Genomic DNA, 72,089 nt, shown 5'->3' on the forward strand with positions numbered 1-72,089 from the left:
CTGTATTTCGCAAATCATATTTCGAATAACAGATGGTTTCAGCCAGTGACATATAGTCTGGATGTGTCAGAAGTTTAAAATTTTATTGGTCACGGTACAGTGTCAGGATTCAGCTCATGGAAAACGGATTATCACACATGTGATTCATCTGTTTCAGCCTCAGATAGTGCCCAGACATTAGATGAAGTCATACGGAGAATGTTAAGTTTGTAATAAAAAAGAAGAGAGTGAACTCAGTGCTCCAAATATTTAAATGACCGTAATACAATGAATGGTGGTTCACAGCTGAAATAAGACACTTCCAGGACGGAAGAGGAAAAGAGTAATTGAACAAAGTCACTGATGCTGTTCGAACTGGTTTGTGAAGTGGACACCTGGTTTCAAAGTATCAGAATGATAATAACATTGGCAAGCAGAGTAGAGGATCTGAAAATAACTGGAATGCAGTTGAACATGATTTGTCGAAGTAATACGTGGACACCGAGATTCACCAGGAACATCAACGATAGCCTGGACAGGGCAGTCAACATTTTGAAACATTTAAAGTCGACATTTCAGCTACACTGCTCATGACATCTGCTATTACGTAGAAAGAAAACAATTATCCCTGGGTAATCTCCTATACATTGTTGCAACATTCCAGTCCGATATTCTTAGATTATGTTCCGTCCTTCCTCTCCATCTCCAGTTGCCAGAGCATTTGGACTGATTAAGAGAGGCAAATCTGTTAATAATCTTTAACAAAACTGAATTCGGGAAAGCAGAGGTGACGTTCTTGGGACATAACATTGGTCAAGGTCGGTTGACTCCAAGGAATGCAAAGAAGAAGGCCATCGAGAAATTTCCACGCCCAGAATCAAAGAAAGTGTTAATTTGATTTTTGGGACTCAACGGAATCTTTCGAACCTTGGCTCAAAACATCAGCAGAGTTGGGACACTATTACCAGATGTGTTGAAGGAGAACAGAAAATTTCGTCGGACAGAACAATGCCAGGAGGCATTAGACAGTTTAAAAACAGTATTAACCACCGAAATACATCAATTTTTTTGAAAGCCTTTAAGTTTGCCATCGATGTTAGTGACTTAGGAGTTAGAGCTGTATTGCTACAGAAAGTTGATGCTGGAATTGAACTGTCAATAAGTTACTTCTACAAAAAACCTCAACACCCAGCAGAGGAAATACTCAACGGTGGAAAACAGGCAATGAGTTTGGTCCTGTCCTTAAAATGTTGGAACGTTTATGTAACAAACAGTGTGTCGGAGACGGATGTGTACACAGACTACAATCTGCTTAGATTCTGAGAACGCTTTAAAAACAATAATACGAGAGCATTTAGTTGAGGCCTTATATTATAAGCGTTTAGTTACAAATCGTACATCTTGCGGGTTGTACGAATATAACACTAAATGCATTATCGCGCATTTTACTGATACATTATGGATGGGATTAGGGTCTATTCAATGTTTTATATGTACGTTGGAAGAAGTTAAGATGAACTTTGACTAAAGTCATATGTATGTCATGGTAATATCATGAAGGAATCGAAAAAATTCGGAAATCTTTTCGTTATGATGGAAGGTGTTATGAATTATAGGTGCGTACTGTACTTTAAGGAGAGTGAAAGCTGGCACAGTCCATGAAAAGCACAGCGTGCACTGAAACATTAAAGATGTATGATATGGTTCTGAAACAAATTGCTGAGCGTAGTTGATATGTTACACAACAAATTCAAATCCAGCCAGAGAGTATAAATTATGCTCCAAGATACACATCTGTGAATGAATTTGAATATTACTGTTTTAATGACAACAAACCAACAAGCCCGTTCGATGTTATTGGGCTATAAAATCAGGCAATTTGGATAGTTCAATAGAGCGGCAAAGAGCACAAACAGACTGTGTCGGCAGAACGACTCTCTGAAAGGTCAGTGTTCATATAAAATCTGTGAAGCAGAAGACCGACGAAAATGAGACAGGAAAATCTGTAGAGTAAGACACAAAGGGGCGACCGAAAGCTAGCTGGGTTTGAATGTTGATTTCTTTTTGTTAAAATTTATCGGAGTGGAGAACTTTTTTGCTTCATAATATTGTTGCAGTTTGGGAGGTAGATAAATATACCAAAGGAGGTTTACAATGTTGTAAGCATTTTTTAACTTGGAGTTAAAGAATAAATTATTACTTTTTCTTTAATTCGTGGGATTTTGGTAGTTCTTTGTCACTCAATCTTTGACAGATTATGAGGCGAGGTGAGCTTTGCTGTGTGTCTTGTTTAAATTAACCAAAGAGTTCACGCTGAGTCGTAGTACTATTGAAAATTGCCCCTTGTCAAATAATTTCAAAAACTTGCGGCATCATTCAGAGCATTGAGACTGCTGTTGAGAAATAGGGAGAAGCAATTTTGTATCTATGTGCCTGGCAGAGAAAGATTGCAGAAGGCCATTCAGCCCAAACTATCCTGTTACCATTTGAAGAGGTGGAATTATGGAATGTTGGTAGGTTTTGCAAAGGTAGTTGTTCAATCCACCGTGTTACGGCAACTGTACGAGGTTTTACTGTGAGGACAACTGGAGTACATTGTGCTGTTTATGTTTCTGTAACTGAGAAGGGAGCAAACTCCATCAGATGATTTTAATGTCTGCTCATTGTCTACGGATTGTTGTGTTAGTCAATGTATTCAGATCTGTTGAAGGGGAGAGGCAGAGATGTTTCAGCCTCTCTATTGTGTTGGAGGGACAGGAAGAGATCATTCACCTTCTGGAGCATATAACTGGCACACAGGAGAAAGTCATTCCACCTCTCTAGCCTGTTATACGGGAACTGAAGGAGGCCATTCAACCTCGTGATTCTATTAAACCGATACAGGCTTAGATTGACAGGCCTCTGCAGTTTGTAACAGTGCAACTCGAGAAGGGTATTCATCCTTTCGACTCTTACACTCAGTCGGAGGAAATGGATATTCATCCTCTGACATCTCGATAGAATGATAGAATATACACAGGGAGTGCTGTTCACTATAATATACACAGGTGCAAATGTCCACTGTGGGAAGGATGCTAATGTTCTTCGGAAGGATAGAAACTTATACAGCAGGGGCCTGCGACCCTGAATTGTATCTCCAGTATTCAAGAGGGTGAGAGTAGCGAAGTCATGAATAAAGCTTGAACGTCGCCGCAGTTTACTGGCAGGTGGGAAGGTGTTTGGAAGTTTGACTAGTTCAACAGTAGGTACATCTGGAATAAGGTCGTGAACCTGCAGCATGGATTGGTACCTGAGAGTTCGATGGTGTGGTCACTTCCGAGATATGGATAGAGCAGGAACAGGAATACCTGTTGTAGTTTCCAGGATTTCGATGTTTCAGTCAGAACAGGGCAGATGGTCAATGAGGAGGAGGTGTGGCACTGTTAATTAAGGACAGTATTACAGTGGAAGAAAGGACATTTGATGAGCAATGGTCCATCGAGATGTTGTGGACTGTGGTTCGAAACAAGATAGGAGAGGTCACCTTGTTGGGTTTTTTCTATCGGCCTCCGCAAAGTTTCCAGAAATGTAGAGCACATAATTGCAAAGATGATGCTGGATAGGAACTGAAGTACAATGGTAGTTGTTGCCGGGTAATTTAACTTTACAATTAATGATCGGAAACGCTGATGTTCGAGTTCCTTCGATCGGTAAGATTTTGTCCAATGTGTGCATGAGGGTTTCCTGACAATGTATGTATATAGGCCAACAAGAAGCGAGGACACATTGGATCTGGCACCGAGTAATGCATCGGGCCAGGTGTTAGATTTGGAGGTATGGGAGCACTGTGGTGATAGTGACCAAAATTCGGTTACGTGCACTTTAGTGATTGAAGGGATAGGGATTAATGTTTTTTTTTTCTGGGGGCAAGGCAATCATGATGTGAATTGCAAGATGGAGGATGCATAGGATGGGAAAGGAACTTGCAGAGGATGGGCACAACTGAAATGTGGAGCTTGTTCAAGGAATAGCAAATGCGAGTCATTGATAAGTATGTTCCTGTCAGATAGGGAAGAAGTGGTGGAGCGAGCGAACCGCGGTGCACTAAAGATGTTGAATCTCTTGTCATACGAAGAAGGACGTTCATGTAAAAGTGAGACCAGAAGGCTCAGTTATGGCTCTTGAGTGTTACAAGTTAGCCAAGAAGGATCTAATGAGACAGCTAAGAAGAGCCAAGAGGAGACATGAGAGGTAGATGGCAGGTAGCCTTAAGGAAAATCCTAAAGCTTTCTGTCGATATGTCGGTCAAAAAAAAAACGCCTAAGTGACATTTTAGGGACTGTCAAGGAAAGTAATGAAACTTTGTGAGTGGAGTCTGAAGAGTTAGAAGAGTCGATCAATGAATATTTTTCGTTAGTGTACAAGCAGTAAGAGGCCATGTATGTTGTCAATGAGAATATTGAGGCACAGACAATTAGACGAGATCGGATTGAAGTTCAAAAGGATGAGGCGTTAGCGACTCTGGAGCGTGTGACAATAGATAATCCCCCATGCCAAATGGGATTTTACTTCGGAGTTTCTGCGAAGCTGTGGGGAGGGGGTGGGTTGTAGAGCCTTTGGATTTAAGCCTTATGCAATACATATCGGCAGGAATAGTGCCAGATGCCGTGGAATAGCGAATACTGTCCTCTTGTTCAAGAAGGGGAGTAAAGGCAGCCCTGGTAATGATAAACCAGTGAGCCTGACTTCACTTGGGGGTAAATTCTTGGAAAGGATCATATGAGATAGGATTTATAGTCACCTAGAAATGAATCATTTGGTTAGGGAGAACCAACACCGTTTTGTGAAGGGTAGGTCGTGCCTTACAAAACTTATTGAGTTATTTAAGAGGGTTATCAAACAGTCGGATTAGAGTAAAGCAGTTGATGCGGTATATGTGGATTTCGGTGAAGCGTTTGATAAGTTTCAGCATGTTAGGCTATTTCATAAAGTACAGAGGAATGTGATTGAGGATCAGTTAACGATTGGGATCGGAAATTGATTAGTTGATTGGAAATGTTTATCCTGGAGTTAAGTGACTTGTGGTGGACTGCACAGATCTGTTTTGTTGCCACAGCTGTTCGTCATTTCTGATAACTGACGTGGTTGAGGGTGTGGAAGCATGGTTTATGACATTTTTATGTGACACTCAGTTCGGTGGAGTTGTGAACAATGCGGAAGGATGTTGCAGCTTGCAGAGGGACATCGAGAAGACGCAGAGCTGGCACCAGAAATTGCTAAATGGAGACTAATGTGGAAAAGTATGAGTTAATTCACTTTGGAAGGAGAACAGGAATTTACAGCTTGAAGCTAATGTTAAGATTCCTGTTACTGAAAATGAGCAGAGAGAATTCTGTGTCCATATGCACAGATCCCTAAACGTTTCCATCTAGATTGATAACGTTGTTCAGAAGGTGTATGACGTGTTCGTTTTGTCTGGTAGAATGATTGAGTTTCGGAACTATGATGGCATATCTCAACTGTCCAAGCTCTTGTTGCGGTCTCATTTGCATTATTGGGCATAATATCTTGTCACTGCATTCTGGGAAGGACATCGAAGCATTGGAAAGTGTGCAGAGGAGATAAAGCAGGATGTTGCCTGGCATGGAGATATGGTCTTATGAGGAAAGGCTGAGGGAATTGAGGGTCTTTTCGTTGGAGAGAAGAAAGTGATGCGGTGAAAACAACAAGATGATGAGTGGATTGGATAGCGTGAAGAGGTTTTTCCTCGGATCATGATGGCTGGAACGAGGGGCATAGGTTTAACTTGAGGGATGATCGAGTAGTAAGGGCGTGGAATGCCCTCCCTGCAATAGGAGTAGCCTCGACAAATTAACAGGTATTTGAATGGTGATCGGATAAATGTACAGATGAAAATGGGATAGTGTTGGTTCGATGGGTTTCAGATCGTTTCCAAACGTCGGTGCAACATTGAGGGCTGGAGGGCCTGTACTACGCTGTATTGGTTGATGTGGTATGTTATATTGTATATAATTACACTGCGGTCTCCTTGTCAACATGTGAGACCTTGGGACAAGATTTACAGAGCTTTCCTTCAAATCCCACAGTAAAAGGAGAACGGGAATATCTTTCAAACTATACACCCATTTCATGGCTGAACAATCTTTCAATGGACTTTGTATGTCCGTTAATGCGATTAACGATGGGAATTTTAAAAAAATGAGGAACTGCAGTCAAACTTTAAGTCCATTGAACGTGCTCCCGAATTCAATTAAATGATAGCAGACCCCTTAGCTTCACACTGTACTCCTCTTCTCTCCCCATCTGTTAGGTTTCGATAGATCTATCGACTTGACTCTACTTTATTTTCAGTGTCTTGGATTCCACAGTCTTAAGTGGCAGAGAATTCCCGACGTTCACCCGTCTATGAGTGAAGCCATTTTTTAGCAACTAAATGAAAACTTATCTGCCCATATCCAAGTCTGCGACCTCTGTGTTTTTTTAGATATTTCGCCAGGGACATCATGAACCTTGTTTCCATTCTAACTGATCCTGACAATCTTTTATATGTTTGACTAAGAGCTCCTCGCATTTTCCTGATCCTCATCGAATACAGGTCCACTCGGCCCAAAGACGTTTCATTGAACGAAACCATCATCACAAAGATCTGACTGATAATACTTCGCTGTCTTCCTCCAGAGGAAATGCGTTCTTTATTAAATCAGGGAACCATCACTGCCACAATACTGTAGAACATTTAAACGAGTTCACACCTGTACATTACCAGCTCGATAACTTTAATCTTGAACATGATTATTTTTGAAATCATTATTGACACCCCATTTATCTTGCAGTATTGTTTTCAATGAGTAATACACTATGACATTCAGATCCATTTTCAAAATTGTGTCGATCCACTTGGCGGTCTCTGTATACAGATTGACGCACCAACGTTATTCTCAATATTGACTTCGAGCTTCAGCACTCGCTGCCCTGCATGGACCTCAAAGGTCTGCGCAGAACAAAATGAAAGAAAGGGACATAAGTAGCTGTAGATCCATAATATTCAACAAACCACTTTGCCAGTATTCCACTTCAGTGCTTTGTATGCCGAAAAAAAACACAATGCAAGATGTCTCCTAATTGATCTGTACCTGCCATACACTTGCACATTGACTCCACTTGGCCAGAGCATTCTCGTGACCACTGACAAACCCAGTTTTTAGCTGTCAGTAGACTTGGACATATTACATTTGATTTCCTCAAACATTTGTTTGATACGCTTTGTGAATAGCTCGTATTCAAGTACTGATCGCTGCCGTATGACCACGCGCAGTATACTGCAAAAAACATTTTCTTACATGCCTTCAATATCCATGAACCCACGTGCTTTTACTTATCACACACAGCTTGTGACTACATCATATATCTTTGAAAATCCAGATATATTGTCACGATTGATTCGCCATAATACATTTACCAATTGGTTTCTCAAATATGATTCGGATATCAAAAATCGTCCTTGAATTTGTCTGCCCCGGTTAATTTCAGACCCAATAATTTCCCAAAACAGTTTCGTTACTAACTTCATTGCATTATCTTTTTTTCACAACAGACTTGTTTTCTTACTATTTCTGGAAAGATTCATTTTAAATGCTTTCTTCTGCGAAGACAAACCTGAAGTAGTTGCATCATAGTTCCACAATTTCATTGTTTTCCATTCTCTATGCTCCAGTTTTATACTTAAGGAAGCTGCACTTGTTTTCTCTTACGGTCCTCATTGGCATTCATTCAGAAGGTATAAGAATTCATTCGAATAACCATTTTAATGTACTCTCTAGAAACTCAATAATTCCCGTCTTTCACGGCTAAATGATTGTCCTTCTAATGTTATACAATCAGAGATGCATAGATACTGTAATGACAGATATACAGCACGATCTGCATTACTCCTATTTTCCATTATGAAGGCAGCAGCCGTGAATGTTTTAATACTTCAAATGTACACATAATTACGTTTTAATGGTGTGAGGCGACCCACAACAATTATTCTCTCAGGAAGTGAATTGCAGAAGCTAACACCCTCTGCTGGAATTACTATCATCAAATTCTCTTTAAATCCCAATCACATAATTACAAAAGGATGCTTCCTTTTTTTTGGCCCTTTGACTAAAAGCAACAACTGCTGTCTATCCACCCTGTCAATGTTCCTCATAATCTTATCGGTCTGAATCACGTCCCCATTAGCCTTCCCTGCTCTAAAGTACACAAGTCGAGTGTGTGGTACTGGATAAGTAAAGCAGGTCAGGCAGAATCAGAGAAGCAGGAGAGGCGACATTTTGGGCAAAAGCCCTTCATGAGAAAGGACTTCATCAGCCTCCATCATGCTTTTGCGTGAAACGATGACTCTCCTGCTCCTCGGATGCTGTCTGACCGACTGTGCTTTTCCAGCATCTGCATTACTCACTTTTTGCAAAGTCCAAATCGGAGCTTATCCAGTCACTCTTCATAACTGATATGCTCCACCCCTTCGAAAATCCTGATGAATCTCATCTGCACCCGCTCCAGTGCAATTGCACATATCGTGTAAGTTGGTGTCCAGAACTGTACATTGTATTTCATCTGTGTCATAACCATCTCCTGTGCAGCTCATTTAATCTATTGCTCTATGAATGAAGGCTCCGCCTATGGTGCCGGATGCCTTCTTAACCTGTCCAGTTACATTTTGGGATACATGGAGAAGCACCTTCTGAGCTTCCTGGTGTTCTGCCATTCATTGAATATTCCCCTGTCTGATTCCTTCTTACAAAGATCATCAACTCATTTTTATCAGGTTTCAATTCCATCTGCCATTGATCTACCGATGTGATCATCCCATCTATGGCTCCCTGAAAAAGAAGATATACCTGCTCACTGTCAACCACCCGGCGAATTATTGTTTGAAACACAAACTTACTTATCACACTGCCCATTCCCCCTCCCATTCACATCTATATCATTGATAGATACCACAATTATTCAGGGCCACAACACTGACCCTTGCAGTACCCATTGGTCACAGGTATGCAGTCATACAAACAACCATCTATTACCATTGTCAATCTACTGTTGATACTCGATGCGACTTGCATGTCACGAATTGGTCCGTCCTATCCTCTAGTTATTCTGTTTCACTTAACGATCTTCAGGAATAGCTGAATATTCTCCCTAATTTTGCCGTGAGTAGGTTTCCATTCCTCCATGTTCGTCAATCTCCTCCGAATTTCCTTCTCATTGCAATCTTACATGTCCACCCCCAATCCCACCATGATTTAACTTAAATGTCGAGTGAACAGCCAAAAAAGCTTTTGGTTAATTTCCACCATGTCATACGTTTTGCGAATTTTATAATCTTCAGTGTGATCACTACTCATTCTTTGAAACTGAAGAGTCCAAGTTTCATCATCTCACAATCTTGCCATCTGAAGGATTTATCTGTCCATTGCATTTTCCTGTGTATACTGTATTCTTTCTCAGATTGGAGCACTAAAAAGATACTCCTGGTGCAATCGCAGCTACAGTCGGTGTAACTCCTTCATAATGTATTTACATCTATATTCTGATTCCCTAACATAAGGACAAACTTAACTTTAACTTTCTGCTTTCTTGCATTCCTCTAAATACTCTTTGCGTTAATTTCATTTATAAATTCATTGCAGGAGTTCTTGTGGGAAGCCATCTCGAAATCCAAATATACCACTTCCATTAGCTCTCCGTAAGCTTTGTTGCAAGAAGCAAATTCAAACAATTCTGAAGTTTGTCAAGAATAAATTTGCTTTCAAAGATTCATGCTGTTTCTCTCCAAAGTTTGTAATAATGTCTAAATATCCAACACCATGTCATATCTCGTAAATTCCGACAATTTCTCAACAGATGTCAAGTTAATTAGAGTTTTCCACATTATCTCTTCTTCTCTTTGTAAACGGTGGATGACGTTGACCATATTCCATTAGACAGCTTGGCTGCCGGCATTGGCAAAATGTACTGGAATCTCAAATGCAGTCATTGACAGTGCAACTAATATCTCTATTGTTTATTTTTCTAACATGTTGGCAACAAGTCCACCTGGTTCGTCAGACTTAGCAATCGTTAAGCCACCGATATTTTGATACTTATGTAAATTAACTGTACGTCTTTCCATCCACAAGCCCCATACGAATACGTGGTAATTCTCAGAGATTTTCTGGACGATTCTCCAAGAAGACAAGTGGAAAATAACTGGTTAATTTCTCTACCATGGCCCTATTTTCCACAATAAGTTCTGCAATCCTGCTTACAACTTTACACATTTGACCTTGGTTCTATGTTGTTCTATTTTGAAATATAGATCAGAGGTTTAGGCAGCCTTTGTGTTTCCTATTCGTTTACACTCATAGAAGAATACAGCGCAGTACAGGCCCTTTGGCCCGCGATGTTGCGGCGATCCAAGCCCACCTAACCTAAACTAGCCCACTGTCCTCCATAAGCCTATCCAATGCCCGTTTAAATGCCCATAAAGAGGGAGAGTCCACCACTGTTACTGGCAGGGCATTTCATGAACTCACGACTCGCTGAGTAAATAATCTACCCATATCATTTGTCCTATACCTACCAACCCTTAATTTAAAGCTATACCCCCTCGTAATAGCTGACTCCATACGTGGAAAAGGTTCTCATGTCAACCCTATCTCAACCCCGAATCATTTTGTACACCTCTATCAAGTCACCCCAAACCTTCTTTTCTCCAATGAAAACAGCAACAAGTGCCTCAGCCTTTCCTCATACGATCTTCCTACCATAACAGGCAACATCCTGGTAAACCTCCTCTGCACCCATTCCAGTGCCTCCACATCCTTCCTATAGTATGGCGACCAAAACTGCACACAATACTCCAGATGCGGCCGCACCAGAGTTTTATACAACTGCAACATGACCTCAGGACTCCGGAACTCAATTCCTCTAACAATAAAAGCCAGTACGCCATATGCCTTCTTCACCGCACTATTTACCTGAGTGGCAACTTTCAAAGATCTGTGTACATGGACACCAAGATCCCTCTTCTCATTCACACTACCAAGTATCCGACCATTAGCCGAGTACACCATCTTTTTGTTACTCTGACCAAAGTGAATCACCTCACACTGAGCTACATTGAACTCCATTTGCCACCTTTCTGCCCAGCTCTGCAGCTTATCTATATCCCGCTGGAACCTGACACATCTTTCCTCACTGTCAACAAATCCACCGACTTTCGTATCATTCGCAAACTTGCTCACAGAAATTTCTAGCCCCTCCTCCAGCTAATTTATAAAAATGACAAGCAGCAATGGTCCCAAAACAGATCCTTGCGGAACGCCGCTAGTAACATCGCTAGAAACTGCACTCTAAGAGGAACCTTTACCATTAACTACTACCCTCTGTCTTTTTCCAGCCAGCCAATTCCTAATCCAAACCTCTAACTCACCCTCAATGCCATACCTCCGCATTTTGAGCGGTAGGCTACCATAGGGAAACTTATCAAACGCCTTACTCAAATCCATATACACCACATCTACTGCTTTCCCCTTGTCCACCTCCTTAGTCACCTTCTCGAAGAATTCAATAAGGTTTGTGAGGCACGACCTGCCCTTCACAAAACCATGCTGACTATCCTTGATCACATTATTCCTATCCAGATGTTCATAAATCCTATCCCTTAGAATTCTCTCTAAGACTTTGCCCACAACAGAGGTGAGACTCACCGGCCTATAGTTACTAAGGTTATCCCTACTCCCCTTCTTGAACAAGGGAACTACATTTGCTATCCTCCAGTCTTCTGGCACGATTTCTGTAGACAACGAGGACATAAAAATCGAGACCAATGGCTCTGCAATCTCCTCCCTTGCTTGCCAGAGAATCCTAGGATAAATGCCATCAGGCCCAGGGGACTTATCTATTTTCACCCTTTCCAGATTATCCAACACCTCTTCCCGACATACCTCAAAACCGTCCATGCTAATTAATTGTGACTCAGTATTCACATCGGCAACAATGTCCTGTTCCTGAGTGAATACTGACGAAAAGTATTCATTCAGTATCTCCCCAATCTCTTCAGACTCCACACGCAACGTCCCACTACTATCCTTGACTGGACGTATTCCTACCCTAGTCATTCTTTTATTCCTGACATATCTATGGAAAGACTTAGGTTTTTCCCTAATCCTACCAATTAAGGACTTTTCATGTCCCCTCCTTGCTGCTATTACCACTCTCTTCAGATCCTTCCTGGGTACCTTATAACTTTCAATCGCTCCAATTGAACCTTCACGCCTCGTCTTTACAGAGGCCGCCGTCTTCCATTTAACATGGGATTCCAATTCCTTATTAAACCATGGCTCCCTCACACGACCCTTTCCTCCCTGCCTTATACTTATCAAGGACACTCAATAGTTGTTCCTTGAACAAGTTCCACATGTCAATTACACCCTTGCCTGTTCTCTGTTTGGTTTGCTTGGCAGTTTCTTCAGCCACCGATTCTGTATCGTTATTTTTTCAGAGTTCTCAGTTTTCCACAATATGTGGAATTGTTCTGAAGCCAATTCCATTTATTAAATGCAGTGTTTAATTTGTTATGTTTAGCATCGTTGAGTCACCTTCTTTTCATTTACTGCGTATACCTTAGATTAAGATACATATCATTCAGACGTGCAGTATTTTTCTAAATAATAATTACCGCTTGTCTACAACTCCCCATTTCTGAAGAAGGGCTTGTGCCCGAAACGTCGATTCTCCTGTTCCTTGGATGCTGCCTGACCTGCTGCACATTTCCAGCAACACATTTTCAGCTCTGATCTCCAGCATCTGCAGTCCTCACTTTCTCTGACAACTGAATATTAAAATGAACTTTCAGTGCAGCCAACTTGACCTCTCGCCTCTGAGCTTCCACGATGTTTGATCGTAATGTTCAAAACTTCTATGTTGTATGCAGACCTCATGTAAAGTCAATATGTTGTTGACACTATTCCTTTAGCAACTGCTTTAAGCGAGGTTGTTAACTCGTCTTTCTGACCTCAAAACACCAAATCCGAATAATCTGGTCTCTCTATTCTTTCACAACATGCCATTCACCCTATCTCACATGCACTTACGGGATTTATTTTTCGCAGCATTATCAGTCACTTAGTTAATGCTGTTAAAACGCAACTTAAGATCGGTTTTTTTATTACTGCACCACCCACGATACTTGCGTAGCTCATTTCCAGAGCATAACAAGTGCAAAATTTGTACAACACTTTTGGTTTAAATATATAAATCACCAATGCTTGCTACTCCTTGCTATTTGTATTGTCCAGTCCAACCCATTCTGTGGAATCTGTTGGACATGGTCTGTGCTGGTATCTTGGACATTATATTCGTTCAAGCTCACCTTGACACTGAGGCGATCTGAAGAAATGTTTGGCAATAGAAGAAAAGCATGAATGAACTTCCCCACTCTGCGAGGTTAAGTGCCACTGTATTCCGTCTACTTCCTCAAAATCACTGTATATCTTTTATAGCACATACCACTGAACAGGGCTTGCACTCTACCACTCTTACCCCTGAATGCAGCACCTATCTTCGCTGATTCTCTCTGCCTGCTTCACCATAACCCTTACACTGAGAACACTGCATAGATTCAACACTATGGACTCACTCACTCCTGACACCTCAACATTTACACACACGTATACCATCACTAATATCATGCCACCCATTCATATAATCACTGCGTCCCTCCCTTTCTCTCGTTTCAGGTGAAATTGACTGCAACAGGATAGAAAGACCCAAGTCGGGTGGTGGAATGCTCGATATACATTCCCACACAAAACTTTCTCCGCTCTGTTCAAAGAACCATGGCACAAGATGCAGGAGACCAGGACAACTCCTATAGAGATGTGGAAATTTCTACGCCCTACCAAATAAGAAGCAATGTTCAATGAATAGTAATTTTCTCGTTAATCCCACTGTCTGTTCTGGCTGTCATTCCCAGAACAGCACCTACCTCATTTCACAGACACAGAAATGGACACAAACATCTTTAAACACTCCACTATATTAACATACGCTTTAATAGATGAAGATAGACGTGTGCGCACACACACACATATAAACCTACACGTAGTGGCAACACAGAGATACGTATGTCACGCACAAAGTGAAGCAAGCACATATAGAAACACACAACTTAATATACAGATAGCCACAGACACAAGCACATAGACATATGCACACCCAAACAGACACACAGAGACACGCTAGACAGTGTCTTTAGGATCAATTCAGATACTTTTTTTGATTAATAAGACCATCAGGGGTTTCATGGTAAAGGCAGAAGAACGATGTTGAGAAATATTAACACATTATTAAATGGCATCTCAGACTCGATTGGCCAAATGGCCTTTATGATCTTATGGTGTTATGCTATCTGATGTTGTATTGTGCAGAGACCAATCGAGGCTCTGTTTGACACATATTAGATTTGAAAGAGTCAGCGGTAATGTTGGATACGTTTAGTGTGGTGAATGGTTTATGTCTGTTCAAAAATAATGTGCCCTTATGTTTCAAAAGAGATGACGATTTGATGTCAGATAAATATCGTTTTAAAATAAAGGAACTGCATTGAAATAAGGATATCCATTTGTCTTTGGTGTTGTGCTAACTATGGTGTCCACATGCAACAGTGAAGAGATGCTAATTGAGAAAATTCAAGGCTGTCCTGGACTAGTACTTGCTGGAGAGGAGAGTCAGTGTTTATTGGGAACAAACAGATTAGCAATGGCCACACACAGTCGGATCAGCCATGAATATTTTGTATGGTGCCATCGAATGGCTAACTGCTGCTCCAATTCATACATCATTCGCCCAATCAACCCCTCGAGTTTGTGGCTGAGGTTAAGGAATACACCATGCCGCCGGTCAGGATCATTACAACGAGACGGGAGGAAACAGGTATGTCTCTCTGAACTGTTACAAGAAAAGAGAATGAAATAATTTACCTCAATAAGTAAATTATGCTGCACAGGAAGAGGCCATTCATACCGCCTGAGCGCCTACACTGGTTCAGCGACGTTGTCTCTCACAGGAAATATGCAGCAGAGATAAATGTTTACTGTCAGATAGCTAAGCTGTAACTAGTAGCGTACATCAGAGATCAGCGTGGGTCAGGAGTTCATAACAACTAGAAGCAGGACGACGCTATCGGGCCTTCGAGCCTGCTGCGCCATTCAATAAGATCGTGGTTGATCTTTGCATGGAATTACATCTACTTACCCGCGGCCTCACCAAATCACTTAATTCCTCTGACCGTGCCCCTTTTTTTTTAAAACAAAACATTAGCTTTGAAAAATACTGAAGTCATATCAATTAGTTCACGAGTGAAGTAATTCCATGGGTTAACAACCCTCTTGGTGAAGACGTTCCTTATCAATTCCTAAAAGATCAATAATCTGTTACAAAGATTAAGATGACGGGAACTCTATAGATTGAAGCTCAGCTAGCTCATGAACCAACATGGTCCTTCAATAAGTCGTCAAATGGTGGTAGTGAATGTACAATGTGATTTTAGGCCGTGGAGTTTGGTGAGCAAGCCTTCAGGAGAAATAACATAATAAGGAGTTGGAATCCCTTGTTAAACGGAAGAGGGCGGCCTTTGTAAAGATGAGGTGTGAAGGTTCAATAGGGGCAATTGAGAGTTATAAGGTAGCCCGGAAGGACCTGAAGAGAGAGCTAAGAGCAGCAAGGAGGGGACATGAAAGGTCCTTAGTTGGTAGGATTAGGGAAAACCCTAAGGCTTTCTATAGGTATGTTAAGAATAAAAGAATGACTAGGGAAGGAATAGGTCCAATCAAGGATAGTAATGGGAAGTTGCGTGTGGAGGCTGAAGAGATTGGGGAGGCGCTGAATGAATACTTTTCGTCAGTATTCACTCAGGAACAGGACATTGTTGTCGATATAAATACTGAGGCACGAATAAGTAGAATGGATGGCTTTGAGATATGTAGAGAAGAGGTGTTGGAAATTCTGGCAAGGGTGGAAATAGATAAGTCCCCTGGGCCTGATGGTATTTATCCTAGGATTCTCTGGGAAGCAAGGGAGGAGATTGCAGAGCCATTGGCCTTGATTTTTGTGTCCTCTTTGTCGACAGGAGTAGTGCCAGAGGACTGGAGGCTAGCAAACGTGGTTCCCTTGTTCAAGAAGGTGAGTAGGGATAATCCTAGTAACTATAGGCCAGTGAGTCTCACTTCTGTTGTGGGCAAAGTCTTAGAGAGAATTGTAAGGGATAGGATTTATGCACATCTGGATAAGAGTGATGTGATCAAGGATAGTCAGCATGGTTTTGTGAAGGGCAGGTCGTGCCTCACAAACCTTATTGAATTCTTTGAGAAGGTGACTAAGGAGGTTGATGAGGGGAAAGCGGTAGATGTGGTATATATGGATTTTAGTAAGGCGTTTGATAAGGTCCCCCATGGTAGGCTACTGCAGAAAATACAGAGATATGGCATTGAAGGTGAGTTGGAGGTTTGGATTAGGAATTGGCTCTCTGGAAGAAGACAGAGGGTAGTAGTTGATGGCAAAGGTTCATCTTGGAGTGCCGTCACTAGCGGTGTTCTGCAAGGATCTGTTTTGGGACCATTGCTGTTTGTCATTTTTATAAATGACCTTGAGGAAGGGTTAGAAGGTTGGGTGAGCAAGTTTGCGGATGATACGAAAGTCGGAGGAGTTGTAGACAGTGAGGAAGGATATGGCAGGTTACAGCGGGATATAGAGAAGCTGCAGAGCTGGGCAGAAAGGTGGCAAATGGAGTTCAATGTAGCTAATTGGAAGTGATTCACTTTGGTAGGAAGATGGATTACTGGGCTAATGGTAGACTACTTGGTAGTGTGGAAGAGCAGAGGGATCTTGGTGTCCATGTACACAGATCTCTGAAAGTTGCCACCCAGGTAAATAGTGCAGTGAAGAAGGCATATGGCGTACTGGCTTTTATTGGTAGAGGAATTGAGTTCCGGAGTCCTGAGGTCATGCTGCAGTTGTATAAGACTCTGGTGCGGCCGCATCTGGAATATTGTGTGCAGTTTTGGTCGCCATACTATAGGAAGGATGTGGAGGCACTGGAACGGGTGCAGAGGAAGTTTACCAGGATGTTGCCTGGTATGGTAGGAAAATCCTATGAGGAAAGGCTGAGGCACTTGAGGTTGTTTTCATTGGAGAAAAGAAGGTTTAGGGGTGATTTGATAGAGGTGTACAAGATGATTGGGGGTTAGATCGGGTTGACAGTGAGAACCTTTTTCCACGTATGGAGTCAGCTATTACAAGGGGGCATAGCTTTCAATTAAGTGGGGGGTAGATATAGGACTGATGTTAGGGGTAGGTTCTTCACTCAGCGAGTCGTAAGTTCATGGAATGCCCTGCCAGTAGCAGTAGTGGACTCTCCCTCTTTATGGGTATTTAAGCGGGCATTGGATAGGTATATGCAGGATAGTGGCTTAGTGTAGGTTAGGGGTGCTTTGATCGGCGCAACATCGAGGGCCGAAGGGCCTGTACTGCGCTGTAATGTTCTATGTTCTATGTTCTATGTTCAATGTTCTATGAGTTATCTGGTGTGATGGGAAGCATAAAACAGCAGTAAACAGTTTAAATGGAAGACCACTGCAGAACTCTTCGAGAGAGGTTTTTTTTGTGTTCCTGGTACATGAATATTATACAGTAAGCCTGCAGATGCAGCAAGTGATTTGGACGGTCAGTGGAATGATGGTGTTTCTCGAAAGAGTGTCACTTTAAATCGTAGGAATGGTTTACTGCATCTTTAAAGGGCATTACTGACAACACATCTGACACACTGTGTGCAGGTAAAATGCCTTAAACTTTAAAAGAATGCATAATTTCTGAATAAATGATTGTTTTCGCAGGTTTTGAAAGATGTTTCCCTTTACTCGTTGAGATTAGATTAGATTAGATTACATACAGTGTGGAAACAGGCCCTTCGGCCCAACAAGTCCACACCGACCCACCGAAGGGCAACCCACCCTTCTGGAAGGAAGGTCTCATTTTATGAAGAAAGATCAGTTTAGTTTATGGATGAGAGATTTTGTTGAAACATACTCGATTTTCAGAAAAGTATATCAGGTTGAACATATTATCGCTTGTTAAAGCGTCTAAAACACGCAAATGAGTTTAAAGAATAAGATCAATTGAAATTAACACAGTTATTATGAAGACATTAACCAATTGTTTAAAAAATGCAGACGCATGCAAACATGTTACCAATTTGGAATGCGAGGACTTTTGTTTTTGCTGATGAAAGCTACTGTGTAGGACAACAGCAATGATGCACCTGCATACGAACCACAATAATGTTCCACAGAATGTTCAAGTATATCACATATATACAGTTTGGTATTCAGTTGATATCATTGCATATTTCAACACAGAGCGGGAGAAGAATATTTCCAGCCTGAGAAGCAGAAGCTTATTCCAAGATCTGTCTTATTTTGTTCCTACTGAAACAAAGTTTGAGAAGAAAATCTCACAAGCATCTTTATCACTCGTGGAGGATTCCTGATGCAGGATTCATTAGAATCGCTACACTGCCTGACGCAAAAGGAATTCAGTTAAATCCAATTTTCTGGGAAAGAATACGATTACAGGAAGCTTATGCGGGCAGAAAAACCCCAGACACAGAATAATATTTGGGACGAGCTATCACTTTTTCAATTAGTCATAGAGTCATAGAGATGTACAGCACGGAAACAGACCCTTCAGTCCAATCAATCCATGCCCATCAGATATCCCAAACCAATCTAGTCTCACCTGCCAACACCCGGCCCATATCCTTCCAAAACCTTCCTATTCATATACCCATTCAAATGATTCTTAAGTGTTGCAATTGTACCTGCCAACACCACAACCTCTCGCAGCTCATTCTATACACGTACCACCCTCTGCGTGAAAAAAGTTGCCCCTTAGGTCTATTTTATACCTTTACCCTCTCACCCTGAATCTATGCCCTCAAGTTCTGGACTCCCCGACCCGAGGGAAAATTCGTTGTCTATTTATCCTATCCATGCCCCTCTAAATTTTGTAAATCTCTATAAGGTCACCCCTCAGCCTCCGATGCTCCAAGAAAAATAACCACAGCATGTTCAGCCTCTCCCTGTAGCTCAGATCCTCCAACCCGGGCAACATCCTTGTAAATCTTTTCTGAATCCTTTCAAGTTTCACAACATCTTTCCGATAGGAAGGAGACCAGAATTGCACGCAATTTTCCAACAGTGACCTAACCAATGTCCTGTACAGCCACAACATGACCTCCCAACTCCTCTACTCAATACTCTGACCAATTAAGGAAAGTATAACAAACTCCTTCTTCACGGTCCTATCTACCTGCGAATCTCCTTTCAAGGTGCTATGGAGCTGCACTCCAAGCTCTCCTTGTTCAGCAATGCTCCCTAGGACCTTACCATTAAGTGTATAAGTCCTGCTAAGATTTGCTTTCGCAAAATGCAGCACCTCGCATTTATCTGAATTAAACTCCATCTGCCACTTCTCAGCCCATTGGCCCATATGGTCCATATCCTGTTGTAATCTGAGGGAACCCCCTTCGCTGTCCAATCAACCTCCAATTTTGCTGTCATCTGCAAACTTACTAACTGTACCTCTTTTGCTCACATCCAAATCGTTTTTTTAAGTGACAAAACATAGAGGGCCCAGGGCCGCTCCTTGTGGCACTCCACTGGTCACAGGTCGCCAGTCTGAAAAACAATCCTCCACCACCACCCTCTGTCTTCTACCTTTGAGCCAGTTCTGTATACAAATGTCTCTTTGTTAATATTTCTGCAATTATGCAACGCTCAAAAGCTTTGTTTTTTTCTGTTTGCCTAAAGACGATTGCATTTGTGTATGCGCCTGTGTGTGTGCCTCTGTATATCTAATTTTACGGGCAAGTGACCCAGTATGAGACCTATTTCATTGGCAATAATGCTGACCTTCTTACCTTTAAAATTTGTTGTAACCAGTGGAGTAGTGGGACTGGAAATTTCATCGGTCACCATCCAACATTGTTCAGAACATGAATGAGAAATTCTCAAAGGGCTGTTCAAGTGGGAATTCTACTCACCAGAAGTTAGTGGTGCCTGGGTGTTTACTTTTATTCAAAGTTGTCTTTGTTAAACATTTGACAGCCAAGTAAATGAAGGAAAATGGTGAACAGTGAGAAAAGTGCTGTTAAAAAAATTGTCATATCAGTCATGATCTTAGTTTCTTGTGGAACAGTAAAGAAGTGTCTAATCGCCCACTCCTGCTACTCAGTCCACTGTCCTTATATTCTATTCAGCCTCTCAATCCTCCTGCACTTGAGCAGATCGAGCCCAATTGGTCGAAATAGCCAGTCCACAGTATCACAGGGTCTCACGTAGTTCCCTAAGACTGTCACACGCAGTTTGGTGTGGGAGCGAAATGTTATGACGAAATAAGGTCCGGGTACAAAAGATGCCTGTCGGAGTTTCTCCTCATTGAAAGTTGTGCTTCATTTGTTGGTCGTTTTCGAGACAAAGATTCACTCTGAATACAGGCCACATACACTTCCAGAAATAACTCATAAAATCATCTGGTGTCCCTGACTGCAGCATTGAGTAACAGAACGTCCAGGAAAATTACATTCATTAATTTTGCAATTACAGATTATGAAGACATAAGAAACAGGAGTAGGTATTTCGGACGATCAAGTTGCCTTGCCAGTGTATAAGATCATGGCTGATCTACTGTTGGTATCATCCCCACTATAATGCCCAATTCTTCCCATCTCACCACTCTCTGATTGTCAAAGTTCCATCCGCCTCCTCTTTAATGCTTGAAATGATCTACCTCCCCGAATTGTCTACTAAAGATAACTCTGGACATTCGCTACCCTCTGTGAGATGAAAACAATCCCCGGACATGCATCATTACCTATGGAAATGAAAAAAGAGCTGCACACAGGAAATCATCTGACCGTGACTTGTCCTAATATCAAGACAGCATTTGACTGAGTCTGTCAATAAGGAAGGAGAAAGTGAGGACTGCAGATGCTGGAGATCTGAGCTGAAAATGTGTTGCTGGAAAAGCGCAGCAGGTCAGGCAGCATCCAAGGAACAGGAAAATCGACGTTTTGGCCATAAGCCAGAAGAAGGGCTTATGCCCGAAACGTCGATTTTCCTGTTCCTTGTCACGAAGGAAGACCAACTCAATAGAATTTAATAGAATCACGTGTAATGTCCCCACTGGTTGGGGTCACTGAGAGCACAATTGAAGATGTTGGTGGTTGTTAGGATTCAATCCTCTTAGCCCTTTTCATCTCTGCAGGACAGCCGCAGGATAGTTCCACGGCACCAACTTCTTCAGCCGCTTTATCTATTTCTTCCCCCATCATTTGGCCATAAGTGGGGAAGACTACCCAATGTTCAGAACAATTTCTCACCCCTTAGTTCCTGAACCAGCCTTTTTCCATGTGGAACAAGATCTGGACCAAGGACAAATTTGTGTTGTTACAGTGTCAGTAACATTCGTGAAACAGCGCTGCCAGACAGCACATATCTCTACATTGAAAAACGGAGCTCATTCAGCATCTCAAGCTGTTTTGCACACGAATGCAGTCTCCCTATTCAGCCCATCGGAATTATTGCAAAAGAAGAGGGACAATCCGTTCAATCTTCCTGACTGTTGCACAGGAAAAGGAGGAGTCTGGTCAATACATCGATCTTTTAAGTAGGAACGAGCACAGACGAACAAGGCACTTGAAAATGTTCCATAGGACTAGCACGAACCATTTCAGCCCCACCAGACACTTATACAGCAACAGGAGGATATCACTGCCGTTCCTTCATGGCAAGCCAATGAAGCAGGGACTGCACTTATGGACTACTACATAACGTTCCAATTGGCTCCAAGCTGTACATTAATGTGGGGCGAGTTTACTCAAAGCCTTGTGTTTTCTGTCTTTCAATGGGGGTGGCGGGACGTTCTCACAGACATTGAAACTGTCCAGAATCATGCATCCCGTATAAAATATAAACATTCTAATGTATAACTGTGTCAGTGACTGTCCAGATTATAATAACAATTTGTCCAGCACCCTCGAAGTGCAATGCAACAACCTCTTATTCTGTCACAGCGCTACAGATTAATCTTCACCCAGTTATCATTGTCCCATCATCGCAGGGATTAGCCTGGTGGCACTCCTTGTCACTCTGTCTGACGTGAGGAAAAAATTCCTTATTATGGAGAGAAAATCTGTCCACAAAGCCCAAATATTGCCTCAGATTTGATCTCACTAGTTCTTCCTCCTCATTTCGCCGTCTCCGTTTCCTTCTTATGGCATTAAAAATCTATTGCTTCTCTATGCGCTGCAACTGATGTAAAAATATTTTTTTAAAAAAATCTTGCATCTGTATACCAGCATTAAAAAATGTCAGGGCTAGAGCTGCTGATAGGAATGAACATCACTCTCAGTGAGACAGTTAATGAGAAAGAACTTACCTGGAGTAAGGAATGGCCACCTCCGTGAATGGAAATTAGTTGTAGGAATATGGGAAAGTGGCAGAGGAAAGGTACTAGCTTAACTTTCCTTTTTTTCTCATGGGATATGTGTAGCCCTGGTCATTCGGTATCTAATGCTGATCTTGAACTCGATGTCATTTTCGGGTGCTCCACAGAAGGGTAAATAGTAAAACAGATTGTTGTGGGTTTGTCGTCACAAAGACACCTGACCAAGGAGGAATGACAAGTATCTTCCTCTAAAAAAAACATTCGGCTTGCAGATGCACTTTTAAATGCCAAATGGAGGAGGGTTAATTTAAATTCAACTAATTTCCTTCGTGGGCTATCAACAGATTATTACTCTGTGCCTTAAATGATTGAACGAACTGAACACCATTCATTGGCTTCCCATTTGACTGCATCTGTGGAAATAACTAGTTAACATCTTAGTTGCAAATATTTTGTAAACGGAAGTGTAGTTGGAAGGGACTTCACATATTTTTACCGGGCTTTAACAAGGGCTCAAATCATATTTTTTCGAGAAGTTGCACTGAGTCTGAGCTGGAGACTGGGATATGATGATTGGAAAGGATTGGTGAGTGGGCAAGATATGTAGATGTAAATCGGTGCACGAGAATAAGGGTCTTGGGGTTTGAAAATGGTATGATTCTTCGTCATATAGTTTTAAGTAACGTGGAAATAATAATAGGAAGTTAACGTATTTTTGATTAGAACTGTAAACGTTGACTTCCACTTTTCCAACTTTTAAATATCGTGAGCAGCATTTCAATTCAATGCAGTTTAATCGACAGATAGATTGACTTACGAGGAACACCAACTATTGCGATAATCGGATAGTAAGCACCTTGAATAATGAAAAGGATATCTTCAATCCTGAAAGCAAGTGATATCCAAGGCTTAGAAAGCCAGTAAAGACCACCGAAAAAACTCTTGTTCATTGTTGCAACATTCCAGTCTATTGCTCTCAAATTCTGATCCATTGTTCGTACATAGAGCCGATTGCTGTCAGATTCTGATCTATTGTTAGAACATTCCAATCACTTAATCTCCGACTCTGATCTCTCCTCCCCTCTTTCTGGATTTGCTGATCCCTGTTCGTGCTGTTCCCCTTCACATTAAGTGGAAGTACATTGGCAGGAATCCCTTATTCATAGAAGTGTCTAAATCTCGAGTGACACATTTAGGATCCACTGGGACTGACGTAAATCACAGTCACTGAACAAATCGTTCCAATTAACCCCTTTCAGTTGAATAATGTTTTATTAAAATTAAAACTCATTTAAAATTTAGACATTCCAGTTTGGATATATGAGGGTGACTGATGGAAGGAATGTTGAAGAAGTTGAATCGATTGTGTGTAACCATTCAATGTGGCTTGGGCATGCAATAATGCCTGAGAATTGTCGGAATATAAATATATTTCTGTTCATAAATTTAAACATTCATTCTGTAACTATTGATCAGTCAGTACAACATCAGTGATACATTGAAAAACTTGTTATACTCCATAATCCGCGATAAACACAATTCAGGTTTTTAATTCCAGGATCAGAGAGAGCAGACGAGGTCCATGCTACTGATGTTATCGATGTCAATGAACTGTGATGAAAAATTATTTACTGGGCTTCAATTAAATAGTGATTAAGACACTGGAAACGATACAGAAGACAAAGAGAATTAGAGGACATGGATGTTCAGGCTTGTGGCAGGTACAATAGTATTCTCCAATCATCATTACAGTAAAGTTACTTTTGAAAACATATACAAAGAGCAGATTCAAGAATCCATCTACAATGAGGAATGAGGAGAAACAATATTAATGAAATACGTTTATTCAGCTCGAAATGCAGGGGCAAAATGATTTTCTCCACATACTAACATACGGAAAGTACGAACAGAGAAGTTTAGTAAAAGTCACTCATAATATTGAGCTGTACAAATTAAAAATTTAGATTTCAAAACCCAGGGAGTTGTGTGCAAAATTTAACAAGAATTGTTTTGTACACAGGTGAGATAATGATTTGCCCTCCTTACTGAGATTCTCGACTCAAGTCTGTCACACAGTGTGAATGTTACCAGTTCTTGCTGCTGTTAGGCCAGTAAATTTAAATGAATCCATCTTACTAATGTCACTGAGCACATAGGCTGCCAAGAGTAACTAACGGAGACGATCGGTTAATAGCCACAGAACAAGTTACAAAGACGTGTCTCAAAGCGGTTTAAAAACCCCCGCCAAACATGGAGCTCCGCACTGGAACTGAAAGAACGCACGTGCCACATTTTGTTTTTATTGTTTCAGAGCTTTTTTAATGATGGAACTCAATGTTCCAGCGGAGTAACATATAGGGCCAGGGAAAGATGCAGGACAGTTATTCACCAACAAACTGGGCAATTAATTGATGGAAAACAAGTTGCACAAATATGCGAGGAGAGTGGAATGGGACTAGCTGGAGCAGTCAGACACCGACCGATCCAATCATAAGAACGAGAATATAAATGAAGGCATTACCAGATCAGCTGAAGTGGTTCGTTCTATTACATTTTCAATCCCGCTTACAGTAGTAGACCAGACACCATAAAGCCAGATGAGAAATGTGTTCAACATGGTCCACTGTCCACAACATGCTCGTGTGCAGCTTAATACAATCATGCAATCTGTGCAGAATGGAACACTGTGCAGACCTTTTAAGTACATTGGAATACATACTGATCCTATATAACTGTCCAGCAGCGGGGAACACCAAGACATCACTTGGCTGGTGGTGAGCAGGGCTCGACCTGTGAGATTCTTTTTAAATGCCCGGTGAGTGTGACCCACTGCACGCAGGCCACGAACCAGTTGCAAACGGGTAGAAACTATCAGATATCTCCGTCTGAAATCTGACTCTGCAAATGAAGTCATCTGAATAACGTTACTCTTTTTTGTGGAGGTTTGTCACAAGGAATTCTGTGACACTGGACTGTGTGTTTCATCCATTGCAACGATGCACACTAAGACAAACATCAACTGCACGTGAAGGACAATGACTTTTGTGAAAAACAGTCTTTGGTCTGCACAAAACTTGTTTTTGTTTCCTAGAAATAGGAATTTACCAAGTACAAATATTGCTGAATGGCTTATTCCAAGGTTCAGAACTACCTTCTGAGGGAAACAGTAATGCTTGGGGCAGTTGCTACTATGGTCCAGTTGTACCGACAACATTCCAAAGTCTTTCAGCCGAAGCTAAATGGGATTGCTTTACTTTTCTGAAACCCCAATTATCTCAAGGTCCATAAATATAGCCCTGTATGCGTCAGAGATGGCCTTGGTTTTTTTTGGATAGCGTCAAACTGTAAAGTTTGTTTGTTTCCTTGGTATGCTACAAGACAGAAACAAAACAGTTACAAAAATAAAAACTCTAACGAGCACAGTAATGCACTGATCTCGAACACCAGACTAGATATTTTTTAACCTCGGGTCCTTCAGTCTTTGATTGGAAAGAGTTCGATGCATCTTCGTTCCATCTATAAACCCGTGCTGTCCCTGGCCTGATCGTGTTTGATGGGAACAGTGTCGAGAAAGGTTCAAGTTCCATATGATTCCATGCGGTGCCTCTCCTGGGAGTGTTTGAGGGGGACAGTGTGGGGAAAAATTTACTTAATCTGTAACCCCGTGCTTTTCCCGGCAGAGGAGTGTTTTTATGGCACAGTGTGGGGAGTGACATCATCAATATCGAACCCAAGCTGACCGTGTTTTATTTTGTTTTATTTGACAAGGATCAGTTTAGGTGAAGTTTTATTTGATAACTAAGCCCACCTGTCTGTATCATGGCAATGTTTGATCGCAAAAGTGTAGACGTAGGTTTTAAACTGTATCTAACGAGTTATTATGCCTTTACCTCTGCGGTTCTATAGACACCGTGGGTTGTGAATTTTCTGAATATTCAACCCCATGTGAAAATGGCTGGACATTTGGTAAATTCTGTGTTAAACGACTTATCGTCCTGGATATGTTTCTTAGGGACTGTGGGGCAGTGGTTCAATGAATATCGGACATCATACTGAGAATGGACTTTCTGTTTGGCTTGTGCATCTGTAGGAGGATCTTTCAGTGTGTAACTTTCTCCGTACTGCTCTTGGAAAGTTTGATGGGGACTGTCCAGTGCAGTCTTGTAGCATCGGTGAAGAGAAAGCAGAATTAAGGTTCTGGAGGAGGGTCAGTGGACTGAAAATATTAACTCTAAGTTTTGCCCACACATCCTGCCAGATATGCTAAAGTTTTCCAGCAATCTCTACTTTTGTTTCGGAGTTCCTGCATCTGCAGTTCTTTCCCTTTTTTTAAATCAATATTTAAATTTACTTCCAGTTCGAAATAGTAGAGGAGGCAGGATATTATACCTAATTCCTTGATGTCTCTAACATGGGGGCAACATGAAGGTTTTATTTCCCTTCCCTTTAAAGGAGTACAGTGAGAGCTCCCCTCTGTCTGCCCTGTGCTATACCTGTACTGGGAATGTGTGCTGGAGACAGTTTATGGTGTGATATAATGAGTATCTAACTTCATGTTGGACAGGACCTGGGAAGTTGAAAGGGGTATTGCAGAGAGAGCTTTATGCTGTGTCTGAACACATGGAATACATGTTCTGGGGTGTTTGATAATCTCAATGATACGGACAATTATTTTATCTTTAGTTTTGGATGCAATTCCCTACAGAGTGAAAACAGTCCTTTCGGCCCAACAAGTCCACACCGACCCTCTGAAGAGCAACTCAACCAGACTCATTTCCCTCTGACTAATGCACCTAACACTGTGGGAAATTTAGCATGACTAATTCACCTGATCTGTACACCTTTGGATTATGGGAGCAAACAGTGGAAACGCACACACATTCGGGGAGAATGTGCAAAATCCACACAGACTGTCGGCCGAATCAGGAATCGAACCCGAGTTCCTGGTGTGGTGAGGCAATAGTGCTCCCCCCTGAGCCTCAGAAAAAGTAATTTGGAAAAGAAATGGAGTCACTCTAGGTCTAATCGTGTGCTATCCCTGACCTGTCAGCGCTTGATAGACAAAAGTGTAGTTTAAATTTCAATTTGTGTCTAACCCTTTCGCTACCTGTCTGGAGACTGTTTCATATAGGCAATGCAAAGTGAGATTTATTCCATATTCAACCCATGGTATAACTGCCGTTCAGTGTTTGATGAGTACATTGCAATATCGAGTTTTAATCTGTGTCTGATGTTGGAATTAACATGGACTGGGAATCCATGATGTAGGACAGTTTTGATCGTGCTTTAATTAGTATCTTATCCCGTGCTGCACCTGTCCTGGTAGTGTTTGATGCAGACAGTGTCTGTCAGAAATACTCAGCAACTAACCCCATGCGGAATGTGGCCTGGAAATTCAAAATTACTGGTGTAGTGAAATCTTCCCCCTCTATCTAACCCCATGCTGTCCCTTCCTTCTCTGTTTGATGGGAACAGTGCGGAGAATCATGTAATTCATATCTAACCCCATGCTAAATTTGATCTGGAAATTTTGGACATGGATCACAGAAAATTATTTCACAGAAGAAGCCCTTCGGCCTACGATGTTGTCCCGAGGATTATTGCTAATCATAAATAAAATAACCTACCTAACACACCCCTCAATTCACTGCTGTCCATGTACATGTCCAGCAGTCCGTTAAATATCCCTAATGACTATGCTTCCACTACCACCGCTGGCAATGCATTCCATGCATTCAGAACCCCGTGTAAAATAAACCTACCAGTGATGTCTCCTCTATACATTCCCCCTAATATCCTCCATCACTCTAATTCACTGAACTTCAGTAGCAGCAATGTTCACTGTCTACAAGGTGCTCTACAAAAGTTTTTTCAAGTCTCCTTCCCCGGTACCTTGTAAAATCATGGCAATCTAGAAGGACCAGGGAAACAGATGCATGGGAATACCAGTATCTGCAAGTTCTTTTGCAGACGATTCATCGTCGTTATTTGGAAATATGTCTCCGTTTGTTCGGTGTCATTGTTTCAAGATCCTCTCGTTGTAAAAGGTCCTATAGAAAATGAAAAACAACAGTTCATGAAGACAACTCGCCAACACGTTCACAATGGAAACGCCGAAATGTGCAAGGAATACTTGTCAATCTGGTGATTCCGACACCACATGAATGAATTAAGTTTAAAAATACATTCAAACAGGACCACTGCTGGATGCTGAGTTTGGGTTTTATGAGTGTAGTCTGGTGACGTTCAGTTAAGACTGTATTTGTTATGCTCAGCTGGAGGGATATTACATTTGAAACTATTTATCCATCTTTCAGAAGCATGGCCTCCATAAATATTATCTCCGTGAACACTGATATTCACGGGCCTCACGATTCACTTGCGAGATAGACGCAATAAAAATGTACTAGTATCTAGACTGTCCAGCATTTAGACACTGTTACTTTATTGTCATGAAAAGGAATGCATATTAATATTAGCATGCAATACGAAGAGAATTAATTGCCCATTTTTAGTGCCAGTGCACTTAATAATTTGATCTTGGTTGCTTTATCAGAAACATTGTTTCAAAGAATCTTCTTGTGATTTGTGCACTGTATTCATCATATTCCAGTGATGAAATTGAACAAAATTAATGGGTGGATTTTTCCTAATTGAGCAATAAAACAATGGCTATTATCAAATGATTTATGACGTCCAGGAATGGAACTTTGTTTCTAATAGTCAGAGCAATGGTGAGACTACTTACAATGAAGTTTCTGTCTAGAGACGCACACAAGGAGGATGGGCTGGGATTATAGAACATAGAACAGTACAGCGCAGTACTGGCCTTTCGGCCCTCGATGTTTCACAGACCTGTCATACCAATCTGAATCCCATCAAACCTACACTATTTCATGTTCGGCCATATGCTTGTGCATTGACGACTAAAACGCACTTAAAGTTGTCAAATCTACTACCGTTGCAGGCGAAGTTTGTCATCAAAGTAGATTCCCTTTACTCTTGGCAATGACCTTATGGAGGAGACCGACACTGAAAATGTTTCATGTGGGATTAATTGTTGGACGCCAAGTGCTGTAGGAGTCAATCACCTTTGTAAAGCCTTCATTCAGGAATAATTCCAAGCTGCAGAATTTCAAAGCCTGCATTAAACACCAGAAGTCATCATCAGAGACAATCTTGCGAGGCATTTTTGTCGGCAGGTCATTTGTATGAATTTTAAATTGTGTTTGGACTCGCACTGCGCCCTCTGCTCGTCCATTGACCAGTCTACCTATACATTGCATTGTTTCTCAGGGACATCTCGAACAGGTATTGTTGCAAACAATTGGGTGAATAATTGTCCAGGTTAGGCTTAGACGCTCCCTGGAAAGATTATAGACGTGGTCAGTATTTTGGAGGTAGTGGAGAAACTCAAAGGCACTGTGTTTATATTTAAGCTTTTCTGAAGCCATTTTTTCAGGTTTGTTGACTGCAAAATGTTGCGTTCGCTGATCTGAATATAAAATCAGATGTTTTTGAAAGTCACTAAATTGTGCAATAAATAAATGGTACTCTGGTAATTTAAATATTGTTCATTTCAATTATCCTCGAACTAAAACAATGACGATGGTTTATTTTTGCGCGCCTAAGAAGATAAGTGATGTTGACTCTTCATTGTAGAACATATAAAATTGAGCTGAAATACATTTCTCACAGAGTAGTCAAGCAAAAGTTGGACATTTACTGTAACGTAGTATTCTGTCAGCATGATTGTGTCCCAACAGCATCATAATCATCATAGAGTGTTAGAGGTCTACAGCATGGAAACAAACCCGACATCTAACCTCTCAATTTATCACAATTAAATTAGATCCCCATGCTTGAGTTTATTTTCCATATTATTCCTTAAGTAGTCGACTCATGGACGTGACTGAATGATTTATAAATGACAACATTGTCCTAATTTCCACCAGTATCTCTGGCAACCTCTTACATAATCGGCACACTGTCTGTGAGAAAAATAATCCCGCTTTGAACTCTTTTGTATATTTCCCTGTCGCTTGAAACGTACGCTCTCCAGTTTTAGATTCCCCTACCACAGAGAAAAAACATTTTCCATCTAAATTATATTTGCTTGTCATGATTTTATAGATATCTAAAACGTCGCCACTTAGTCTTATATGCTCCAGGGGAATAAAACCCAGCCTGTGCAATCTCTTCTGAAAACAGAAAACTTTCAATCCAGGTGGAAGCTTATTACATCTTTCATGAATTAGTTCCAGTGTAATCATATCATTTCTATACTGGATTGCACACAGAATTTGAAATTTGGCGTCTTTTACATCTGCCAAAAACAACTCTTAAACTCAATGCTATGCCCAATGTAATATAGCATACCGGTACACTTTTCACGAATCTGTCTGCATGTGGTTCCACTTTCAAAGAAATATGTGGCTGCAACTCGAGGTCCTTTTGTTCCGTAACACTGCCCAATGCCTTACCAGTTACTGTATTCATACCACTCTGGTTTAACCTACCAGACTGCAGCACCTTGCATATACCTAAACTAATCTTCATCTGCAATTCTTCAACACGCGAGTCCAGGTGAGCAAGATTTCCCTGCAATCCCATATAAACTTTTTTTTACTGTTCATTATGACACCAGTCTTGGTATTATCTGCAAACTAACTAATCATAGCTCCTGAAATCTCATTCAAATCATTTATATAAATGAGGAACAGCATTGGACGCAGCAACAATCCCATGGCACGCCACTTGTCAAGGGTCTCCTGTCTGAAAAACACCCCTCGACGAAGAAGTTCTGTCTTCTCACGTCAAGCCAATTTTGTATTCACTGGGTGAGCTGTCCCTGGATCCTACGAGATGTAATCTGCGCAACAATCTACCAATTTGTTCCAAATCAAAGTCCTTGCTAGAGTCCGCATACACAGTTCCCTCATCTACCTTGTTGGTCACACCTTTAAAAACCTCAACCAAATTCGTGAGACATAATTTCCAAACCGACGAATCTATGTTTACAATTTCCATATGAGTCCTTGTCTCTTCAAATGCACGTAGCTCCTGTTTCTCAGAATGCACTCGAACAAGTTACCCAACATAAATGTTACACGCACCAGTCTATAGTTCCTAGACAATTTCCTGCAGCCTTTCTTAAATAATGGCACAACATTAGCAAATGACCAGTCTTCAGGCAATTCAGCAGTTGCTGTCGATGATGCAGCTGTATCTCTGATAGACCTTGTTCCACTGGAAAGACGGAACCAGGCAGAGGTGGCAGCTCCTTGGTATATAGTTATGGAGTGATCAGTATTGGTGCCAGGTCCCAAGCTGTCTCAAGTAATTCGGTTAAATTGGGCAGGATACCTGCCACTAAATACTCTGTACCAGAGCACCAAATTCAATATTTCATTTTAACGAAGTATGGAGTGTGGAAAGGCCCGAGAATGTACTCTTGTTGGGTGGCTTCATCACCAAGACAGGCTCCACAACTTCAATGAGATCGAGCAATTGACGTCGAAATATCCACGAGGCTCAGTCAAACATGACGAGCGGCAGAATCATACTTTGCACAATCTGCAATCTCACTCTCCCGTGCATCTCCCAACATAGTCATTAGTAACTCAGAGACTTATCCTGTTCAATGGACAGTACAGAAGGACATGCCCAGGAGCAGCACAAGCCAGAGCTAGATTATGAGTTGACAGGAACATTTCATGGCCATATTCGATACGTTGCAAGTGATGGATAAAACCATCCCTCAATCAATTGGTCAGATCTATCCCTACGATCCTGTCACATTTAGTTGGACATTTTGCTGGAAAATGAAACAGAGTCATTTGAGGAGGAGGCTGCTCCTCAACAAATGAATCCTCCATTATGTGAGATCCATGCACATCATGGTTAATTAAATAAAGCTGGAACATTTGCAACAATACTCATCTAGAAGTGCCAATGTGATGATGTATTTCAACCGCTTCAAGTTGTACACAGCTTCACAATGGCTAATGTTCAGACAATTTAATTAACTCTGCACGATATAAGTGAAAGACCAGAGGTGTTAGAAGGAGCGTATGCTGTTGACTCTGACAACGTTGATCTGCAGAAATAGTCCAAAGTCGCATGACACCTGTTTATAGTAATTAGGTGACCAAACAAATAAGCTGTGCTCCGAATGCGTGTAATTTAATTTAAACCTAGTGCACGATAATCTGGTTTCGCTGACTTCTGATCTTTCCACTCTTGTCCAACATCTCCGCATTCAGGAATTGTGGAACTCCTCGCCAAGCTATTCAAGTCCAACAAGAATAATGACATCTACCAACAATGTGGTTAATTGTCTATGTGTTTCCTGAAGTTAGAAAGCAGGACAATTTCATTGCAGACAGTCATTGACTGGTCTGTGTAGTCTCTACTATGTAAATTCTAAGGAAGCTGTCAACGATATTATGATCAATCAGCAACAACCTGTTCAGCAACGTTTAGCTAGTCTTCCATCAGGATTAATGAGCTCCACACCTCATTACAAGATTTGGTCAAAAGTGTGGAACTCGAGGAGAGTAATTCCTGCATTGAGAGTAAGTACTCTTACTATCACGGCACGATTTGACAGAGTGTGACAATCGGACCCGAGCAAGATTATAGTTTATCAAAATCTGAGAGAAACGCTCTGCTGGTTGAACAAATCAAATGTGAAAAAAAAGGTAGTTGCTAGTGCCAGGAATTCAAAGTCCACAACATCTCTACAGGCATTCCTCAAAAGCGAGAGAGAGAGAGAGAGAGAGAGAGAGAGAGAGTCCGCAGCTGAACGAACTTCAGATTCTTCAATGATCTTGCCTCCATCCTAAGTTCGGATGTGTTCACTAATTTTATCCTCCCGCAGATCCTGAAATAGTCAATTTTCCTTTGCAGCAGGATATGGAAAATATTCAGTCGGACAAGTGTCAAGTATAATTCGCACACTACAAATACAGACAAGTACAATAATAGAGAATCAGACCATCCATCTTAGATGTTCATAAAATAACCATCATGGAGTTCCTAAAAAAAATGTTTAAGAGCATCCCGGTGCTAACATTGCCCACCATTAAGAGTCAGTAGTCGCAGATCAGAGCTTGTACAAGTTGAACGAGATGAGAGGAACGTGTTTGACTGTTGTTGGTTTGTGGAGATTTAACAGGATGTTGCCTGGGCTGGAGAGTAACAGTTATGGAAACAGACTTGAGAGATTGGGTACGCTTTCCTCAAGGCAGAGGAAAATGAGACGGGAACATGAAAGAGATGTATAAAATTCTGAGATTTTAGACGTATAGATTGGAAGAAAGCTTTTCTCTTCATCGAGGGATCAGTGACATGAAGCATAAATCTCACATCGGGGCACAAGCCATCGAGAATCTTGGAGGAAAAACCTTGTAATGATGTTGGTTGTGGGAATATGTAACTTACTGACTGTAAAGCTGAATGGACAATTTTTGTCTTATTGTCTGAGAGGGACTTGATAAGGTGAAGTTCATTTTCTTTCTAAGTTGTACATTGCTGTCACTCAATGTCTGCCAGTTAGCTGCGTCCTCTGTGCGTCTAGCAAATGAGAAGCTGTCGTCCTCTGTGCCTCTAGCATAGGAAAAGCTGGTGCTGAATGTTCTATTGGCAGGTTGGTTGATTTGTTACATAGAGTGAAGCCAAGTAGCGCATGCATTCATTTCTCGTAATAGCTGTTTGTGTTATGACGTCATTGCAACACTGTCCTCAGTGAGCTTTCAGCTCTCACTGCCTGTTCACTTGAAAATGTAGAGTTACGGGGGCAGGCACAGGAGAGGAAACACATCCCAACCAATGTCATTAGCATTCATTCCAGTAAATTTATTCAATTTGACAACGCGGTAGTTTGAGAAGTGCGGCAAAGCATATTTCCATGTGGATGCACACGAAAGGAGATAGAAATTATGATTGTATCGAACCGTCCCGAGTAACACTGATACAGAGAAAGTCACAGCCATGCACAATAACAGAGAATGAGAAAGAGAGAGAGAGAGAGAGAAAGTGACGGGGTGGAGAAAGGAGATAGAGGACGAGAAATGATGGAATGCCCAACGGAAAGACACAGGAAGTCGGAAGGACAGATCGAGAAGGACCAGGCTCCATGGGGTTAAAAAGGGGATTGCAGTAAATGGGAGACAGAGAATTGGAAGGTGACAATTTAGAAGCAAATTATTGAAGGCAAAGTGAAACAAGGAGCAAAATTCGTTCAGCCAAATTCTCTTGAGGTTGTCAGACGGTAAAAGGAAGCCATTGCGTCCACCATTCGCCCATCGTGCCGGTTGCAGTGGGGCCGGCGGTTTTTCAGACCCTTGCTCTGTCGAAGAAAGTTTTTTTTATTTATATAAACAATTTGAATGAAAAAAAAAGCGGAAATAGCAGGTTGGCGGACAACTCAGAAATAGCTGGCCTTTTGGACACGAAGAAGTTTACTTAGGTTATGAAGGGATCATGATCAATTCGTTTATTGCTCCGAGGAGTAGCGGATGGAGTTTAATTTGAACAATTGCGGGGTATTGCGTTTTGTAAAACAAACAGGGTTGGACATATATATTAATAGTAGGGCCCTGAGTGCTGTTGAGAAACAATGAGACGTCTGGTTCAAGTACATAAATCTTTAAAATTTGTGTCAAGTATACAAGCATGTTTAAGAAATTATTTAGCATGCTTCTATTCACTGTTCAGTCCTCTGAGTATAGGAAATGGAAATCATGTTGATGCTGCACTGCGCCTTGTGATGTGCCTTATTGACCATGTCTGCAATTCTGGTTGTACTACATTCGCAAGGATATTATTACATTGGATAGGATTGTGAACTGATTCACTGAGATATTGCGGGGACTGGGGTGTGTTCGTTACAAAATTTAGGCTGGAATGCTTGGGACTCATTTCACTGTGTAGTGGGAAGTTGATGGATGACTTTATAGAGCTTTATACAATTATGACAGAAATGAACCATATGAATAGCCGATTTGTTTTCCTAATTTCTGGAAATTCAATATTAGATTCCACATTTTTACTGTGTAAGGAGAATTTTTGGGGGTAATGTTATTACACAGAGAGTGGTTTGCATGTCGAACGAATTACCAGAATAACTGTTGGATGTAACTGATGTTGCAGCATTTAAAAACATTTGGATTATAGCACGAACAAGCCATGTTTGGAAGGAAGTAAAACAGATATTGCTGTAAAAGCAGCATCTCTGTAAATAAATCAGATTTGATGTTTCGCACAGAGTGACCCTTCGTCCGAGAGTGAGACAGACAGAAGGAGACGGATGAAGCGAAGAACTAAAGAACAATAAGACTGTTTCAATATAATGCAGTAAAGATCGAACGAGATCAATCTGTTCAAGGTGGGGTAAGGAAGAGAGGAACAAAAGCAAAGAAATAGAAAAGTAGCTTGTGAAATGACGAGAGAAAGACAGCATAAAAACAGACAGACAGACATAGAGAGCGACACACATACAGACAGAGAGACAGACAGTCGGCGAGTGTGAGATCAACGGGCACAGAGGGCGATGGGGACAGGTAGAGAGAGAAAGGCAGTGAAAGACAAACAGAGAGGGTGATATACAGAGAGAGAGACAGAGAGAGACAGAAACACATAGAGCGACACAGATAGAGATATGAACATACAAAAAGGGTGAGGGACATTTAGAGATAGATGAATTCAGAAAAAGAGGCAAACAGATTGATGAAACGGGACACAGACAATCAAAGACATACAGAAAAAGACAGAGATGACAGCAGATAAGAATAGCAACAAAAGAGGGACAGCGTTGGTCTGAGCTTAAGAGACTGAATTTCCCTCGTGCAAGTCAGTTATCTTTGATTTCCTGTCAGAAATATTCTGAGTGGCAAAATATCTTCCAGGATGGGGCAAAATAGAGCCTGAGGTAAATACTGTCGTGTATACAGAGCAGATGAGGCAGAATAGAGTGCAAATTCCGATCCATCATCCATTGATTCACTGAGTTGTCACCATCTCACGAAGAGGAGAACTGAAAGGGCAGTGAGAGGTTATAGAGTGAGCATTTCGTGTCGTCCACATCATTTAGGAAATGATACAATTCTATGTTTATCAACGATGTCGTCCTCCATGCAAACTGGAGGCAGGAGCTAATATAGTAAATTGATCAACTTTCTCTGTGGAACGGAGACCTGGCACTTGTAACCGTTCAATGTTCTTGGGGTGTTGTGCTGGTGGGGATCGTGGAATCCGACTCCTGAAGTTCCAAAGGTCAGAATAAAGCTACAGGCTTCATACATGCCACACAATCGACTCGTAATATGACCAGAATCCCCTCCGTCACGGCAATCTATTACTCCTCAGTCTGTACATCCTAATCCCCTTCAATCACCTCACCCCACTTCTCTCTGTCACTACATGCTACTACATTCCAGTCATTGCAGCCCGATTCCTTCAGTCACTGCATTCCACTTCCTCAGTATCTGCATCCTACACCACATTTGGAATTACACCCCACTATCCCCATACACGATATCCCACTCACCTTAGTCACTGTATTCCAATCCCCATCGGTAATCGCATCCTACAGCACTGAGTCCGTACCTCAGACACTCTAAATTCCGGATATTCAATTTCAATCCATCACTACATACCACTCTCCATCAATCATAATTTCCCACTCCCCTGAGTCACTGCATGCTAGTCGTTATCATGCACTAATTCACACCATCATCAGTCTTTATATCAGAGGTTCCTTACTGACTCCATTCCACTCTCCTAAATTGATGTATCTCACTCCCTTTCAGTTACTGTATCCTACTAGAACTTAACTATTAGATCTCATTCCGCTCAGTTACAATATCCAACACTGCCTAAGTTAGTACAGCCCATTTCCCTCAGTCATATATCTCAGTCCCCCTCTGTTAATGAATGTCACTTCCCTCATTTCAACAACTCTCTCTTCAATGTCAGGACAGTATCGAGTGAGCTGGTTCAAGACCAGGGACAATACGTCGAGAGCAAACCATACCATCGAATGTCAATGCTGCTGACTTGATTCAGGAAGCAACAATTCTGCAACGTTCATGTAAATTAAGGCTTTGGAACGGAAAATGAATCATGAAAAAAAAAGTTCCTTGTCCTTTGATATGCAGATCGGGTTTAGTTGTTTGTCGTGAATTCTAACTGAGATGACAATTAGGCTGAGGGAGTTTGGAAAAGGAAAAAGATTTTCCCTAACTGCACACGGTTTTCTGAAACGAGCAGCGACTGATTTACATGGAAAAGCTCGGCCAGCACAAAATTAGTAATTCATCGGTTGTTGAATCACGAAATAATCATAGGTGAAATTAACTTGGGAGACAAAAGATAAAGTTGAGTCCCCCTTCATTCAGAAGGAAACGGGTTTATCACCGTTTTTAAAAATGGGGAAAACGAAGTGTTATTTTTCTTTTGCCAGACAACTTGGATAGAAAACGATGTTCTGTTCATGCGGTATCAGACACAAGCTATTTCAAACAACACATTCCGCAATATGTGCAAATAAGAGAGAAATGGAAACGAGATTGGTCGCGTGATTGTGTGCTCACAAATCTCAGAAATGCAAAACTTTTGAATGGATGGCAATGTCCACTTCACTTCTATGCTTGGCATGCACTGAGTTTCACGGTGAATCGGATGGGGCTGGGGTGGTGATTCTGAAACAAAAGAGCCAGTAATTGATCAGGAAATATATGCTATAGAAGTATTAAACTATCGGTTAACACTGGGTCAGTCAGGATAGAAGGGATGCATCGAGATGCATTGGCTGACCAAATTGACGTTTCAATATAAATTCCATGTTTTTCTGTATTACTATGTGAAATCTGGGCGTCGCTGGCTGGCCAGAATTGATAGATCATCCCTATTGGCCCTTGACAAAGTGGTGTTGAGCTCCCTCCTTGAATCGCTGCAGTCCACTTGCTGTGGTCTGACCGACAACACTGGGACGGAGGGACTCAAAATATTTCGACCCAACCCCTGTGAAGGAACGACTGAATATTTCCAAGTCAATGCGGTGAGTGCCTTGGAGGGGAACATTAAGATTATGGTGCTCCCAAGTACTTGCTGCCTTTGTCCTTCTAAGTGGAAGCGGTAGTGCGTTTAAAATCTGCTCTCGAAGAATCTTTGATGAATGTCTGGAGACCATGTAGTAGATATAATACACTGCTGCTATTGAAGGTCGGTCATGAAGTGATTGAATGTTTCTAGATGTCCTGCCAATCAAGCGGTTTGCTTTTACCTGGATGGTGTCAAGTCTCTTGAGTGTTCTTGCAGCTGCACCCATTCAGGTAAGTCTGGAGTATTCACCACCACCCTGACTTGTGCTTTGAAGGTGGTGACGAGACTTTGGAGTGTCAGGACGTGAGATATGTTGCAGTATCCTTCATCTCTGACCTGTTCCTGTTGTCATTGTGTTTATGTGGTGAGTTCAGTTGAGTGTCTGTTAAGTACTTTGACAGTGGGGATTGAGTCTTCGTAACACAGTTGAATGTCAAGGGGCAGCAGTAAGAGAATCTCTTATTGGTAATAGTCATTGTCTGGCATTTTTGTGTCGGAAATGTTAATTTCCACTTCGCTACCCGAGTGTGGAAATTGTCCCGACCTTGTTGCAGTTGAGCACAGACCGGTTGAATGCCTGATGAGTAGCCAATGATGTTGAAAACTGCAATTATTGGCGAACATCCCCTCTTCTGAAATTATGACAGAGGGAAGGTAATTTATGAAGCAGCTAAGGATTGTTGAGGCCCAGACGCCACCCTGAGGATCTCCTGCACAGATATCCTGACAATGGGATGACTGCCCCTCTACAGCCACTACCATCTTGATTTGTGCCAGGTATAACTCTAACCCCCGTTCCACATTGACACCGATTTTGCCAGGGCCCCTTAATGCCACAGTCGGTCAATAGCGGCCTTGATGTCATAGGCTGTAAATCTCACCTCACATCTGGAATTCAGCTTTTTTGTCCATGTTTGAATTAACGCGGTAATGAAATCAGGAGCTGAGTGACGTTAGCGAAACACAAACTAGGCATCACTGAGCACGTTATTGCTGAACAGATGCTGCTTGATAACACTGTTGATGAACCCTTTCATTTCATGTTCTGATGATCCTGACATCCATGTTTCCTATGAGCCTGCCCTACTAGTTGCCCACTAATCGCAGTGTTCTGAAAACATGTCCTTTCAAATGAACCTGTTTCACTCAAACCTGGCATTCTTTTTTTATAACTTTGACACTGAAAGAGACACCTACTATAAGACTCTTACAGACTCAGGCACGAATCCACATACTGTCATGAGAGAACTGGCACTAACTGAAAAAGGCACACTTATACAGCCACTGACAGGAATTGTTTTTATGACACTGATGTGAAAACAGGCACTATCATCAATAGACACCTTGGCACTGACAGAGACGCTGATACTGATGCGGACACTGACATAAACGTGGAAACTGACACAGAGATAGTGACTCTGTCGCCAATACTGACATTGATACCCAGAGACCGAAGGACACTTACAACGACACTAACAATAATTGAGACAATATAACTAATGCATACGCTGCTTCTGATACATATCCTGCTTCTAATAGCGGTAATGTCTTCAGTACAGACACTAACATTAATATAGACAGTATCACTAACAGAGACATTGACATTAACGCTAACAGTGATATGCACAGTAATAGATATAGTTTTAGTAATAGAAACTCTGACACTTAAGGAAACTCTGACACAAGTAGAAACACTCAATCGTAGAGACACTGATGATAACAGTGATACTATTAGAGATTCGGAGAGAAATATATTTCTGACCCTGTGTCGATACTTCGAATTACAGAGAATTTGTAGTCAGCAGAAACATTGACATTAATAAAGTTTCCAACACGGTGGAGACTCTGATTCTAATTGAGAAATGGACATTAACAGATTCTAGCAATAATAGAGGGACCGAAGGTAATGGAGATTCCGACAGCTCTCTCATGAGAAGTCTGACACTGATAGACACCCACTTAATCAGGCACTAGCACATAATAAATAATCCATTCTTCATACAGGTCCTGACTCTATGGATAGACTGACGTTAATAGAGACGCTGTCCTAATAGAGACTCTGATTCCAATGGAGACGTTGATAGTAATTGAGACATTGACATGAACAGAATTCTGAAATCAATAAGCTTTCTAAGAGTAATATGGATTATGACAGCAATGGAGACTCTATCCCTGATAGACACACTGACAATCAATAAAACAATGACAATAAATACTCCCTTTCTTACAGACGCTGACACCAACAGATGCATTAATGTAAGTAATGGTTGAGTTTCTTAGACGAATTGACACTGACACTGATAGAGAACTAAACATCAATTCACTAACAGTGAGAGAGAATTCTGAAACAAATAGAGGTTCTAACTCGATTAGGGATGCTGGCACATAATGTACAATTGACAATTAATTAATGAAACCGTTGACAAGAATAAACGCTCTAATGCTGCCAGAGTTACTGGATACTTAAAGAGACATTTTAGAATTCATGGAGATGACATTAAATTCTAAGTGAGAGAACTGGGGCAGGATAATAAAAAATGGGAGAGTTGATACAGTTCCAGAATTTGTACAGCATTTGTAAATGGGAGAATTGATGCAGGGCATAAAAGCCATAAAAAGAGTGATAGTTATAACTAGCACTGGGACACACGCTGCACTCTAACGTGTCCATGCTTAATTTTAAGAATTCTGGCAACCCACGACCAAACTGGAGATTTATTGCAATGAACTAATAAATGGAGGAATTAGGCAAGGGCTGATACTAATAGGAGAATTTGGAGCGGAGCACAAAGTAAAGGGAGAATTGTTACAGAGCAACAGTAATTGGGAGATTAGGGGCAGGACAACAATGAGTGGTTGATTAAGAGCAGGACACTTGTAAATGGGAGAATTGAGCGAGGGCACCCGTCAATTCTCAGACAATCCGGTTGCACTGACTGTCTAACACGTCACTGATTCATCTCATTGGATTCAAAAAGCTAATCTTAACCAGAGCCGAGAATTGGCAGGCTGCGAATATCAGCACCTACCAGCTCGCCAATACAGGCTCAGTACTGGTCGGAGGAGGCAGAGGATCATCTCCGGTGCTGTTTGGAATCGGCTGATTGGGCCGTGTTCAAACAGTCCACAGGTACTTTGGGCAAGTACGCTGCCACCAGCACAGGCTTTATCAGCAAGTGTGTGGATAGTTGCATACTGAGGAAGGCAATCCGGGTGTTCCCTGACAGGAAAGCCTGGATGTATCAGGACATACAGGAACCTGCTAAAAAAAAGGCATGAGGCTTCAGATCAGTCTACCCATTGAAATATAAGAAATCCAACTATGACCTTCGCAGAGCCATTAAGACATCCAAGGACCAATACCAATACAAACTAGAGACACAGACAGACAGCCGACGATTGTGGCAAGGGGTTAATGACATCACAGGTCTAAAAAGAGACAGTTAAATTTCGCAGGCGATGATACGTCCCTCCCCGATTGTCCAATCGCCTTCTAAGCTCGCTTGTCGGCAGAGTTAACAACTATTCAGCCAAGTCCTGATGAAACTATCCCAACAGTCACCGAATCAGAGATCAGATAATTTTCCCTTCGTGTGAATCCAAGGAAAACGATGTGAAGTACCAGGCCGTGCACTCGGACCATGCACAGATCAACTTTCAGAGATCTTCTGGAACGTCTTAAAAGTCTCCCTGCAGCAGACCACTATCCCTGTCTGTTTCAACAGGGCCAACATCATCACTGTCCCGAAGAAAGCTCATGCTACATGTCTCAATGACTACTGTCCAGTGGCCGTAATGTCGCTGGTCATGAAGTGCTTTGAAAGGCTGGTCATGTCATCAATTAACTCCAATCTCCAAATATTCTTGATCCACTCCAATTTGCCTATCTGACAAACAGATTCACGTTAGGTGTCACAACACTTACCCTTCATTCCTCCCCAGAACATCTGGACACCAAGAACAGCGCCGTAAGAATCCTATTCATTGACGATAGTTCAGCCTTCAACACGACTCTCCCCTCGAGACTGATTTCAAAACATACAATTTCGGACTAAGCCCCACTCTCTCCAACTGGATCTTCGGTATCCTGACGCACAAGCCACAATCAAAAAAGACTGGAAACAATATTTCATCCTCCATAAAACTCAACAGTGGAGCCTCCCTGAGGGTGAGTTCTCAGTCCCCACTCTGCTCACTGTATTCAATGCATACCGAAGACAGGGTCCCCAAATACCAGACTAATGCCATTCACAAATTAACTGATAATAGCACCATGGTCCGTATAATGTCAGACAGCGACAACCCAGACAACAGACGGGAGGCGGAAGACCTGGAAAATGCACTACTGAGAACAATCTTGCTCTCAACCCCTGCAAAAGGAACTCATAATTGAATTTCGGCGGGACGCTGCTCATGCTCCTCCGCCCCAACCACCCAAACACACATCTCACATATCAGCAGCACAGTTGTGGAACGAGTGGAGAGTGTCAACTTGTCAACTTCCTGGGACTGGTCATCCACAACAAGCGTCCTTCGACTGTTCACGTGGGCGCACTGATTACAAACCCCCAACAACGTCTCTTCTTTTTCAGGCAGCTGAGGAAATTTGGCATGACGGCGTATACACCTTTGCCAACTTTTATAGGTGCGCCATCGAGAGCATTCTCTGGATGAATCATTACCTGATATGGCGACTGTACTATTCAAGATTGGAGACAGTTGCAGTAAGTGGTGAACTTGTCCTGGATAATCACAAAGGCCACACTCTTTTCTAATGAATCCATCTGCCAGGGTCGCTGTCTAGGAAAGCCTGCTAGTATTGTTAAGGATCCATCCCACCCTGGCAATGATTTTTCTATAAACTCTACCAAAAAGGAGATTGCGGGAGAAGTTAAAGAAGCCTGATCACATGCACTAGCCGGTTTTACAGCAGTTTCTACCCGACTGCTGTTAGAATGCTGAATGGACTCGCAAAATCGTCAAATTCGCCTGTACATGTGTTATTGTGTTTGCCGCTGTTCACCTGTTATTTAATATCTATGTTCCTTAACTACTTAATATGCCTGTATTGCTCGCAAGACAAAGATTTTCACTGTGCGTCGGTACACATGACAATAAATTCAATTCAATTCAGGAACATCTCTGAATGTTCTGATGTACAATAAGGGTGTGCCAGACATTTGGATGGTCAGTCCTGACACTTTGCACCACTGTCATTTCGGAATGTTGCCTCTGTCTCCGAGGCATGTCCTGAGACGTTGTGTCTTTGTCAGATGATTAGACTTCAGGGACTGCATCAATGCCAGATAGTCAACACAGAGACAATGCTCATGTTAATACGGTTACACTTGAACGAGTGCCACATTCACAATAGGTCATCTAAAGGTAGCCCATCTTTGTCAGTTTTGAGCGTATAAGCAAAACAGGGTCATATTGATCTGGTGCCTCATTGAAGTGGGGTCAGAACTGAGATGGTGTAACACCATTATTGGTCAGTAATGACTGTTTTTGATTCATTGGCCAGGTAAGCGCGTAGCTGAATAGGCAGCATTTATTGCCCATCCCTAAATTTCACAGAGGCTGGTTAAGAGTCAACAAAACTACTGTGGTCTGAATGCACAGTTAGGCTCGACCAGATAAGGATGGCAGGTTCCTTCCATGAAAGGTATTAGTGATCCAGACAGGATTTTACCCGCGATCGATAATGGATTAATGCTCACCATTAGAATCATACTTACAGATGTTTTATTGAATTCAAACTGTACTGCGTGCTATGATGTGATAAGAACCCAGTTCACCAGGACATTATATGGGCCTTTGGATAGACAGTCTAGCGATAATACCACTAGGCCATATCTGCTCTTTCAGAAGCTACGTACTGAGGTAGAACCTTGTTATCGGAAATGCAGTGCAATGTGTGTTTCTATTTGTCAGTGGGTCAATTCTGAGGCGAACATTCTAATTCTACTCGGTAAGGGGGGATGCTCCTGGATAAGAGGGAATGTGCTGCATTCTTAGAACTGGCGGAGTGTCAGAACTGAGTGAGTGCCTGATTTCTGGACAGTCAGCCTTGAGGAATTCGTTCATTGTAAGAGAACGTGTACTGAAGCCGTGCCTGATCATCGCAGGATCTTTTCTGACGCAGGTACTCAATGTAAGCGAGTCAGAATTAAGATAGTGGAGGTCGGTGTTGAGCATTGACAGAGGATATGAACTGAGTGAATGCTTCATTGTCATGATTTGAAGATGCTGGTGTTGGACTGGGGTGTACAAAATTAAAAACCACAGGTTATACTCCAACAGGTTTAATTGGAAGCACGCTCGCTTTCGGAGTGCTGCTCCTTCATCAGTTGGGTTGTGAAGGAGTGATGCGACGAAAGCTAGCGTACGTAAACTGGTGTTGGGTGGTTTTTCATCTTGCTTAATTGTCGAATGTCAGTTCTGAGGCAGTAGTTATTGTCGGATTGTCAGTCCTGAGAATGTGACTCATTGTTCGGTGGAAGTATGTCAGGATTGAGGAATGGCCTCACCATCACAGGGTCAGAATACAGTGAGGGCCTCATTATTACAGGGTCACTACTGAGCAAGGGCCAAACATTTGGACAGTTGGTTCTGAAAATGTAACCAATTTCAGTTGATCAGTTCAGAGGGAGTGCCTCACTGCCAGAGGTCACGCTCTCAATGCTAATCTAACTGACTCCTGATTAAAAGGAAATATGATGCAGGAATTGGTAATGAAAGAATTGGTACAAAGAAGTGGAGCCCGAATGGGAGAATAGTTGCAGGAACGGCAAAATGAAAAAGCTATACAATAAACGATATCAGAAAATTGGAATATGATACCACAAGGTCATGTAATGTCAACAATATCTGGCAGAATTGAGGTCGGGTTTCAGTAAATGTTTAACATGCTAAATTGCCCGTAATGTTCATCGATGTATAGGTTAGTTGCATACATCAGTGGTAAATGCAGACTAATGAGTTAGGGGAATACGTCTGTGTGGACAACTCGTTAGATGTTGGTGAGGATGTGATGGGCAAATGGGCCTGTTTATACACTGCAGGTTCACCATATTATATGTTTTATGTTCAAAATATTAAAAACATTTGGTGAACGGCAAAATAATTGGTAGATTTGAGTCAGGACATCAGAAAACAGGAGAATTGGTGTCAGGTTAACAATAATTGGGAAAATGGGTGCGCATCGGTAAATGGGAGATTTCGCTGCACAATGCCAGTACATTAGAAACTTGGTGAAAATTGCCAAATATATGAAGAGTTAAGCAGACCAAATAGGAGCGTTGGTGCGTTTCATCAATAAAGGTATGGTTTGTGCATGTGTATTAGTGTTGAAATTCGATGCATTGCATGCCGAAATTCAGGCATTCTTGCAGTGGACAGCTAAATGGGATAATTGTTGTCCAGAAATACAAATGGAAGAATTAGTGCACATGTAACTGAATTAGAGAACTCGGGCATGGCACCAGTAATTGTGAGAATTGACGAGGGCAACCCTATGAGAATTGGGTTAGGACATCAGTAAATGGATAAATAAGCATAGTGGTATGCGTCAGTGTGATAATTGATGGGCATAAGCAAATGAGAGATTTTGAGCACACTGCCAGCATAGTACAGTAGAACATGCAGAAGCGCTAATATATTAATGAACTGAAGCAGAGCATGTCTAAATGGAAGAATATGAACTAGGAATAAATAAAAAGGAAAAATGTTGCTAACATCTGTAAACTGGAGATTCGCTTCAGCACATCAGTAAACGAAAAATAAATGTTGAGCTGGGTACCAATACGTGGAAGAAGTGTATCAGAGACCTATTGAAATGAATACAACACCAAAAGAATGAGATGCAGCGCATCTATAATTGGAGAGGTCCTGTAGGTGCCATTAAACTCTAAGTGGGATAATTGCGGCACAATAATTCTCAAAGGAAGACTTGGTGAAATTCCAAGATCTGTGCAGGTTTGGTAAAAGGGAGGATTGGTGTGGGGCAGTGGAGCATTAAATCGAATCACAGTGGTGTACAGCATGGAAACAGACCATTCGGTCCAACTCAGACATGCCTAAATTTAAGAATTTTGGCAGCACACCACAAAATTGGAGAATTATTTCAAGGAACTAACGAATGGAATAATTGCGCTACAGCTTACTTAAATAAGAAAATTTGGTCCAGAGTATTAGAGAATTGGAGAATTCCGGCGTTGTAGAAATAAATGGGAAAATTGGAGAAGAACAATACTGAATGGGAGAATTAGAGTAGGGTCTGAATGGGGAAATTGGGCTAGGGCACTCTCTCAGTCCTCAGACAATCCCGCATCATGGACTTCTGACACGTAACTCCGCCAGGACTGAATCTCAGACAATAAGACAATCCTTCATTTCTGACCCTCTGACAAGGACGCACTGTCTCAGCATTAATCCTCTGTCAGTTGTTCAGAACCTCAGTACTGACCCTCGACTTGTGTAGCACCCCCTCATTTCTGACCCTACTACAAACTGGACCTGACTGAGCATTAACCCGCATTTACTAATGTACGCAGTGCCTCAGAGTAACCAGGTCAGAAATGAGGACTCCTGCAGCTTTCAGGAGTGAGAACAGAGTCAGTACTGAAGCACTGTGATAGACCTAGCATTAAATGAGTACTTCCTTTTCAGAGAGTCAAACATAAGGAAGTGTCTAATTTGCAGAGTTTCTGTCTGGAACCAGCACTGTAAGTATTTCCGCTCGATCATAGGGTCTGTCCCGGCGAGTACTGGAATGCCACTCCTGAGGCATTCACTCTTTTTGTTAGAGGGTCACATGTAACTGAGTGCATCATTATCAGAGGGTACGATTGAGGCAGTATTTCTGTCAGAGGGTCAATATTTCGGGATGTTCTCTGATTCATAAGGTCAGAATGGAGGGATTGCATTAATAACAAAGTGTAAATACTCAGCCAGTACCTCTTTATAGAATTCCTACACTGTGAAACAGGCCAAGACGCCCAACCAACTCCACGCGGACCCTTTGAAGAATAAACCACCGAGTCCTTTAGGCGAGCACATTTCGCTATGTTAATCTCTCACTATTACTGTTGAAAAATGTGGTGCTGGAAAAACACATCAGGCCAGGCAGCATCCGAGGAGCAGGAGAATCGAAATTTCGGGCATAAACCCTTCTTCCGGAATGCGGCTGGTGCCAAGCAGGCTGAGATAAAGTATAGGGGAAGGGACTTTGGGTGAGGGCGCTGGGAATACGATAGGTGGAAAGAGGTGAGGGTGAGGTTGATAGGCCAGAGGAGGGTGGGGGCGGAGAGGTCGGGAAGAAGATTGCAGGTCAAGAGGGCGGTGCTCGATCCGGGGATTGGGATTGAGATTAGGTGGTTTGAGGGGAATTAGGGAAGCTGGAGAAATCTACATTCATCCTGTGGGGTTGGAGGGTTCCTAGGCGGAAGATGAGGCACTCTTCCTCCGGGCGTCGTGTGGTCAGGGCCTGGCGATGGAGGAGGCCAAGGACCTGCATGTCCTTGGCGGAGTGGAAGAGGGAGTTAAAGTGTTCAGCCACGGAGCGGTTGGGTCGGTTGGTGCGGGTGTCCGAGAGGTTGTCCCTGAAAAGTTCCGAAAGTAGGCAGCCTGTCTCTCCAATTTAGAGGAGACCACATTGGGTGCAACGGATACAGTAAATGATGTGTATGGAGATGCGGGTGAATTTGCGATGGATACGGGAAGATCCGTTGGGACCTTGGAGGGAGGTGAGGGGGAGGTATGGGCGCAAGTTTTGCACTTCTTGCGGTTGCAGGGGAAGGTGCTGGGAGTGGAGATGGGGTTGGTGGGGGGTGTGGACCTGACGAAGGAGTTGTGGAGGGAGTGGTCTCTCCAGAACGCTGATGGGGTGGGGAGGGAAATATATCACTAGTGGTGGGGTCTGTTTGAGGTGGTGGAAATGACGGTGGATGATACGTTGTATCGGAGCTTGGGGGTGTGAAATGTGAGGATCAGTGGGTTCTGTCCATGTGGCGATTGGAGGTGCGGGGTTAAAGGTCAGAGATGCGAGAAGTGGAGGAGATGCGGTCGAGAGCATTGTCGACCTCGTCAGAGGGGGAATTGTCGTCTTTGAAGAAGGAGGCAATTTGGGCTGTTCGGTAGTGGAATACTCTTACTATTACACCTAATCACCACATCCTACAAATAATGTTTAATTTAGCATGGGCAATTCATTTTACTTGTATATCTTTCGATTGTAGGAGGAAACCGGAGCTCTCAGAGGAAACCTGTGCAGATACGGGAGAATGTGAAGAACTCCACAACTAATCGCCTGAGCCTGGAATCGAACCAGGGCCTCTGGCGCTGTGAGGCAGAAATGCAAACTCCTGAAGGTCAGTGTCGAATAATTGCAGCATTGTCAGAGGATCTTGTCTGAGGGAAGGCCTTATTATCAACATGGCGATGATGTGGGGCAAGAGACTTTTTGTCAGATGATCAACGCTGATAAAATGCCTTGTGGTAAAAGGATCAAATTAAGTGTTTGACTCATGATTAGAGATCAGCACTGAGGTACTTCAGTTCTGTAAGAGATCAGTACTGAGGGAGGGCCTTTTCCTCAGATGATCAAGTTGATCTATTGCCTCGTTTCAATGGGGGAAGAATTGAGAGAGTGCTAGATATTTCCACGATCAGTACTGAGGTCATGCAGCACCTTCAGACTGGCAGTCGTGAGGGAATGTCTTTTGGTCAAACGCTCGACTTGTGGCAGTGTTCTTTGGCAGCAACTGAACACCCATGGTGTTGACCCACAGACAGGGCGACAATCCCTTAAAATTGGTACTTCAACAGTGCAGAGCTCCGTCAGTGATGACACTGTGAAAATGCAACAGTATGACCCTTCAGAACGATCTCACGATTGTCCCTCTGACAGTGCGGAACTCTCTTAATGTTCTAACAGTGCAGCTCTCCCTCAGTACTGATGATCGAATAGGTTGGCAGTTCCTCAATCTTGCCCCTCCGACAGTGGAGCTTTCCATCCATCTCTGTAAATGCACCACCCCCTCAATCTTGACACTGTCAGAGAACAGACGTGTCAGTGCTGAGTAGCAGCATTGCATTTCGATTAGCGGGTCCATACAGGATTGCGGGCCTCATTGTTAGAGGGTGAACATTGAGATATTGAAGCAATGTCAGAGCACCAGTACTCAGGCACTGCAGCACTTTATATAGAGTTAAAGCACTTAACTCTGCATAACTGGCAGAGCTTCAATACTGAGGCATTTCCTAATTTTATGGCTAACAACATTGACTGAGTGCCAAACCAATACAGGGTCAGTACTGAAATGCTACATCACAGTCAGCAGGTCAATTGTCGAGCAGTGCCACCGTTTCAGAGGAGCAAAAATGAGGCAGTGCCTCTTTGTCAACGATTTAACAGTGAGGCAGTGTCCCATTGTAAGGGGAACAGAACAAAGGGGGTGTAACATGTTTACAGCGTGCCTCCTGAGGTAGAGTAGGACTGACAGTCCAGAAAAAGAGACTCATTATCAGACCATCAAGACTGTGGAACGCCTTTATGTCGGAGATGCATTTCTAAGAGCGTGCCTCTCAGCATTTATTAAGAATTTAAGGCTCCATCAGATGCTTCTTGTTGAGGAGGAAAATTTCAAGACTAGAGTCGAACAATGGCAGATTATCACACAATGACTGACTCCCTCAAGACTGAACCTCTTAATGCGTGTTCCTTCCTCTTTTCTGATGTGCACACTGGAGGAGAGCCTCATTTTCAGAAAATCAGATTTGTGGAAGTCCCTCATTGTCAGGCAATCAGAATGTGGTGAAGACCACGAATTTTGACAGTCAGTCCTAGGATTTTGCACCACCGTCACATGGTCAATTCAGAGGAAATGCCGCAATGTTAGAGATCAGTCCTAAGGTGATGCCTTTTTGTCAGAGTCAGTGCTGAGGGATTGCATTACTGGTAGTGGGTGAATACAGGATGCTCGTCTTAATACGGTCAGATGTGACCGAGTGCCAAATTGTTAAATGGCAGTCCTGAGGCAGCCGATCTTTGTCTGTTCTGAATATAATGGTAAAACTGGGTTTGACTGAACCGGTGTCTCATTATGTAGGATCAAGAACTAAGAGGGTGCATCACAATGATAGAGATGATAAATATTATTGTGGTTCTATCAGACAGTATGTCCTGATGGAATGCCGAAATGTCAGAGGTTTAGTACTGAGACTGATCTCATTGGCAGAGGCCTGTTCTGAGGGCGTGCCTCATTGTAATGGGGCCAGAATTACGGTCGTGCTACTCAATTAGAGGGTCAGTACTGAGATATCGCAGCGCAGTCAAAGGATCATATTTGAGTCATCGTGTCATTGTCAGATGCTCAGTTTGCACACGTGTTTCTGGATGGGGGTCAGAAATAATGTCGCGATTCATAGTCAGAGGGTCAGTTCTGAGGCAGCAGTCGTTGCTGGAATGTCAGTCCTGAGAATGGGTGTTACTGTTTTGGGGGAGAGTGTCATTATGAGAGGATAAAATTAAGCCAATTCACTTTAATTGCATCAGACTTGAGTGAGCGACATACTTTAAAAGGTTAAATACTGAGGCGGTGGTGCTCTCTTAAGCAGGCAGTACGAAGCAAAGCCAATTTTTCAGAGCGACAATACTGAGAGAAGGCTCATCAGTCAGAGGGTCAGTACTGATGGAGTACCATTTTGTCAGTGGGTCATACCTGAAGCTGTAGCACATTTTTGGAGTTTCAGTTCTAAAGGAGTGATAGTAAGATATGCTCTGGACTGAGCCATTTCCTTTTGCGGGGTGAAGTGTTTGTGCGGCTAGAATGGTGGGTGGGGAGATATAGGCCGGTACTCCAGTGTTGCAGCTCGTTCAGAGGGTCAGTACTGATGTGGTGCAGCATTGTCGCATGCTCAGAACTGTAGGAGTGCATTACTTTTCGTGGGTCAATACTCAGGTATTATTGTGGTATTCAAGCTCTATCAGAGGGTTAGTCCTGAGTTGTTGCAGCACATTCAGAAGGTTAGAACTCTGGAAGTGCACTATTATCAGAGGGTTATTGCTCAGACAGCACTGAGGTATTCCAGCTCTATCAGAGTGTTAGTATTGAGGTGTTGCAGAACAGCCAGATGGTAGAACTCTGGGAGTGAATTATTGACAGTCAGTATTCCGGCAGTTCCTCATTAGAATGTGATCAGAATTGAGGGAGTGACACATGATCACAAGGTCAACAAACAGGTATCGCAGCATGAGAGTCAGTGTGAGGGAGTCCTGCAATGACAGGCAGGCAACACTGAGCCGGTGCGTCATTGTCCTGAGCTGGTGCAGCCGTCGGAGGGGACCCGTAGTGAGCAAGCGAACTTTAAGAAGTTCAGTCCTTAGGAAGTGATTGATTTCAGAGCTTCGGTTTTGAAGCAGTAACTGTAGCTAAGTGCCGCAGGGACAGTACTGAGGCAGTGCCTCATTCAAAGTGGCCAAAATCGAGGTTGTGGCACACATTCAGGGTCAGTTCTGAAAAAGAACAAAGAACAAAGGACAAAGGAAATTTGCAGGTCAGGTTCAGGCCCTTTGGCTTTCCAAGCCTGAACCAATACAAATGTACTGTCAAAACCTGTCGGTCAATTCCCAAGTGTCTGGATCCCTCTGCTCCCCATATACTCATGCATCTGTCCAGACGCATCTTAAATGAATCTACTGTGCCTGCCTCGGCCACCTCTGCTGGCAAAGCATTCCAAACGCCGACCATCCTGTGTGTGAAGTGCTCGCCGCGTGTATCCTCCTTAAATTTTCTACCTTTCGCCTTGAAAGCGTGACCTCTCATGACTGAATCGTTCACGCTGGGAAAAAGCTTATCTGTATCCACTCTGTCTCTGCCCTTTATGATTTTGTAAACGTCAATCAGGATAGAATCCCCGACCATCTCCTTTTGTGTAATGAATATAAACGTAACCTACTCAACCTTTCTTCATACATAACACCTTCCGTTCCAGGTAACATCCGCGTAAACCTTCTCTGCACCTTCTCCATAGCGTCCACATCCTTCAGGAAATGTGTGCTCCAGAACTGTGCACAATATTCTAAATGCGGCCGAATCAATGTCTTGGACAATTTTAACATGACCTACCAGCTTTTGTACTCAATACCCAGTCCAAAAAAGGCAAACATAATATATGCCTACTTGTCCAACCTATCCACGTTGTATCTTTAGGGTACAATGGATCTGCACTCTCGGATCTCTCTGTCGATCAACTTTTCAGAAGACTCTTTCGTTCATTGCATAATTCGCTCTAGAATTAGTTTTGCCTAAATGCATCGCCTCATATTTGTCTGGATTGAAATCCATCTGCCACTTTTCCGCCCAAGTCTCAAGTCTACCTAAACTCCTGCGTTCTCTGACAGTCCATTATGCATCGTGCTACTCTACCGATCTTCGTGTCATCTGCAAATTTGCTGATAATTGATCCGTGATATGGACAACAGTGGCCCCAACACTGACGCCTGTGGAACACCACTGTTCACCTTTCTTCATTACGAGAAACTCCCTTCAACTGCTACTCTGTTTCCTTTCGCTCAACCAATTCTTCATCCAACTAACCAGAACACGCTGCACACCATGTGACTTCACTTTCTCCATTAGTCCACCAGAGGGAACGTTATCAAACGCCTTCCACAAGTCCATGTATATAACATCAACAGCCCTTCCTTCATCTATCAACATTGTCACTTCCTCAAAGAAATGTATTAGGTTTGTCAGGTTCGATCTCCCCAGCACAAAACTATGTTGCCTTGCACTGATAAACCCTTTCTTTTCTAAATGTAAATGCATCCTATCCCACAGTTCCCTCGCCAGGAACATTCCCACCACCTATGTCAGGCTCACTGGTCTGGCGTTACACAGAATATCCCTACTACCCTTCTTGTACAGGGGGACAACGTGAACTAACTACCACTCCTCCAGCTCTTCACCTGTATTTAAGAATGTCATGGTCCAAGCTACTTCATCTCTAGACTCCCTCAGCAAACCTGGCACACATCCCATCCGGTCGTGCGGATTTGTCCACCTTAATAACCTCAAGCCTCCCCATCCCGTCTTCACTACTTATGTCAACGTGATTCAGTCTAACCAAACTTCCATCTCCAATCTTAAGATTCATCATGTTCCTCTCCTCAGTGAACACTGATGCAAAGTAATCATCCAGAATCTCACCCAATCTCTCAGGTTCGACACACAGTCTTCCTTTATTAACCTTTCGTGGACCAATTATTTTCTCTTCCTGCTTTGGTATTCTCCTTCATTCTGCTTCCAAAACTATTTCCTGACCGCTTTTAGCCCGCTTGATTCCTTGTTTAAGACTTGTGCTAGTCTTCCGATATTCATCCAGGGCCCGTTCTGTTCTTGGCTGTCTAGACCTGATGTATACTTCCCTTTTCCTCTTGGCTCGTCGTAAAATTCATCCTGTATTCCATTGGTCATGAATCTTGTCTTTCATATCCTTTGCTTTCAATGGGTCATGCCTATCCTGCACAATCTTTTATCTATATTTAAAAACCTCCGACATCTCAAATGTGGAATTCCCTTAAAGTAGCTCCATCGAATACACACTTCCGAGGGCCTGCCTACTTTTGATATAATTAGCCTTGTTCAAGTTTAGTACTGTTCCCTCTCCTTTATCTACGTGTCTTCTAAAATACACAGAATTGTGGTCACTGTCCCCAAAGACATCCCACGCCACAACTTCTACAACCTGTCCTGTCATATTCCCCAGTCCCAGGTCCATTATGGCTTCTTCCCTCGTCGAACTATTGACATACTGCCATAGAAAACTCTCCTGGACGCTTCTTACAATTTCTACATCATCCAGATTCTGGCGCTAAGAGTTTCCCAGTGAATGTTGGGAGAACAAAATCTCCCATCACCACTACACTATTGCCTCAACATCTTTCCATAACCTGTTTATGTATTTGCTCTTCGACCTCACGCTCACTGTGGGGAGGCCTGTATTACATCCTCTTTTTGTAACAAGTGCCCTTGTTGAGAGGGTCAGCACTGAGGGAGCAAATTATAGCCAGCGGTTCAGTACTAAAGGAGAGCCTCATGTTCGGGTGTTCAATACTGAGCGAGTGCCTGACGATTATGCAACGCAGGTCTGAGGTGGTGTTCGTTATTGAAGGTCCAGTCCGGTTGGAATCCCAGATTGTCAGCGACTCAGTACTGATGGAGGGCCTCATTATGTCAACATGAGAGAGTGGCACACATCTGCGTAGTCAGTACTGAGAATGTGCACATAATCAATGGGTCGGTTGAGAGGCAGTGCCTCATTTTCAGAGGTCACCCAATCAATCTGACACTCTGACATTGCTTCTTAGTACTGACCCTGTGATCGTGTTGCACTTACACAATTAAGGGTCTTTCACAATGGAGCACTGCCTCAGTATTGGTCATCTGACAATGCTGAATTCCCTTAGTACTGACCGTCTGACAATGATGTTATGCCACATTTCTAACCATTTGGCATTCCTGACACTCTATGCATTTGCCCGACCCCCTTTATTTGGGATAATTTAAGTAGGGTATCAGGAAATTGGAGTCATAGTGCACAATGCCACGAAATTAGTGCATTGGAGAAGATCACCTCCAGATGGTCGACTAAGGTCAAGGCATCAGTAAACACGAAAATAGCTGCAGGCTGACAGTAAATGGGAAATTTTCGTCAGTGGTCTAACAATTAAAGAATTGTAGCAGAGAAGCATTAAATTTAAGAATTACTGCATCAGTTAATGGACGATTTCGTGCAGTGCACAACACAATTTTGGAAATTCGGCACTGGACGAATAATTCCATGTAATTAGTGAAGGGTGTAAGGACATATTTAAATTGGAGAATTTGGAGGAGGGCATCAGATACTGTTCGAATTGCAGTAGGACATCTGTAAATTGTAGAACCTTTTTACAGAATTGGGCAATGCCACCACTAAGTGCATTGAAAAATTGAACTGCAAAATCAGTGAACAATAAGTGGGAAAATTGTTGCAGAGATACTCAAAGAAAGAATTGGAGCAGGACGTCTGGAAATACTGGAGGAAAAATGATATACGATATCATTCAGTGATAGAAATCTGTTCCATGTGGTGCAAGGGGCTAATAATTTAGAGCAACAGAACAGATCGAAGTGGGACAGGTGCAGTAAATTATTGCAGGGCATCTGTAAATGAAAGACAGTCACTGTGCCGTCCCACAATTCTGATTGTTTGCCAGTGATGCAAAACCATATTACTGACCTTGTCAATGCAAACACGCCCACAATTCTAACGCCTGAGGCACTGCAACAGCATTAAACCTCTACCAATTAAGCTGCTCCTTCACAACTGAACCTCGTGCAATTGGTCGCAGCCTCAGAACTGACCAATTGACAGTAACGCACTCTCAGATATCTGACCATCTGACTCCGAAGCACTGACCTCCGTGTTGAAGATCTGATGTGCAGCAAGACCTCCTCTAATTCTGTAGCATTCTCTCAGTTCTGACCTCTTTCCAATGGGCCAGTGCCTCAGCATTGGCACTCTCATAAATGGGTATTGCCTCAGAACTGAATCTCCGACACTGTCGCAATCCCTTACTTCGACCCTATTGAAATGAGACTGATGGGTCAGTATTAAGCGTCTACCACTGATCCTAAAATCGTGCTGCACACGCCCAATTCTGACCATGTTATATTGAGACAGCAGTTCATATTGACCACGGTTATTAACGGTATCCATCATTTCTGACCGTCTGACAATGAGACACCTTTTCGAAACGTGTGGCAAAAACTCAACTTTGACCCCTTACAATAAGAAACTGCCTCAGAACGGACCTTCTGACAATGAGGCTCTGCCTCATTCCTACCCATCAGATAATGAGGACTTTACACAGAACTGATCCTCTGGCAATGCAACATACCTTAGGACAAACTTTTTATTGTGGAATTCCTTGCATTCTTGACACCCTTATAATAAGGCACTGTGTCAGTATTGTCCCTCCGATAATAAAGCATTCCCAAATATCCCAGTCTGTGATAGAGCTTCAATACCTCAGCCCTCACCTTCTAATCATATTACTCTCCCACAGTTCTGATCGCAATGCATTGAGGTACTGCCTCTGATATAATCTGCTAACAATGTGGAAAACTTCAGAATGAATGTATGACAAGAAGGCACATCATCGTTTTGAACCTCTGCTAATGAGGCCTTGCAAAACCCAATACTGATCATATAATTTTGATGCACAATCGCAACTGTCCCTCACAGTGAGGCAATGCGTGAGGACTGACCTTCTAAAAATGTGGAGGTCCCTGAGAAAACATTCCCAGGCAATGGGCCACTGCCACATTGCGGACAGTCTGACAATGACTCACGCAATCCGGACTGACCCTCTGATAGAACTGCAGGTTTGTAATACAACGACGTACTGCCTCTGTATTTATCAATTTCATTTTACACTGCACTATTTTTGCTATTAGCTGATATATTGAAGCAATAATGTTCAGAAATGTGGGAATGCATCATTGTCAAATGTTCAATACTGAGTTATTGCCTTGTTATGAGAGTTTAAGAACTGAGTGAGTCTCTCATTATTTCGGGGTATGTCATGTCGTACTGCAACAATAAATGAGAGAACTGGTAACTGTAAATAGTAGCATTTCGACAGGATAATACTGAATTGGAGAATTAGAGTAGAGCACATCCAAATTGGAGATCAATAAATGGGAAAATTGTGTAGGGCAGCAGTTAGTGCGGATCTTTTTCACGTTATCGAAAAAAGTGCAAAATTTGTGTGGGATGCCAGTAATGGAGAGGACTGGAGCAGAGCATGTGGTTTGGGAAAACACGAACAGGTAATCAGTAAATAAGTGAAATTTTGCAAAACAAATAACCAAGTGGAGATTTTAAGATACGAATTTTAAAACAAAATGTGAGAAGTACACGATTACCTGGAAGATGTGCTTTAGGGAGCAAATAATGTGATAATTTTGCAGCTCACCAGAGGGACGATTTGTGCTGGATTGTTGAATGTGAGGATTGGTGGAAAGCAGGGCAGCCCGTGGAGATGTACAGCACGAAACCACTCTTCATTTCAACTCGTCCATATCTAAACTTAAGCATTCTGGCAGCGTACCACTGAAAGGGACAATCGTTGCAGGGGATTGTTGAATGAAATAATTGTGCTCGAGCTTTCTGAATTTGAGAATTTGGAGCAGGACATCAGCTAATGGGAGGATCGTTACAATACAACAGTAAATGAGATAATTGGGATAAGGCAATAATGAATGGGAAATTTGGAGTAGAACACCTCTGAATGGAAGAATTGGGCCGTGGTAAGCTGAAGCAATTCTTTAACAATTCTATAACACTCACTCTGTGACAAGTCACTGCCACAGGACTGAAACACTCACAGTAAGATGCTTCTTCATTTCCCTCTATCTGGCAAAGAAGCACTCCCTCAGTCCAAACCTTCTGACAGTTTCCGTATCTTAGTCAGCACATTGTTTCGGCCACTTTCGGAATATTGTCTGTATTTATGTTCTCTTTACTATTGGAAGGATATTGTGAAATTTGAATGGTTTCGGAAAAGATTTGCAAGGATTTTGCCAGAGTTGAGGGTTTGAGCTCCAGGGAGGTGCTAATTAGGCTGGGCCTCTTTTCTCTGGTGAATCAGATGCTGTGGGTTGACCTTACATAAATTTATAAAATCATGACGGGCATGGAGAGGATAAATAGACAAGGTATTTCCAAATTCATGTACATCCTGTCATTCAGGATACCCTCCAGCAACTTGCCCACCGCCGAAGTCAGGCTCACTGGTCTATAGTCCCCCGGATTGTACTTACAACCCTTCTTAAACTGTGGCATCAGGATAGTCAACCTCCAGTCTTCCAACACCTCACCTGTGACTATCGATGATACAAATATCTCAACAAGAGGGCCAACAATCACTTCTCTTGCTTCCCACAGAGTTCTCGGCTACACCTGATCAGGTCCTGGGGATGTATTCACCTTCACTTGTTTCAAGACATCCAGAACTTCCTCCTCTGTAATATGGACATTTTGCAAGATGTCACCATCTACTTCCCTATCGCTTCTATATTCCATATCCTTTTCCATGATATATACTGATGCAAAATGCTCATTAATTATCTTCCCCATTTTCTGCGGCTTCACACAAGTGCCGCATTGCAGATCTTTGAGGGGGCCTATTCTCTCCCTAGTTACCCTTGTGTCCTTAATATATTGGTTAAAACTCTTTGGAGTCTCGTTAATTGTATTTGCCAAAGATATCTCCTGTCCCCTTTTTGCCCCCTGGTTTCCCTGTTATGTATGCTCCTTCTTCCTGTATGGAATTCTTACTATTCACTCGATCTATCCTGTCTATACCTTACATATGCTTCCTTCCTTTTGTTAATCAAACCCTCAATTTATTTTGTCATCCAGCATCTCCTATACTTGCCATTCGTTTCTTTCACCCTAACAGGAATATACTTTCTCTGCATTCTCGTTATCTCATTTCTGAAGCCTTCCCATTGTTCAGCCGTCTCTTTACCTGCGACATTTTGCCCCCAATCAGCTTTCGAGAGTTCTTGCCTAATACTGTCAAAATTTGTCTTTCTCCAATTTAGGACTACAACGTTTAGATCTGGTCTATCCTTTTCCATCATTATTTTAAATCTAATTGATTTATAGTCTCTGGAAGCAAGGTCCTCTCCCACTGACAGCTCAGTCACCTTCCCTGTCTTATTTCCAAGAGTAAATCATGTATTGCACCTTCTGTAGTAGGTACATCCACATACTGAGTCAGAAAATTGTCTTGTACACACTTAACAAATTCCTCTCCATCGAAACCCTTAACATTATGGTAAACCCAGTCTATGTTTACTTATCGATAAAGGTACCCTGGAGAGAGCGCTATTTTCAGGCAGTGTTCCTACATGCTGGGAGCTTGGCAGTTTTCATCGCAACGTTGCAATTTTCCCGTGTCTTATAACCCCAAAGCATCGGATTGTGAAATTGGCTTTTCAGATTGTCAATAAACTGAATTCAAATTAGATTGATGTTTGATGTTTTCGAAGAATAACTTAAACATATTGTCCTTATTCTCATCGTTTATTGTCGTTTCCAGGGAACCAGTTGCCATAGCTACCTCATTATCTGGAGCACATCTTACATTGAATCTTTCTGAAGAATATTTGATGCTGTCAGTTAGTTTGTGCAAGCTTTTAACTTTATTAAATTTAGTGTACATCCATATCTTGATGACAGCAGTACCAGTTGATAGCCTTGATATTGTCATACGAGTAGTCACAAGTAGATGCTATCCTTATCTAGCAAATCTCAACGGTTACCATAGGAATCATCTCAACAGGCACCAAAAGTTAAAAGACGTTTTTTAGAAAGAAAATGCACACGGAAAATCCTATCTGCTTATTAATCACGGAGCTAGAATATCCAAGAAGCATGGCACCGATGCAGGTACGACTTACGTTAGTTGGTTATTCAGTGCAGCAAAGCTGCTAACGTGGAAACTTACTGGTTACCACCGCTGTCCCACAGTGTCAGAGACCTTTGTTAAAGTCCAAATCAAGGAACCATCTGCAAATGTTTATTTTTTATGTTCTCTCTATATGTGTTTGGTCTGCCCCTGCCAATCCAAAAGTGTGTGGATTTTCCATGCTAAATTGTATAATCCAACAGTTAATTATGCGCATAAACTGTGGAAAATGTTGGATTATAAAGGGGCGGGTCGGTGTCGAATCCTTCTCAGTGGGTCGTGTGGAATTGATATGGCAAATACTCCACTTCCACACTGTAAGATTCTATTCACCACTAATTGGTGCTTGAGGTGCCTGACGAGATGACCAATTCTGCTGTCATCCTTCTGAAGTTTAACATTACCGAAGATTCTACGACGTAACTATGATGGTGACAAAGCAACATATTTAAGAGGAGCCACTTTGCCGATTTTCTGACGTGCCCATGTGAATGGTTATTATCGGAGCACGTTTCACGATATTGATGGATGCTGTGAGGATGTCGCTAATTTACCCAAAGACTTAAGCAATCTTTATAAATGATACTGCCAGATTAATTGATTTAATCAAATGTCTCCAATGGGTCGCGTCTTTGGGCATGACCAGAAGAAATATCTTCACAAAGACTTATGATCCGTAATTTTGTTACGTAAGAAAATTATTCACTACCCTTTTTTGTTAATAATCATTCTTATCGTCACTTTGCCTTATTGAACAGACTGCACCATGAAAGTTAAGCTGGGGCATAAACAATGTCCCTGGATAATCATAAGACAATCGTCAGCATTATGACTTCGGACGTTATTGTCAATGGGTGATCATATCACTTAACTGTCATCAAGCCAGTGATAAAGGAATTTTCAAGTTTATGTTTCAATGCCCAGGTACTGATTAAGAAACTTTTCTGCTGAATTTCATTACCAGTTCAACAATTTATTGCAGATTGGACATGAATTGTTCAGAAGGTGATTTGATAATCCACCATTAAATTTGCACACTATAATATTTAAGACAGCAAAACTGATTATGTCTTTCTCCACAACAAGTATTCCGTGCTAAAGTGTTGAAATTGTGGCTGAGTGTCCAAATAATAAAAAAAATGAATTCGGATTATATGTCGCGTTAGGATTGTTTCAAATACTTAAATGGAGCTTCGATACTCAATGGCGTGGTTAAAGGACAGTTGAAGAATTGGATAAAAACAAAAATAATACTTGGAGCTCAAATATTACTTGCACACTGGAAAATAGAAAACCCGAAGTCAGGTTTGGTTTATTTCCGCATGGCTAAGAGCCAATAGCGGTGATTGGCAATGGGTATGGATAAGAGCAGAGATTAAAATGGGAAAATAAAAGGAAAGGAAAGGATTATTGTAAAACATGGCTGACAGTAGAAAATACGCTTGCAGGAACAATAGACTATATGGATAACAACAAAATTGATATTTCTAAAAAAATAGTAAATGTAGATTCGATAATTAAACTATTGAGGAATAAAACGGGAATAATTACGAGTGACACAGGGCATCAGCATTGCACAGTATGTCAGGTGTGTACAGAAATCCAGAAAGTGTAGGACAGATCGTGAAAGAAGTTAACATTGAAGGGAAACAGGCTCTGTTGTAAACGTGAAAACAGCAATCTGGAATTGACAAGAAAGTAAATGATATGGTGCTTAATTAATGGCAGCGTTGCATTTAATCTGTATGACACAAACATGTTAAAATGCATTCTTTTTAAATGTAAATTTCTGAATTTCTCCGAGCTGGAGTTCTGTGGTACAAGCTTGAACAAATTTACCTTGTTGCACTCTCTACAGTCCTAAAGATATGATCTTTGCAAAATCCCCTGTCAGTGGGTCATGACATTTCAGATTGTGCTCGAGCATTATTCTGCTTCTGTTGATGGAATGCAAGAGCTGAGCACTTACTCTGTTGACTCGACATGTAAAGCGCTAAATGCGGTAAAATGAGCGCATAGAAGCATGACAGAACACAGCAGAAAAAATAAACAATTGTGTAGGATTGCGTTGATCAAAAGGAACGTTTCAGAGACATCTTGGCATATCATGAGGGAAGGAAGCAGGCGAGCAGCTTATTAGGTTATCTCATACTTGTGGCAATGAATCTGCATGATCTCCTCGTACTTGTTGGCGTTTATGATGGATGACGTAGGGGAAATGGAGAGTTCTGTAAAATAGAATGGGCCTAAGAGTAATCACAAAGATTTGATTCACCAAGTGTAAAACATAAATCTGATCAAGTTTTAATTTTATCCAATAGGTAATTGCACTAATGGTGTTTATGCGTCAGAAGAAACAGGTCTCAGATGGTCTGCTTTGGAGATCGATGTTAACAGCATCCAAAACCGAACCTTCACAATCACTCAGTGGATTCCATTGTTGTTTAATCCATCCTCATGAATCACAACTTCCCTTTTCACACAACTTGCTGGCACATGATCACTCTGCATTATTGGGTGCCTGCTTTACAATGACGTGGGATCATTTCCAAAATTTAGTCCTATAGATGCAAATTTGAATTAAAAATTTAATCCATAATGTCAATGATGTTACTGCAGCAGTGTATAATAATGTATATAATAAACCGCACAATGTTTCTGATTGATTCCTTGGTGCAACCAGCAAATCCTTCAACTGTGTTTCTTCATGAATAGATGACCGAGTAAATCTCTTTCTACACTCTGACAAGATGAACAGATTCTCTCCAGTGTGAAGTTGCTGTCGTCTATATGGATTGGATGAGCAAGTGAATACAGACTTAGAGCAGGAGGTAGCTGGTTTGCTCCCCTGGCTTGTTAAGAATATTTGAGTGTTTGTGTTGTGTCATGAGGTTGCACATCATGGTGAAATATGATGCCGCTGTTGCTCAGGGAAAGAATGAAGTGAAATTGTGTCTTGTAGGCACTATGAAAACAGTTCAATGACATATAGTGAGCACTGAAAGGGCATGACCGGAAATAGAAGCAAATCTAAACAATGGTGCAGTACCACAACTACGGTAAAAGGAATGTCAGAGACAACAGGACAAAACGGGAGGGAAGGAAGCGTCAGAGATAGCTGGCCAGATTGTTTCATTCTTCATCGCAAAGTCCCTCTATGAGTCCCTCACACTTGTTGGAGGTAAGGATGGAGGATATAGGTACATACAGACTCGTTTAAAAATCTGCATTGCAGAGATTTGATGCAGACTGTATACATCATCTATTTCAGATAAAATTGATTTTTTAAGGCTGGAAAAGACAACCAGACTAAAGACATTTATAGACATTTCCAGAAACAGGTCTCAGTAAGCTTATTGTGGAAACAAATGTCAACTGCCTCAAAATTCTATGCTTACAAACAGAAAGTGACCGAACTGTCGTTCATTAAATGTTGAAAAAACAGATAATCCTTGTTAATACACTGTGCAGGGAGGCAGTTTCTATCAGGTACGAACTTGAACATGTGCAACGATTTTCCAAAACCGAGTCCTCCAGAGACACAATTACATTTAATTTCTAGAATAAGAACACTTTCAATATAGCACGATTTAATAACATCTTTGCAAGCATCCAAAGATCAATGTGCATTGATTGGGGTGAGCAAGAGAAAGCATAAACATGTAGCTGTGGTTATTTGTAAACTTTCTGGTGTCTCGGTGGCTGGAGTGACCGAATAAACCTCGTTCCTCACACGGAGTAAGCGAATAGTATTTTTCTGATGTGAATTGGCTTTTGTGTTTGAAGTTTCAATGTCTGACAGAGCTCCCTGCCCACAATCAGAAGAAGTGAAGGGCCTGTCCCCAGTATGACTGCGATGGTGAGTTTCTTGCTTGGATGGGTAAAGATGTAACTTCCCAGCATTCCCACATTTCAATGGTTTCACAAAACTGTGAGTGTTTGGACATTTCAGATGAATTATTCCAAAAGTGGCCAGGTGCAGATCAAGGGGTTTCCTTCCTTGGAAGTGGTGCTTTCGCCTTCAATGTGCAAAATCCTGAGTCGGCATGATTGTGATAAAGAGTGACTGTAAGATGCGGATGTGGTTCCATTTTGAATTGTCTAACTAAAATTCGTCCTTTCAAAACGTAAAATCAGCATAGCAGTGAGGGAAAAAAATGAACGTTCACACTTTATAAAATACAAGAAAAAAAAGTTGATCATTTGTAAGCTGATACTGGGGAGAAAAAAGGCAACGTAATGCCATCATACATTTCATTAAATCTCTGCAATGCAAACAGAGGCCAGTCGGGCCGTCGAATATTCACTGATCCTCTGAAGATTATACCACACAATCCCAGGACCCCCACCACACTCTGTCCATAACTCGACATTTAGCACGGCCGATCTGCCTACTCTGACCATCCCTGGACTGTGTGATGACACCAGGGAAACCCACAATGATATGGACAAAAAGAAACTCTACACAGTCAAGCATGAACCCTCCCCTAGAATTAATTACAGTTTCGTGGTACTTCATGCAGCTGTGAAGACCACTGTGCGACATTCCTCACCATTTTAACTCAAAATGGATTAAAAGGCTTAGTAGAAATACATGTTATGAAAACATTAAAATTGTATATGTAAAAGACTCCTTAAACCTCTCTGACCTCCTCCTGTTTTCATGTTCAATGAACTGGCATCTTATACAATACTGTTTCGCATTGGTTTTATGTTCCTCAATGATAAATTTTCATATGCCTGAAAATACAAGTTGGGTTTCAAATATATCCAGAATGCGATATAAATGCCCACTCGTGTTTGCAAACATACATACATAAAAGTTAGTTTATAATTACAGCCTAACAATTGTCAAAAGGTCAACATTATGTGAGCATCATCAGCACTTGCATGGCAGTGGTTCACGTGGCTCATTCTCGAAGGCTCGACCGACATCTCAGAAGTGAGGTCTTCTTCTCCAACTTTGCCTATATATGAGATTAAAGCTTTATTCAGAATGAAACCTTCAGTGCAACAGGATGAAACAATTCGATAGAAATAAATGTTATAAAATCAGCCTAATCAACACTGACTAGGCAGTGACCATTAGAAATCCCCATGTACATCATAATTTCATTCACTTGACAATCGCGTATTAAAAAACACAAGATCCCTCTGCATTGAAATTCCTCCGGATTTCAACACAGCAGCTTCTCCGTCATTTTCACTCCAGAGAAAACTGCTGCACAAAGAAACCACCTAACAAGCAGCTGTCACCATCATCAGACTCTAAGAAGCACTCAGCCATGTTCTTGGACTGATAGATGCAGGAAGAATATGGAGAATTGATATTATCACACAATTACATACAGACACAGATTGCACGGGGGCACAGTTCTAGGAAGCAGTCAGCAACATGGAACCAGGGAAACAAACACAAACAGGAGGAGGAGCACGGACAGAGCCGGACTTTATATTACTCCCACAACTGTCATCCAGAGCTTCTGAGTTTATCGAGTTCACTGAGGTATCAATAAACTGGCAGCTTGGTCAACCTTGATCCTTACCAACCAAGTTGCAACATCGTCCAATAAGTTTCTCTCTGGAACCAGCTTGTGGGAGGTGAGTGATTTTTCTGCCTTGTGCCATGTCTCAGATAGTTACTCCATTCCCTCACCTATTTTCCTGTAGATACAGAATGTGGGTGGCTGTTGGGTTTTCTTTTGCTTCACTCATCTGGGCAGGTAGAGTTAGCGAATTTTCTGGCTGTAGACAGTCTCTGTCTTTCCCCAGGTGGTCCTTTCTCGGAAATTCTGACGTTCTCCGGTTGTCTCTGGGTGTCTATTTATCGCGGTAGTTCTTTTAAACTTTCCTACTCATCGCAGAAACATTAATACGCCATTCAATACGTTCTACAATTCCACCGGATCATGGATGATAATCAAACTCAATTCAATCTTCCTCTTCTCTCCACATATCCATTGATCAGTTCAGCCGTCCAAACTACATATCTAAATCTTCCTGAGAAAGTATCTTTTTTTTAGTCAACTCTTTGCTGTGATAGAGAAGTTCAAAGCACCCAGTGTCATGGTCAAAACAAAATCTTCTTTTTCACATTTCTTCTATCACGCCGTTTGATCATAGCTTAAAATGCTCTTGACCATGAAGATATAGTGTTCGTGGGAATAGTTTGAGATGGGGAAACTGTATTTAATCCGGTGGACACCCGAACGTCAAAGAAATCCACTGAGGTGAAATCCACAGAGAAGAGCCAAGAGAGATCGGGGGGGGGGGAGAGAGAGAGGAGACAGGGGAGTCAAATTCCCAGAAGGTGTTGCTGGAACCAAACAACTGGTGTGTATTTTCTCAAAAGCATCGTACTGATTGGAGACAAAATAACAGATATCAGAAAATGTTGAAAGATGATGGGAACTTTCTTATTTGTTTTTGAGCTCGACTCATCAGAAACTGTTTAAAAAAAACATGCAATTATCAAGATTGGCAGGATGCACAGCTATCCAGGGAAAACCCTAAGGATTGCCTTAACAACTCGGCTATGACATTGGCAGCGAGATAATTTCATCTCACTTCGAATTATATTTCATCTGTTGGTATTTTCTAAGTTTCTCGCTGATTGTATATGCTTTGCCTTGAGGATTGCTGACATCCCGTCCACATCTCAGCCAAACACGTTTGTTAACTCTTTACTTCTCCAGAAGCATTTTCTTTGATTTGGTAAAGTGAGCCCTTTCTTTGTAAACTTCTTCAGCTCTTTCACCGATAATTCTCTTTGTTTACTTGGAACCCTCGCCTTGATCACAACCTGAACCATTCAGCTTGTTTCTCTCCCCACGGTAATGGATGAATTCAGAGTACACAGGAGAAAGAAGAAAGCGCTTCGGCCAATCGAGTGTGAACCAGTGAAAAGAAAAACAACCAAACTGCTTTAAAAACGTTTCCAGCATTTGGGACATTGCCTTGAATACCTCGGTATCGCATGTAAATACCGAAATGCTTCTCAAATGTTGTGATGATTGCTGCATCTACAACAAATACAAAAAGTGAGCTCCAGATTCCCATCACTCTCCAGAATAAAAACACCAATGTACTCCAAATCTTCTACCCATTCCTTCAGCCAGGCCCCTGGACATTCATGCATTCACCATGAGGAAAAAATCATTCTGAGTCTCCTGTCTATGTCTGTCATCACTTATGCGTCTCAATCATGTCCCCACAGTCTGATATGTGCCAAAGAAACTAAGCCCAATTTATGAGGGCGGTGTAATTCCTTGATGACGGAGAGAAACCAGCCTGTCCTCCGCTGAAAATTCTGGGGAGAATGATCGATCATTATCACTAAAATCTTAACCGTTTTCTGTGCATTCAAACCAGCGCGGTTTCGGGCATAGAACCCACAGCCTGCGTTCTCAAATTGGGATTGGGAGAAAGAGGAAGGTGAGGTGTAGAGATGTACTATAAGTTCCACAGCTTCAAGTAATCCATTTCCATTTTCTAGATCAGTGCAGTGAGTTGAGAAACACAAACCGACCCAACTCCAGTGAAACATGCATTGGCAAACATTCATTGTAAATAGCTCTTCCGGCTTTGATATCTTCCTGGACCTGTCACTCACAACTCATTTTCCTCCAAGTTCACACAGCAACTTTCCAGCTTGCAGCTTCCTGGCCCGTAATTCACTCGTACCCAGGTGTGCGATAGTCCAAAACGAGGAACTCAGAGAACCTTATCTGTTGTATCGATAATCTAATCCAATCATGTTTCTTTATGCCGTTATCTTTTCCCAGAGTTTCTCACCTTCAGCCGTTATCTCTGTCTTCCAGTTTAATAAAACAATTTTATCTTCATTCCACTGGCGATCATGTGTGTGTCTCTCTGTGCGTGTTTGTGTGTGTTTGTGTGTGTCTGTGTGTGTGTGTCTGTATGTGTCACATTTAATGTCCTGTTAACATTTCTAAGACTGGAAACATCAGCAGTGCTTTTCATTCCACAGGACAAATACACGATCGGAACATTATCAAATAATTCAGTACATTTCGGTGTATGTTTTAATGTTTCCACTGAAACTTTTAATTTTCTCGAGCCCTTTCTCATTTGGGCGTTGAGAAACAATATTGTACCCAAACAGAAGAGATTAGAGGATAATTCTACAACTTACCAACAGAGGGTGAGTAGCCACTTTAAAGTGATTATAAACCGCTTCTTATGAACTTATGCAGACAAGATTAAACGGTAACAACGAATTAAGCAAATACTCCGATGCAGTTGATATTTGCCGCGCTTATGTTTCCTGTTAACATTTCTAAGACTGGAAACATCAGCAGTGCTTTTCATTCCACAGGACAAATACACGATCGGAACATTATCAAATAATTCAGTACATTTCGGTGTATGTTTTAATGTTTCCACTGAAACTTTTAATTTTCTCGAGCCCTTTCTCATTTGGGCGTTGAGAAACAATATTGTACCCAAACAGAAGAGATTAGAGGATAATTCTACAACTTACCAACAGAGGGTGAGTAGCCACTTTAAAGTGATTATAAACCGCTTCTTATGAACTTATGCAGACAAGATTAAACGGTAACAACGAATTAAGCAAATACTCCGATGCAGTTGATATTTGCCGCGCTTATGTTTCCTGTTAACATTGCCAACAATAATAGTCCTGGATATAATGCTACTTCTAATATATGAGATAATCTTAGGAGCAGTTTCTCAATATTTTTTTAAAGAATAATTTTCGCATTGATCAGGAGCAAACGTCCTGTTGAGGTAAAAGGTATAACAAAGCATTGAGCAGATGTGTGGTAGTTTATTTTCACTGCGTACTTCACTGTGATATGACAGAATTGGATCACAATGCTGTGCACAACAAAATTATCATGTTAAGCAAGCTATTCAAAACGATGAAAATGACCAGGAAAGAAAATACAACGTAAGGAGCAAAAATAGAAATTCTTCGAAATGCTGAGCAGTTCTGGCAGTGTCTGCGCACAGAATCAAAGTTAACATTTTGGATCGAGTTGCCCTTCTAGAGGACTGGATCATTTGTGATTTGTCTTCACTGATGCTACCAGAATTTCTCTGCTTTTTCAGCAATTTTTGTTTTGTTCTTTTTTACAGTATTCACAGTTCTTTCTGGATTGCAATAAAAATAAACATGGCATAAGCAAAACAATGGGTAGACGTAATACGTGGTTATGTGAGGGGTTATTTTGTCCTTTCCTTACATTCCATGTTAATCTTAAACTTGCTAGAAATGTGTGAAAGTATTGCAATTGTATTTCTCAGCAGAATGGCCTGCAGAGGAGGAAGTCTTGCCCTTATTCCCTCTTCTGCTCGTCACCATCATTCATTTATTTTCATTCAAAAGCTGATTAAAGTTAATTATAAACATGATTTTCACTTAAATCTCATTCACTATATTGACAAAGTGAGTTTCAATGTGATAACAGATTGCACAGTAGACATTACTAATAGAATATCTATTTTGTTTTAATTGGTGAAGGCTCACTTTTACACTTTTTTGCAGTACAATTTTAATTATGTTCAGCACTGTCTAAATGAAATGTTTTAAAAAGTTACATCACTGATGTTTATGATTTTTCATTTGCAATTTCAATACCTTATTCAGTTGAATCTCTGTGAAAGATAAACCGAAGAGTAATCTTGTAAACATTTCACGATATCAAGTATTCCATCTATAATTGTATTCATATCAACGACAATGTTTTTATTGTCTCTGGGTCATGAAAGTTTCAGATAACGGTGAATTTCTAACTGTTCAGTACAGAGCGCACAGGACGTAAAACTGTGATACCATGGGCTACTCAGGAAAAAGGAACAAGGCAATGGTCTGTGATTTGACTGCCTCAGCATCAAGTCAATTCCACAGAGAGGCTGCATTTACGATCTAGTCCATCAGCAAGTTGACTTTCAAGTCACATCACTTACATTTTACCAGTCAGTTTTCCATTCGTACTGTTGTGCAAATATATTTTCATTCTGAATGAATGAGAGAAGCTGGTCTCACCTTTCCTTTCATTCATTCAGAGAAAGTGCGCTGCTGTGGCTCAGCTAATATGTATTGACATTTTGTCATTGTGCAGATAAAGGTGATGCCAAGCTTCCTTCTTGATCTGCTGAGTAAATATTCTGTGGGTGGACATGCAATTTCATGAGAGAGGATGTTTTCAGATGTTCAGCCTGAAATAATGAAGGACTGGCGATATAATTACAAGTTTGTACATGTTGAAGCGGACATTGGAGGTAGTGATGCTCCGATATTTCTTCTGTCCTTTTCCTTCAAGTTTCTATGGTTATCGATTGAGTACAAGTGGTAGAAAACAGATGGCGAAGTTTTACACTGCATTTGTTGTTGGTACACACAGCAGCGAAACGTTTAGTGATTGTGAATTGGATGCTAAACAGGCATTTTACATTGTTGGGTATGGTATTGACATTCTTGTGTTTTGTGTGATGTAGTTCAGTTTAATTTCGGTCAACAGCAACGTCCAGTCGTGTGCTTAACATTTAATCATTGAATGTAACTCGCTAACTGAAATCACATGTCGATTAAGACAAATATTCTGAAGGAAATCTTGTGGAGCAGAATTAAAAGTGTGCACGTGCATCTGCAAACAGTCACCGAACCTGCATTTGACGTTTGCATTCAGTTTCGACAAGAACCATGTGCATGACAACATAGGAACTAGCTATTTCATTTATGTATCGACATTCAGTACGCAGTGTCAAATATACATAATTTAGTTACGCATTTTTATGACAGATCATGCACACCAAGATTTGCCATGTTAAATAGCATCTTATCAACTCCTATTATAAGTCAGCAAAGGCGCAGTTCAAGAATCAATTCAATGTTGTCATTCTGAAGTGACAGTCCTGCGATGAGTGAATCAAACCGAATCCTATCAAAGGTGAGAATAATTGTGAAGAACTGAACTGGATCACACTGAATGTGAACGTGACAAACAGAGCTGGAATCATAAACGGTAAATATAAATTCAATGAAATAGATATACACTCTAACTTGGAACGACTCTACAACCGTTATTTTGAACACTGCTCAGATTTATAACAAAGCAATTTGAAAACCATTTGAGTTTGGACCCAGACTGGGTAATTTATTTCGACAGTGTCATGAGGAATTCAGTTCTTCAACAGCTACACAATCAACAACTCTCCAATTGTCAGACCTTAACAGCTCCTTGGTGACATTCTGTCCACGTTAAATGTCCATGTTGTCAGTACTGACTGAACTGTAATTTCTGTGCCTCATCCAAAGTTTCTGACCGCAAAGTCAATTCTGACGAAGGAAAGTCTTGGCAAGCATATTTCGTAAACAGAAACTGTGCAGATGAAACTTAATAATACAAAACTGAAAATTCACGTGTCGCAGGCTGGCGGAATACAATCCAGTCCTGGTGGTATTAAACTGGTCAACCTGAAAGGGAAAAAGCCGATTTGAAACTGTACACCCAAAATGTCGACATGCTGAACAAAACTAGGTTTTCTGACTTGACACAAACTGGGAGTCACATGCTTACGCTTTATTAAGCTGAGCTGATCCGGAAATAAAAGGGAAAGTGAGTACTGCTTGATGCTGGAGATCAGAGTGTGATGATGGAAAAACACAGCAGGTCAGGCAGCGTCCGATGAGGAACAGAATCGACGTTGCAGTCAAGAGCATATTCAAAGCGAAATGAATACTTCCGAACAATGTTTGTTTGAAATCAAGGCATTAACCTGGGGAAATCTCAAAGCAAAGCAGTCTTGCCAACTGTTCCTTCGATACCAAGTCTAATTGTCTGACTCTATCTTATGCACATAGACGTCTAGATGTTGTTATTAAAAAAACACATTTGTTTCACTGATTTGACATGCAATCAATTGTAACAGATGAATATCTGGAGCTATATCAATCCTG

This window comes from Chiloscyllium punctatum, chromosome 35 (assembly GCF_047496795.1).
Source record: "Chiloscyllium punctatum isolate Juve2018m chromosome 35, sChiPun1.3, whole genome shotgun sequence".
NCBI classification, from domain to species: domain Eukaryota; kingdom Metazoa; phylum Chordata; class Chondrichthyes; order Orectolobiformes; family Hemiscylliidae; genus Chiloscyllium; species Chiloscyllium punctatum.